General features: G+C 43.8%; 5 protein-coding genes and 2 long non-coding RNA genes across 11 annotated transcripts in view; 4 read left to right on the forward strand and 3 right to left on the reverse strand.

Annotated features, from left to right (window-relative positions):
- Positions 1 to 10,856: 10,856 nt before the first annotated feature.
- On the reverse strand, positions 10,857 to 12,862 carry LOC120644092. The gene is made up of 2 exons (XR_005663394.1): positions 12,111 to 12,862; positions 10,857 to 12,011 (listed from the first exon to the last, which is right to left on the reverse strand). It is a non-coding gene; the product is annotated as an uncharacterized LOC120644092 (long non-coding RNA).
- A 2,676-nt stretch (positions 12,863 to 15,538) lies between these two features.
- Positions 15,539 to 25,534, forward strand: LOC120644093 (mRNA-capping enzyme-like). Of its 2 annotated transcripts, none has more exons than XM_039920645.1 (18): positions 15,539 to 15,753; positions 16,227 to 16,409; positions 16,863 to 16,995; positions 17,153 to 17,304; positions 18,248 to 18,331; positions 19,627 to 19,689; positions 20,213 to 20,350; positions 20,427 to 20,636; positions 20,825 to 20,938; positions 21,568 to 21,617; positions 22,596 to 22,755; positions 22,838 to 22,960; positions 23,335 to 23,463; positions 23,556 to 23,654; positions 24,150 to 24,239; positions 24,346 to 24,430; positions 24,634 to 24,764; positions 25,009 to 25,534. In XM_039920645.1, the coding sequence occupies exons 2-18, from the start codon at positions 16,278 to 16,280 to the stop codon at positions 25,138 to 25,140; spliced, it is 2,025 nt and encodes a 674-aa protein (XP_039776579.1). In that variant the 5' UTR covers positions 15,539 to 15,753; positions 16,227 to 16,277; the 3' UTR covers positions 25,141 to 25,534. The 2 variants fall into 2 exon arrangements, with proteins under 2 accessions (XP_039776579.1, XP_039776580.1); XM_039920646.1 differs by having other exon boundaries at positions 15,541 to 15,753; positions 16,227 to 16,404.
- Positions 25,535 to 27,048: 1,514 nt separating this feature from the next.
- On the reverse strand, positions 27,049 to 31,188 carry LOC120644094 (methylthioribose-1-phosphate isomerase-like). The gene is made up of 9 exons (XM_039920647.1): positions 30,920 to 31,188; positions 30,748 to 30,803; positions 29,128 to 29,283; positions 28,895 to 28,994; positions 28,363 to 28,505; positions 28,167 to 28,272; positions 27,780 to 27,918; positions 27,429 to 27,697; positions 27,049 to 27,296 (listed from the first exon to the last, which is right to left on the reverse strand). Exons 1-9 carry the CDS (start codon positions 30,983 to 30,985, stop codon positions 27,228 to 27,230), a joined length of 1,104 nt encoding a protein of 367 aa, XP_039776581.1. The 5' UTR covers positions 30,986 to 31,188; the 3' UTR covers positions 27,049 to 27,227.
- A 1,478-nt stretch (positions 31,189 to 32,666) lies between these two features.
- On the forward strand, positions 32,667 to 36,755 carry LOC120644095 (multiple organellar RNA editing factor 1, mitochondrial-like). The gene is made up of 5 exons (XM_039920648.1): positions 32,667 to 33,084; positions 34,688 to 34,785; positions 34,876 to 34,941; positions 35,110 to 35,801; positions 36,512 to 36,755. The coding sequence occupies exons 1-5, from the start codon at positions 32,735 to 32,737 to the stop codon at positions 36,521 to 36,523; spliced, it is 1,218 nt and encodes a 405-aa protein (XP_039776582.1). The 5' UTR covers positions 32,667 to 32,734; the 3' UTR covers positions 36,524 to 36,755.
- Positions 36,756 to 46,272: 9,517 nt separating this feature from the next.
- LOC120644096 lies at positions 46,273 to 49,326 on the reverse strand. Of its 4 annotated transcripts, none has more exons than XR_005663396.1 (4): positions 48,828 to 49,326; positions 47,428 to 48,393; positions 46,754 to 46,839; positions 46,273 to 46,549 (listed from the first exon to the last, which is right to left on the reverse strand). XR_005663396.1 is itself a non-coding variant. In XM_039920649.1 (4 exons), exons 1-4 carry the CDS (start codon positions 48,191 to 48,193, stop codon positions 46,438 to 46,440), a joined length of 357 nt encoding a protein of 118 aa, XP_039776583.1. In that variant the 5' UTR covers positions 48,194 to 49,326; the 3' UTR covers positions 46,273 to 46,437. The 4 variants fall into 4 exon arrangements, 1 of the variants encoding a protein (XP_039776583.1); XR_005663395.1 differs by having other exon boundaries at positions 47,428 to 48,461; XR_005663397.1 differs by having other exon boundaries at positions 47,428 to 47,482; positions 48,068 to 49,326.
- A 4,693-nt stretch (positions 49,327 to 54,019) lies between these two features.
- On the forward strand, positions 54,020 to 55,314 carry LOC120646201. Its single transcript, XR_005664310.1, has 2 exons — positions 54,020 to 54,360; positions 54,937 to 55,314. It is a non-coding gene; the product is annotated as an uncharacterized LOC120646201 (long non-coding RNA).
- A 12,023-nt stretch (positions 55,315 to 67,337) lies between these two features.
- LOC120645519 (protein FAR1-RELATED SEQUENCE 5-like) overlaps positions 67,338 to 70,389 on the forward strand; it is a 20,201-nt gene continuing 17,149 nt past the window's right edge. The window contains exon 1 of the mRNA XM_039922301.1: positions 67,338 to 67,391. Within this exon, the coding sequence (XP_039778235.1) occupies positions 67,338 to 67,391 (54 nt within the window). The remainder of the gene's footprint in view (positions 67,392 to 70,389) is intronic.

Consider the following 70,389-nt stretch of genomic DNA (forward strand, 5'->3'; position numbering starts at 1 on the left):
GTGTTTATCCTGTTTTATCTTTCTCACTCTCTCGTTATTTATGTTTGTGTTGTCATAAATCACCAAAAAGGGGGAGATTGTAAGCATCTAGGCCCTCAAGGTATGTTTCGGTGATTAATGACAACCATTATTGTGACTAATGAGTTTGTGCAGCTTAATGAATCATTATCGCTCATTTGGTCATATGTCAAAAGAGACCCCTCAATTTCATTATTGAAAAAGGCGATCTCGGTATTCAACTCAAGATTATGACAAGACTAAGGATCTTTCTAGTACTAAGTGTCACAAGGTTGAGAAGGACACTTAGGTTAGTATAGATTTTATAGTTTTGTAGTGATCGCACTATTAAGAGGGGTTAAGGTCAAGTAACTTGAGCATGGACATGGTCAATCAAAAATGGATGCACACTATGGTCACTCAGGTTCCTAGAAGTTCAAATAAGTGGTTTTCAACCTATATCTCAAGAATATTTGGATTTCATTCAAGACTCAAATCAGAAAAGGCAAAATCAGAAAAAGTCTTTAACACCGGTTTAACCGATGCTTTCATTTTTCTATACGTCGGTTAAACAAAGTCAGCAGAGTCTGGACAAGTCAATACACCGGTTAAACCGACGTGTTTGAATTTAACGTCGGTGCATTAGTCCAGAGTTGGTTTTTCCAGGGTGTTTTAAGTTCTATACACCGGTTAAACCGACGCTGTTTGAATTGAGACGTCGGTGCAATTGACCAGTGAGATGGTTTTTCCAGGGATTTCTGAAGTTGTACTCACCGGTTAAACCGACGATGGTTTTGAGTTTACGTCGGTGCAGTTGTCCAGAGACTTAGTTTTTCAGTTGATCAGTGGACAACTACACTCACCGGTTAAACCGATAATACGTCGGTTAATCTGCCCAAGTAGTAACGGCTAGTTTTCAGAATGGGCAGTTTACATTCATCGGTTAAACCGACGCTGACTATTGGAGGTACGTCGGATTAACCGGTGTTACGCAGTTTTCTGATAGCTTTTCTACAACGGCTCTATTCGTGTGAGCTGCCTATATATACCCCTCCAATGGGTCATTTTGCACACTCTTGACAATAGGAAACATCCATACACTCATACTATAGTCAAGAGCCACCTTGAGCTTCATCTTCCGTTAAATTGATCATTCAATCATTCAAGAAGCAAGGCTAAGGACTTGAGTAGAGAGAAGCTTGTGTGCATCCGTTCTTGGTGATCGGTTCTTGCTCAAGTGAAGGCCCTAGCTTGTTACTCTTGGTGATTGGCATCACCTAGGCGATCTTGGTGATCGAGGTATTTCTCGCGGAGCATGCCAAGGATTGTGGGAGCCCGGAGAAGAAGATTGTACGTGGCTTGATCTCCACCACGCCGGGATGGTGAACGGAGACTCTTAGTGAGCGCCCTCGTCTCGGTGACTTGGGAGGTGACAAGACTCTTAGTGAGTGTCACAACGTGGATTAGGGGTGTGTGCCAACAAATCGACACCACGGAAAAAAATCCGGTCGTCTCTTGTCCACTCTCTTTATTCAAGTATTTTCTTTCATGCAATTTATTCATGTGCTTGACTTAGAGATCATAACTTAGCTCTACCTTGCTAGGCTTTACTTCTTGTTATATCTCTCATAGCTTGTGTAGGTAGCTTAGTTATCCGGTTGGTGAATTGGTGCCTTACTAGCATTGCATAGGTTAAGGTTGCTTTATTGTGTTTTAGAAATTGAAAAAGGCCCAATTCACCCCCCTCTTGGTCCATCGATCCTTACACTAACGATTCTTCGTGGTCCACTTTTGTAGGTTGTCAAGGAGTGGCTTGCCGTGCTCTGATGATTGGCTCACCAAGATGCTGCCGTGGGTGGACCAATGGGAACAGGCAGACGAGCACTTGGTCCATCCAACAGGACCACACACAGACAGCTCCTTTAGGGCTTACCTCACCTGGTACTTACCCCGGACACAGGCTCGTCTGGTTTATGTTGACACTCACCCGCAGCCACACCAGGCGAGGCCTCAGGATGGCTATGCCCGGCACCACGTGGAGGCACTAGTTGGCGCGGTGAGTCTCTTGATCATATTTGCATATATATATATATATATATATATATATATATATATATATATATATATATATATATATATATATATATATATATATATATATATATATATATATATTAGTATTCATAAGATAATTTATGTGTTTCTAACTGTTCCTTTACTGAATGGATGCAGTTTCGCCTTTGCAACATGATGGAGACGGACTGCTCGACTTACCTAACGAGGGTACGTGCCGGATCCCCAATGACCCAGTTTGAGCAGATAGAGTCATGGTCGAGGCAGTGTGACCAGTTGCGTCAGGTAGTGCACAACTTGGGAAGCCGTGTGCAGTACGAAGACAGCCATGGGTCGTCCCAGGCCTCATCCTCGTTCCCGTGTCCGTCGACCGTGCACGGGCCGACGTCGCAGTTCTTCCCAAGTGCAGGTAATGTACATATCTCTTTAAAATTAGATCAAGTGTTCTTATATATTTACTAATATCACAAACAGGATACGATCCAGCTACTGTGTTCGGCCATACTGGAATGTTTAGAGAGATAGCACCAGTTGGCGGACCGTATCCAGGGATGGTACCGGGGCCACAGATACGAAACTACACAGGTTAGTTTATGTTTCGTATTTCGGTTTCTACATGTCATGATGAAAGATACGAGCGTACGCTAACATCCGCATTTTATGCGTAGGATTCTACCCCGATGCGGGCGCCGGACCTTCTTCTTCCTCCTTTCGACCAGATAACGAGGGTTTCACCTTAGACGACCTCGACAGCTTGACTCCAGAAGAGCCTGCCGCACAAGGTGACCCTGATGTCTTGGGGTATTCACAGCTTGGAGGAGCACCACTTGGGATCTCTCAACAGCAGACACCGCAGCCCCTTGCGCGTCCTGAGCGACAGGTGAGGTCTCCGGATGTTCTCACCTACTCCGAGGGCCATGTCCATGCCCAGCAGAGGGCTAAGAGGGTCCGACACCCTAGGGGTGGTTAGATATATGTGATGTTTGTATCTCTGATGTTTATTTGTAATGAGATAGCTGTGTACCGCTTATTTGTATCCGATTTTTATGATTGTACTAATTTACTTGTCATTTGTTTCTATAGATACTATTGATGTGAACTTGTTATGTTTGTGGGTTCCATAATGCTCGTGAAATAAGGGAAGTTCTTGCGAATTTTTTCCGTGATTTAATGAAGGACAAGTTAGGTGCGGTAGGAGTTAGCGGCCGAGATCCTGCCGAAGATGATGATGACTACACGCTCGAATAGCTCAAAATAGGAACCATAGTGTATCTAGCTGCGAGTACGAGATCACAGGTTGCCACTGCTCAGCACGGCGATCACGGGTTTCCCAAATGTCGCATTCTTTGCCCAGACATACGTGATAAAAGACGACATCCCAATAGCAGTGCCCTTTCACCATTTCAAAAAGATGTGACAACACAGCAACCACATCAGCTCACCTTCAAAGCAGTCTCTCTGTCGAGAACGACGGACCTGTCATTCTACAACGAAGGTCTGTGGCGTGTAGTGGGGAAGGCGGAATCTAGGCGCGATCGACCGAGCGGCAATAATGCAGTGCTGTGAGTCAGCATGCACAGAGATGCATCGAGTAGTCATTTCGAGAATCGAATCTAGCCTTTTCAGTGTTAGGTCAGCTAGCCTCTTCACTGTGTTGTCATGTAGGCTTTTTACGTGCATTTACACTCCACACTCCGGGTATCAGACCATTGTGCGCTTATAAATACTCCGAAGTTTGTGAACTCCCAGCAGTACTCAAACACCAAAGCTCATTGTATACCCAATGTCTAGAAGTGGGTCTAGCGGGAAGAATTACTACGGTTTTGGGAAAGGAAAAGGGGGAAGAAAGGGAGACCCCATAATATGGGAGGGGCCTCTTGGACCTGATTCCTTTCCGGAACCAGTGTTTGAGTTTCCGCCACAGCAAAAGAGTGAATTTACCAATGAAACTCCTCTTCGACAATACGATAACCGTAGAGAACCGTGGCCAAAATGCAGACATGGTGAGGACTGCTTAGTGCAGATGTGCACCGACGGGATGGATGGCGGTCGGCGTTTCTTTAAATGTCCACACGCATGGGTAATACTCGGTTGTTTCATTTCTTTATCTTCAATGAGACATCTTACATGAAATTTGTTTTGCAGTCTTCCGATGCTCCAGAAAACTGTGGTTTTACTAGGTGGGTCGATCCTGCACCAATTGATTCTGTTCAGGAGTTCATCGAGTTCCTCCAGATAAAGATCTTTGATCTGGAATGCAAGGTGAACCATTATGAGGAAGTGAGCGAGGGTAACAAAGACGACGAAGTTGATGATACCAGCAATGCTGCCGGTTCACAGGATGAACCATGCACTATTCCTTACTGCAACTGCCCTTGTCACAAGAAGAAGGGCCCTGCGCCTCCGCCGCCACCGCCTGCACCACCTGCAATGGGTGGATACTGCGGAGAAGACTCAACGCAGTTTGCTACGTGGGGGTACGGCTACTAGGACTACCCTTGTGCTTGTGACATGCTGCATCGTTGTGTTTGTTCTGTTTTTTTTTTTAAATTACCTAAGGCATGTTAGGTTAGTCCGGAATCTGTTTACCGTAGTTTGCAACGGGTTCTGTCATGTCACTGCATGTGTGGTGTGTTTCATTATCGTTGTATTATGATATAAAATTTGATGGTTCACATTATGTAATGCATTTTTTAGTTCTTATTTCTTATCGTTATATTAATTAAATGTGTGCTTTTTAGTATTCTAGTGACATGAAAAGTTCCGAGGGCCATATCCGTGCCCAGCAGAGGGCTAAGAGGGTCCAACGCCCTAGGGGTGGTTAGTTATATCTGATGTTTGTATCTCTGATATTTATTTGTAATGAGATAGATGTGGACCGCTTATTTATACACTTCAACGTTCACCTCTGATCACTCTCGTATTTTCCATTACATACAATAGATGGTATGTTTATACTTCGATGCTCCATTACGACTAAGTACGATTCAAACTCGACATTATGTACATGTCTAGTGAATGCAAAGTTAGGTACGAGACATACGTACAAGCATAATACAATATTAACAATACTAAATGCGAATACATCTTAAACCGTTGAACATTATATGTTATAGATCATGACATGAAATCATCTAGGTCGTCATCCCGGTTGACAGATGGTGGTGCTGCAGGTGGTGTAGTATGGCTCGACGAACCTCTTGGCTTTTCTTTTCTCTCTTTTCTGGATCTACGTTCATGTACAGGGGGAGGAACATCATGTGTTGGAGGCCATGGTTTGGGGGGCATGAAGTCATCCATATCGTCATCCCAGTTAACATAAGTTTGTGCTGCAGGTGGTGCAACATGACTTGACGAACCTCTTGCCTTTCTCTTTGTCTCTTTTCTGATTCTAGGTTCATGTAAAGGGGGAGGAACATCATGTGTTGGAGGCCATGGTTTGGGGGGCATGAAGTCATCCATGTCGTCATCCCAGTTAACACAAGTTGGTGATTGAGGTGCTGAAGCATGACTCGACGAACCTCCTGACATCTGTTCTTGCGCAGGCCAAGTACTATCACCCGAAGATCTTATCCACCTCCTTCGTCTAGTTTGCGGCATAAGTCCACCGAAGATACATACCAATTTACGGAAATTTGGTATCGTTTTGTTAATCAACTCCGTGTCCTCGGGGTAATCCTAGCATATAATTAAAAAACAATGTTACTGTTTCATAAATATGGATTCGAAATGACAGACGGGATTACAACTGAATGAGAGTTACCTTAATGTGCATCTCATACACCTCTGGCCGCATCCATATCTTACAAGAACTTTGTAAGAATCCAATGATATTAGGATGATTCGCTAGTTCACATACTCTTATGTATATCTTCCGACGTTCTAGCAGTTGTCCCTTTACATCTTGCGTCGTAATACCTCGAAATAATGTGAAATCTTTAAACTCTACTACTTTGGACAACACCATCTCTATCGTACCATCCGCTAACGGATCCAACTTCTTACTGATAACAAGAGTACTTATGCTGCAATATCAATTAGAGGCAGCCATTGCCTTATGCTGCAATATCAATAAGGTACTTTCATAATTCTATTCTAATTCATAATTAATTTAAAAACAATTCTGTAATAGTACTGAAATTGTAATACTAAACGAGTGTTCTAAAGCACCAAATCTAATTCAGCTAATCCGCTAATTAAATTAAATTGTTATACAATATCAATGGATTCATACGGAAGTTACCGGTAGATCACAAGTACGCAATTCGGCAGAGTTTCGCCGCTTTTCTTCTTCTCACCCCTCTCTTTTTTCCTGAATTTTTAGGCTCAAATGACAAAGGGAATGGCGGCGAATGGCGGCCATGGCTTATATAGGGGGGAGGGACCCTGTCGCCCCCCCTCCCCCAACGGGCGACAGGCCCCTGTCGCCCGTTGGGGGGGCGACAGGCCCCCTTGCATTTTTTTTGCCCATGGACCTCGTTGCGAATTTCAAAAAAAATTACACTTAGGACCTGTCGCCCTATGGGGGGCAACTGGGGGTATTTTTGAAATATTTCAAAACGGACATATATTTTTGAAATTTTGATTTTTTAAAAATATAAAAAAGAAAAAAGCGCATAGACAAACGAAAGGAAAGCCTTTTTGCCTTAGGGAGTTGGGCTGCTTCCTTTGCAGCGCACGTCTTTCTCTTGGGCTACTGTTGGGTCCAAAATTTTAGTTTTTTCATCGCCTGCTAGGGACATGGCCGTGTTCGGCTGGTATAGAGCAGCTGGGCTGGGGCTAGTGCTGAAGGGCCTGCTGGGTTGGTTGCCAAATCTTTGGCAGGCCAAAATTTTGGTAAATTTGGCCATGTTTGAATTTAGGTAAAAAAATTAGTTAAACAATAAAATTTTAATGCTCATGGGTTTTTTAGGCCCTAAATAACTCATCCGAATGAGAAATTTGTTCTTTACATGATTTTTAGTTTAGATTCAAACATGGTCAAATTTGCCAAAATTTTGGCCTACCAAAAGTTTGGCAACCAACCAAGTAGACCCGAAATCAGCCAGCCCGTTGTTTTTTTAGGAGAGGAGGCCCATGGCTGGACTAGGCCTGGGCATTCGGTTCAAATCGAACTAATCAGTTCGGTTCTTAGTTTCTACACAAGTTCAGTTCTTAAAAAACATGAACCGATCGGTTCTTTCCAGAAATAGGAAACGAGCAAATTTGGTTTCGATTCTTTCGGTTCAGTTCGGTTATAACCGAAGTAACCGAACAAAGTTCCAAAAATAAAAAAAACAGGCGAAGGGACCGCCGGCCCGCCGCGGCAGCGCCAGCGTTGGCTGCGCTCCTGCCGAGGTGGCCGCCGCCGCCGCCGCGCACACGCTGGCCGCGCGAGGTGGCCAACGCCGCCGCCGCCCCCGCCCGCCCCTCACCAAGTCACCATCTAGATCTCGAGCGTCGGGGAGTGGAGGCGCTGCGCCGCCGGGGAGAGAAGGGAGTTGGGAGTAGGGTCGTGCGCTGCCGCCGTCATGCTGCCTCCGCGGCCATGCTCTGCTGCCACCGCCTTGCTAGTGCCTCCGCGGCCGCGCGCGCCAAGAGCAGGACAACAGCTCGACGGTGCGCTGGCCGGCGGTGGGGGCTGCGGGAGCTGGAGAGCAGCCGAGAGCCCGAGGGGCGGAGGGGCAGGGGGCCAAGGGCGGCGGGGTGGAGAGGGGTAGGGCGCAGGCTGTGCGATAGGGACTGGGGTGAGTAGGTGGGCTAGGGTTAGAATAATGGGCCGCTGGCTTGGGTCATTTGGGCTTTGTGTGTTAATTTGCATATGGGCTCGGTTCCTCAGAGGAACCGACCAAACCAAAAATTTCAGTTCCTGAGAATTGGGAACCGAACATGGAACCGAAATTTTTGGTTCCGATTCTTTCGATTCCGGTTCTCAGTTAGTTCGATTTGGTTCTCAATTAAATTTGCTCAACCCGATGGACTAGATCCGCCAGCTGTTCAGCTGGTGTCAGACCCGGGGCCACAGAACTGCTCACAGGCGTGGAATATTTTAGAGTAGGGAGTACTGCATGGGTACGTCCTACCTCTACTGTAACTACTCGTACAGTAGTAGAACTAGTCTAAGTACAAGGAAACTATCCGACCCACTCGGAGTAGGACTCTAAACGTACTCGGCTAGGACTTTCCATGTAAGAGCGAACAGGGACCCCTCCAAAACATCGAACAAGACCTGAGGGAATACAAATCAACACACAGGACGTAGGGTATTACGCTCCGGCGGCCCGAACCTATCTAAATCCTTGTGTTCCTTGCACCATCGCATTCTAATCTCGGCGAATCTCTACTCATAACCACTCTCTTCGGGATATCTCTCGGAGAACCCGACGGTAAAACACCGACAGCTGGCGCCCACCGTGGAGCCCTTCGCCAACGATCGACGGAAGAACTCGGATGGGAAAATTTTGATCTCGTCAACAAGCTCATGAAGATTTGGGCGAAATCCAATATTTTTTCAATCAGAAATCAGGTGTCCGACTAGGACACCAATCCAGCCTTTGCAACCATCAAGGATTTTTCATGGCCGCAGCAACTCTCGCCGAATCAAACTACAGTTTGCTTCTCCGTCTCGCTCACAGACCCTGATTCATGGAAGAACGTGGAGCATCAAAAAGCAAAGAAGATTTCATCTTTATTGCTCCACGAATTCCCAGATGGGGAACAGAGCATCAGCCTTCTCGCTGCTTCATTGCGCCAATACATAAAATTGGGAGCAAAAGTGCTGTTCGCACACAAGAAAGCTACCAGCAATGATCAATCTACTGTGTCTTCGACTCTTGGATCTGCATGCATCTGATCTAAAGCCACCCGACGATCTTGGAGACAGTCGAAGATATCTGCTCTAGGCTCTAGCAATTATCGACAAACTTAGGCAAGATCCAACTTCAGTCTGGAGGACAGTACCGAGCGAGCGGGAATCCGGATGCTGCCCGATTCCTACTCCAAAGCGGAATTAACACAAATCCTTTTCCATCTTAAAAGCTGTTATGCTGCTTTTATTCGGAGTTTGGATACAAGTCAAATTCAAGGCGTGCCTTTTTCGGCCATCAAAAAAGCTGCAGCCTCAAAAGGAGACGTCAGGCAACTCCACGTACGCCACGACAGTCAGCTCACCTCGCATACAAAAATTACCAAACAATTGCAAGCTAGCAATGGGCCATGCAAAGAACATTGCAAGCGAACAGACTATCATAGTTTTACCAAGGCAGCAGCGGCGCCATACCGCCAAGGACTTCATCTATACTCAGCTTACTCCAGCATGCGATGCGACTACTTCAACTTCGCAAGAACCCTCGCCGACCCACAGGCGACTACCTCGACTTCGCGAGGATGCGTTCGACATTCCGCCGGCAATTATTCGGAGCCATGCAAGCTAATTATTGAAGACATACAAGACACGAAGCCACGGCTCTATCAATGGTCAAGCCTGCGCCACGACTACGGCTCGCGTCCTCGACGACCTCGGCAGCCCGGCGCCCGGCACGACTACGGCTCGCGTCCTCGACGACCTCGGCAGCCCGGCGCCCGGCACGACTACGGCTCGTATCCCCAACGACCTCAGCAACACCGGCCTTCAAACGGACAAGTTCCCTATCCATGAGGTGACAACCGGATGACTACTACGGTACTCGATCCTATCAAGATACAAGACTTCTAAAGAAAATTCTCGTCCACGAGACTCCACGAGACGGCAACTTATCAACCATTACAACACTCAACCGCTGAAGAGATAAATTCTCCATTTTCCAAGAGGAATCATCATTCATTCAGAAAGATCAAAGGTCACAAAGAACACTTTGGTTTGGGAACCTTAACCCTAAATCGAGGGATTTTAAGTCAACGCTCAGGGGCTACGAGACATGTGTCATAAATGGCAAACTTTTTTCAAAAACAGACCTGAAGATAGAAATGACCCTTAGCCTGATCCATCGGTTCAACCTAAGGCTCGGCGGCTACTCCATATGGAGCGCGAGTACATCACACACCATATCAGAAAAAGAAATTCAGGGCTAGAGCACCTCATAGCCTCGATGCAGTCAGGGAAGTACTCGGAAGACTACTCGAGGCGCTCAAAGGACTCCAAGCCTGAGCAATGGATTACAGAAGCACTCGAAAGCACTCGATGGACATCTTCAGAAGTACTCAACGCCTGCAGGACTCGACTACGAAGAGCTTGGGGGTTTGTCAGACCCGGGGTCACGAGACTGCTCACGGGCGTGGAATATTCTAGAGTAGGGAGTACATCATGGGTACGCCCTAACTCTACTGTAACTACTCGTACAGTAGTAGAACTAACTAAGTACAAGGAAATTAGCCGACCCACTCGGAGTAGGGCTCTAAACGTACTCGGTTATGACTTTTAATGTAACCATGTTTCCCACTACAAGAAACCATTTATTCCATGACAGAACAATTTCATCATAGATCGTTGAAAATTCGTCATAAAATTTTGTTCATGACGTTTTCGGGCAGCGTCATGTATTGAGCGTCACAGATTAAATCGGATGACGTTTTTTTCAAAATCGTCACAGACCAGTGCAATCTATGACGTTTTTTTACCGTCATAAAACACTCTTAGGCCCATGCATCCAAGCCCAGACCCATCATCCGTGATGAAATTAAACGTCATAAAATTCGTCACAAACATCACAATGACAGCCCATTGGTTAGCAGGCCAATTTTTGAACTAGGCCAGTCAGTTGGGCTATTTTTTTACCCACTATCAAATCAGAGCCCACAAAACAGGCCCATTAAAAATTGAGCTCATCAATTCAATCCAATTTCTCATACCATACACCAGAATTCAATCCAATTTCTCATACCATACACTAGAATGATCATTACAGCCTAAAATACATATAAAATTTTAGCAGCCCAAAATAAGAGATACAATCTCATGTTTACATTGAAAAGAGATACAACAACCTAAAATACACACCAGCAGGACCTACAGCACCAAAAATCCAAGCACCTGATACAAGTAGCAATTTGATTCCAGAAGCAAAGGAGCAAATGTTCGAGAGCACTAACAAGACCTGCAACACCAACAATAGATCACATAGGTTTTCACGCTCAGCTTGCTCGGTAGTAATGCAACCTGACAAGGGAAAAGAAATACTTAAGATTAGTTTAGTCATCTCATCAGATTTAAGTCCAAACAAAGTGACATAGCTGCTAAGGTGAATTTTGAACATAAACTCTCCACTAGTCATATTCACAAATAAAACTCATTTATTCATTTATAAGAGAAAAAGGAAATAAAGCTCTAGTTATATCCCTCAGCCAACAAATAAACCTATAGTTTCAGAAAAAACTTGCTGTAATCATGTTACAAGTATAGATCCAAAATATATCAATGTTCAAGAACACTATCTGACAGTAATCTCACTGACCGAAGATAAAGCATGTGCATTTGATAGTGGCAATAAAAACACAAGGTCTAAAACAATCTATAATTATCTGTAAATAACTGCTATCAGGTAAATGGAATCATTTAACCAGAGAACATATACTAGTTCGTGGAGCAATGTTTTGCGATAGACCAGATGCAGTAGATAGAAATTCAGGTTCTATTATTCAAAACAAATGCTCAGATTGTTCAAAATGCATCTATAGAAGTGGAGAAATTATTTACTTCAAAAGCCATCTATAAAAATGCTACAAAAGTGAAAACTGAAAAATAACATAGGCTCAGTTTGTTCACACGGCATCAGTGGCATCCAAAATACGTAGTAAAAAGAGAACAAAATCACCAATCAGATATACACACTATGAAATCGAAAGGAACATGCATACAGGGATTTAAGGAAAGGTTTTTCTTCATTTCTTTACCACAGCAGCACAAATGAATCCTACTGGGTGACATATTAGAGAGGGAAAGAGTCAGGGGAAAAAGATCTGCAATTCTGCATAAAGAAGTAAACATTTTACTCTCCGTGTCTAAATGAAAATGAACTAGTATGCAAGAAAACATAGATCTGAGCACTAGGAACTTGACTTTGCACCTCTGACCAAGAAAAGACCATAGATCCCAGTCGTGTACTGCACATTTGAGAAGAAATCGTGAGGGATTTTGCTTCCAGTAGAGGTGCAAGTGAAGTAAAATGGCTTGAATTGAATGGGGAACAAAAAAAATCAGAGGGATCCACTTGCCTGGACGGCACCCGAGCAGGCGAACAGGCCTCAGGCTTGCGTGGAAGGGGCGAGCAGGCCCATGCGCTCACGAACAGGTAGGCGAGCGGCTCAGGCGCGGGCGAGTGGCACGCACGCGCCGGCCTGGCTCGAGCGGCCCGCACCCTGCAGCGCCGCCTTGCAGTACGAAGCCGAGGAGGCTGTCGGACCTAGGCCTGCCATGGATGGATCCTGTTCCGGCCAGGCCCCCATGGTTTGGCGCCGGGCGGGGATGGCGAGGAGGAGGGCGGGTGAGGTGAGGACACGACCTCACCCGAGGCGCGGCCGCCATCGCTGAGCTTGGCGAACACCGCCCGTCTCCCCACCTCCGCGTGCAGTCCGGCCACCAGCAGCATCACCACCAAGAGCATGTAGGCAACCATGGCCCCCAGCCCCAACACGCGCTCGTAGGGAGGGACCGACGAGGATGCGGCCGCACCCACACCCTTGGTCAACGAGGAGCGGCGGTGACGAGCGAATCGGCAAGGGCGTGGGAGTGGAGGGGGACGGCGGGCGCGGCGCATGGATCTGGAGAAGCGGCAGTAGCGGAGGATGCGGAGGGGCGGCGGGATCTGAGGAGGGATGCGAGGGAGGGAGGGAAAGGGGATGGGAGAGAGGCTGGTACTAGGGTTTGCTGTCCTATTTATACATCTATGGATCGATCTGAGTCGTTGGATCGGAGATGGACGGTCGGGAGAAGTTGGGCTCTGATAGAAAACGACCCTAGGTAGTGTTTCGGCCCATTTAATATTTTTCTTTTTCTTTTCCCATTTTATTGCACCATTGTGAAGTAACATATAAAAATAATTATCTTATATACACTAATATATTTTCTAAATATAATAGACTACATATAATTTGTCTTGTAGAAGTTTTGATAATTTTCAAACTCATTTACTATTTTCGACGGTTTAAATGACTCTCTGCATGTTTATTGAAAGTAATTATAATTTGAACTATGTGTACCCCAAAAGAATACAAAAATTGTAGAAAAATTATATTTAGGCTCATATGTTTCATTGTGGCCCCTGTCTCGGAGATGGATGAAAAATTCAATTGTCTTCGAGGGATAATTCAAACTTCTTTCTCCGATTTTTTTTTTCCTTTTATTTATCACAAGCGCGCAAGTGGGAGGCTGCTGTTCTGGTTCTCATTTTTCCTATTTTTTTATCTTTATTTTTTTTGGTGAGCGGCTATTTCGCTTTTTTATCATCAATTTACTCTCCTAATCACAGATTGGTTTTTTATCCTCTCCTAATCCCTGTGCGAGGTCTTTTTTTCTTTTTGTATTTTTGATTTCTCACCTTGTGATGCCTTTTTTCTTTTTCCTTTTGTATTTTTGTGTTCTCACCTTGTGCCATGATAGTAATTCTAAATTTATTAATTGCGACGGATTTGCTAAAACGTCACAGGTTTTGGGCTCATTCATGACGAAATCAATAAACCGTCACTGTGTTATGGGCCTTATAGCCATAGTTGCAGATCCGTGACAATATCTGAAAACGTTACGAAAATTTCGTCAAAAATCGTCACAGATTAAATGGTTTCTTGTAGTGTCCCCAGACTATATAAGGGTGAACAGGGACCCCTCCAAAACATCGAACAAGACCTGAGGGAATATAAATCACCACACAGGACGTAGGGTATTACGCTCTGGCGGTCCGAACCTGTCTAAATCCTTGTGTTCGTTGCACCATCGCGTTCTGATCTCGGCGAGTCCCTACTCATAACCACTCTCTTCGGGATACCCCTCGGAGAACCCGACGGTAAAACACCGACAGCTGGGCTGTGGCTGGGCATCGGCCGAACATGCAAATTTTGGAAAGAGGGCTGCATTAGAAAATTTAAATATTTGGCATATATCCGTGGATCATTGGATCCTGAGCTCAATTCATCTCGTCTCAAAATAGCCTGAATAGTATCTAGTTTGCTAGCATGACATTCCCCGTATCTAGTTTGCTCCTCATTTCATATATAAATATGGATGTCATGAGTCTTGACCATGATATATTACTAGGAGTACTTAAAATCAGAGAGAGTATTTTAGTATTTCCCATTTTGCTATATTTAGCGGTATGCCACATGATCGAAAACCAACACCCAAGATTGATTGCTGGGATCACCTCTCTCTCTGCCACGTTCTCTTGCGGAATACATATTGGAACTAGTCTGTCCTCCTTTAAACACCGGAAGACTCTGTAAAGGATCACCAGGTGCGAAATCAAGATTGTTGCAGGGGGATGTGGAATAGGGATTTAGCTTCCGGTAGTCGATCTCGAGCACACCGACACGCAGCTCCACAGAGACACCATTAGCCCAGGTTGAGATAATGCCATTGGAGTTGTTTCATTATGTGGCACAATTGCAATTAGTGAAAGGTCATGATACGAATGTTGCACGAACTCGAAGGAATTCGATAAACTGTTGCTAATACAAAGTGCATCCAAATTGACGTTATGATGTGAAGGGGGGAAGCTAGGGACACTCATAGTTCGTTAACTCGTTTGGCTCGTGGCTCGGTTTGACCCATTGTATTTTGTCAGCAATAGGAGCTTTGGTTTTCGGCTAGTTTACCAAAGTTGTAGATTCCACCTTTTGTGCTTTTTTCTCATAATATTTTTTGTATGAAAGGACATAATAGATAATATAGAGGGAGAGATGGAAACAAAAAGACTTAGATAAGAGTCACATGATGGAACTAGAAATTTGTGAACCCCATACGTTAAGTCCAATAGAATCCGCTAGAAAACCAGAATCATAGAGAAAAAAAAAGAAGTCTGCTTACTAATAACCCCTTCCGCATCACGTGCCAGTCAAGCGCTCACACGGAAGTGTCATCGATAAATTACTTTTGTTCTACTCAGGGTGCATGAATGTTTCAATTGCCATATCATAGGATTCAATTGATCCAGCTAATCCCACCCCTTGGATAATCTAGCTAGATTCTCAAAGGCATTTTGCAATCAGATCCCTTTAACAAGCTTTGCCATCATCCATTGTTACCTGACAAATTTCATAAATAATAGGGCCTAAATTACTTTGACGCGAAACTCTGCCCATGCGCCGCCTTTCTCCGCTGGAAAACCCTTTTCCCTCTGTTGCTTCCGTCCCCATCCCCTCCGGGTCTGGCCCGCTGGCGCCGCCGGATCCGCGCCACGTGGCGGGCGCACGCGCTCACGTGGTGCGCCGAGTCCACCCCGGGGCGCCTCATAAATCCCCGCCACCCCCGACCGCCTGCCCCCAACTGCTGTTCCCCTCCCGGCCCGATTCGGCTCGGACCCCTCCCCGCTTCTCCCCCCGTCCGGCGCATGGCGGCTCCCCCCAAACCCTAACCCATAGATCCCTCCCCGCGACCCAACCCCCAGCCTCTGCTCCGGTCGCCGCCCGCGTCCCGCCGGCGCGGCGCCACCGGCCCGCCCCGCCGCCCCACCTCCGGGAGAAAGGCCCCGCCTCGGCGACCTCCGCCCGCCGCGCGAGGTAGGGGGTCCGTTCCAGCCCGCTCTGTTTCTTTTCTCCCCCCCCGCTCCGGGGAGGGGATTGCGCTCGCGCGGCGCGCGCTGGTTCCCTCCGCGGCGCTCGCGCGGCTCCGGGAGAGCACGGGGGCGCGGGGGGAATTTGGGCGCGCGCTCGCGAACCCTAGGTGGTTGGTTCCCCGTCGTGCTGGTAGGGTGCTTGCCGCGGAGGCTCGCGCGGGTTCCGCGCTCCATGGCTTAGGGTTTGCTCGGCGGCTGCCCTTGGGCGAATTCTAGGAATGCCTCTTGTTCTATTTGCTTGCAATGGGCTGTGACGCCTCCAACATTCGTTATTCGCCGGATATCCAGTTAGGAGTCGCTCAGCATTAGCAGTCTTTTGAATGCCTGCTGCTGTATTTCTTTCCCAACAACTAAATGCGTATAAAACGCTTTCTCTGTGCACGTACGAGTTGTCTGAGTACATCTTCTTGCTGTCAGGTGCAAGTCCAAGAGAACTGATCGCGGAATATATGAAGTAGCAGCCGTTGGATGACCTTCTCTATGGATTTGAACGCATCCCCATTGCCCGAAGATGACGAGCAGCAGCCGTACGAAGAGGCGGTTGAGGTTGACTATGCTCAGGAGGGGCACGTCGAGTCCGCTGTGGCGACAATGCGTAGGGTACCGAACTGTCTTTAGTGGTGTTGGTGTTTGTTCCACATGCCGTGCACCTGGCACCAATGATTACTGATTATTTACGATGCGTGTTGTTTCGTATGCACACGTACAGTTGCTTGGTTGGCATTATTAGCTGGATAAAATGGCCTCTACAAGGAGAGGAAGCTGTTAATTATACCTTAGTATGAAGACACAGTAGTCTTTGTAGTGAAGTATGCACTGGATTTGTTGCTAGATCCAATGATTATATATGAAGGGCGATTTACTTTGACCGCTTGCATATATACTGGTTTGCAATGTGCTCTTTATGCATATGCTGTTATTGAAAGTAGCGAGTCTACCCAGTATGGGGTAAACTGCCTAAACAATTTATTTTAGTTTTCTTTTCATATTTAGCATGCAACATTGTTATTTGATCTACCCATACCCTTTATTTGATTCTGCTATTCTTGACAGGAGCGTGAAGAAAGACGTAGGAAACTAAAGAGAGAGAAGCAGGATGATGGATCGAGGCTACATTCCCAGCAGATTAGGAATGATTATGTTCCTCAACCAAAAAGACCTAGTCGCATAAAAGAGGCACCTCAGGGTATGAAGTATTGAGCAATTTCTGAATAGTTTGGGTTGCTGATACAGTTGATTGTCTGTTCTGCCTTCTGTTCCCCCCTGTTTATTTGTTATTCTTTTGTTACTCCGTCATTTTTTCATGTGTTTATTTGGTACGTATTATCTTGATGCAATTTCAGGCTGGTTGGACTGTCCTGCATTTGGAGAGCCAATAGAGAAAATCATACCATCCAAGGTTCCTCTCGATGAAACGTTCAATGAGTCGGTGCCTCCTGGGAAACGATACTCCTCAAAGCAACTAGTTAACAAACAAAGAAAAGCTGGTCGTGATGTAAGTGTTGCTTGCTTGTTTGTTCTTGCGGATCATACTCTGGTCTCTCCTACTGGCTACTGTACTGATTATTATGGAGGGACCATGGAGGGAAACCTACTGGCATTGCCAGCACATCCTTCCCATTGTTCAACTGTAAGGGTTGGTAGTAGAAGCTCCATCTGGATAGGATTATGGGGAGGAGTATGCTGGAGTGTCGGAGCTGTGGAGGTGCTTCGGGTGGTGTGCTTTGTCACACTTGCGGTGTTGTTGGGAACCAAGGAGGTATCATGAAATGGATGGCATCGGGAGCTAGGGCATATTAAGGTTCAGAGTCTTTTGGGTTAGATTCATGGGTTGTGTGTTAACTTGACTAGTGGGCTAATTACTTGGGGTTCTGACTCGATGCTCCTACTTCTACTTTTATTGAGTCTAATATATTTTTGTAATATTTGTGTGTGGTGTCCGCCTTGGCCTGCCTTCACACTTCACCTTAAGCACCCAGGTGATAAGCAGGGGTTAGGTCACTACATCATCTTACTGTGTTAAGTACCATTGTTTTGATCTATGGAACTAATGGCTTGATTTCGAAGTTGGATATGCCATTTGACCACTTCTCTTAGAAACACTCCATCCTACCTGATATTCTTACATCTAACTCAAATTAATGGAACTGCTGAGATTTGAAGTTGGTTCTGACATTCTACCATCATCCTCTTTGTCCAAACACCCCTTTATAATCTTATATAAATATAATGACATGTGTTCCATATACACACCGGCTAATAGATAACAACCTATGGCAGGTGACCTAGGCAGTGTTTGTTGGACTTCTCTATACAGTTATAGTAGCAGTTTAGTCTTTTTTTTGTTACGGTAATTCTTATGTGTCCACATTCCCAGTTAGTGATGTCAAGGTGATAGAACATGCATTCTGTATTAACTTTTAGTTTTCCATTTTCAGATAGGCCTTGTGATTGATTTGACAAATACCACTCGGTATTATTCACCAGCAGAATGGACAAAGCAAGGTACCAAGCATGTCAAGGTGAGAGTACTTAGCTTAAGAGGCCGTTTGGATCCTCTGGACTAAAGTTTTAGTCCCGTCATATCGGATGTTTGGATACCAATTTGAGTATTAATTATATATACAACAACAACAACAACAACATAGCCTTTTTTCCCAAGCAAGTTGGGGTAGGCTAGAGATGAAACCCGAAAGAAATAAGTTCAAGGTTCAGGCACATTGATAGCTAGTCTCTAAGCGCTCCTATCCAAAGCTATCTCTTTAGAGATATTCCAATCCTTAAGGTCTCTCTTAACCGACTCATCCCACGTCAGCTTAGGTCTACCTCTACCCCTCTTTACATTATCGACCCGCTCAAGAACCCCATTACGCACCGGCGCCTCAGGAGGCCTTCGTTGGACATGTCCAAACCATCTCAGCCGATGCTGGGTAAGTTTCTCCTCAATTGGTGCCACCCCGACCCTATCCCGAATAACTTCGTTCCGGACTCTATCCCTCCTTGTGTGCCCGCAAAACCACCGCAACAGCCGCATCTCTGCTACACTCAGTTGCTGGACATGTCGCCTTTTTGTAGGCCAACATTCAGCACCGTATAACATCGCCGGACGAATTGCTGTCCTATAGAATTTGCCTTTTAGCTTTTGTGGCACCCTCTTGTCACAAAGGATGCCAGAAGTTTGCCGCCATTTCAACCAGCCAGCTGAAATTCTATGCCTAACATCTTCATCAATGTCGCCATCCTTTTGTAGCACCGATCCTAAATACCGAAAAGTACCCTTCTGGACCACCACTTGCCCATCTAGACTAACGTCTCCCCCCTCATGCCTATTCGCGCTGAAATCGCACATCATGTACTCGGTCTTGGTCCTACTAAGTCTGAACCCTTTCGACTCTAACGTGCGTCTCCACAGCTCTAACTTCCTATTAACCCCTGCCCTACTCTCGTCAACTAGCACCACATCATCAGCAAAGAGTATACTCTGAGCATTAATTATATATGCTAATTATAAAACCAATTGCATAAATGGAGACAAATTCGCGAGACAAATCCATTAAGCCTAATTAGTCCATAATTTTTGCATGTTGTGCTGCAGTAAATGTGCTAATGATGACTTAATTAGGTTTAATAGATTTGTCTCGCGAATCAGCCCCGGCCTATGCAATTAGTTTTATAATTACCTCATGTTAGTCCTAATTGGAACCTAAAGACAGGGACTAAAGTTTAGTCAGGGGATCCAAACACCCCCTAAATGTTATATTGTTTCTCGAGTACCTTTTTTCTTATCTTAACTAACACTAACATGTTTCGATTTTAGATTCCATGCAAGGGAAGAGATGCTGTACCTGATAATGAATCTGTTAATGTGTTTGTCTATGAGGTAACACCAATCTGTGGATACATGTATGCCCCCCCTTCCTCCTGGGTGGGTGGTAGGGGGGGCTTAATTGTTGTGATTATTTGTATTCCACATTCTTGGGCACCATTATTTATGCTCCAAGCTGGTTTAGTTATTGTACCTTCCTTATTTAGTAGTCTTTTGTTTATGGAGCATTGTGGACAAATAATGAGGCTGTGTGTGTCATGAACGCATCCCACTTTTTCATGTTCTGCTCCATGCTCATCATGTTACTAACATGAAGGGGTTGTGCACCCTTTTTTGCATTTTCATATTGTTGGATCCTCTGTGCCATTTTGATTTGGACACTGCATATCAGTTACCACATTTATTTTTCCCTAAAACATACTTGGGGTGTAATTGGACATAGTTTCCCAATTGTCGCCAATATGGTTAGCCCCCCTTTTTTCTGCTTAGAACATATTGATACATAGTTATGGTGTTTGAAAGAGCTTCCTGTAAGGCTGTAAGCCATCTCTGTTAACAAATTTTCCTGTCCTTTCAGGCGATGATGTTCCTTGATCGACAGAAGCAATCAAAGAATCCTAAATATATCTTGGTTCACTGTACCCACGGTCATAATCGTACAGGTTTCATGATTATTCATTACCTTATGCGCACACATGTCTCTTGTGTTGCTGAGGTAGGCAAACTAGACCCTGAATGTTATTTCGCTTGATTTAATTCTTCATCATTTCATGACCACTTTGGTTTACTAGGCAATAAGTATATTTGCTCAAAGGCGACCACCTGGCATATACAAGAGGGACTACATTGAAGCTCTGTATAAGTTTTACCATGAGGTCCCTGAGAATATGATGATAGCATGCCCTCCAACACCAGAATGGAAGAGACCTGATGATCTTGATTTAAATGGTGAAGCTAAGCAGGACAACGATGATGATAATGGTGATCTTGAACCACCAAATGTATGTGTTCTCTTCTCCAAAGTTTCTAAAGAACTTTCGGTTGTATTTTCAGGTTTATGGAATTCTCTATAGAGTTAAATATTTCTTGTGTTTTTGATATACTTGTTGTAATGTTTCATTGCTAAAACCTTTTGCATTATTTCGAACTTATGTTTCTTACTATTATCTTGGCACCTGGTATGTTGCAGAATGAATCCAAGGTTAAAGTCATAACTAATGACGATGTGTTAGGGGATGCTGTGCCATATGACCAACAAGAAGCTTTGCGTGTCCTGTGTTATCGGTTGCTTGAAATGCCCCTTGTATGTATTCCTTTGTACTTCTACCTAATGTGTATTAATTCCTAGCTATTCATAATGACAATGTTATATGAGAATAATAATGATAACATGAAGGACTACCATAACCTCTTTCCAGTACCACCAATTCCATTTATTGTGTTAGATTCCATCTTCCGTAGCTAATTTTATCTCTGGATACATATAAGTTGGCATTGAGCAAATACATGAATGTGTACACTTTGTTCATTGTCATGCAATGCAAGCCTTCAACGTAACAATAGCTCATTTTACATGCAGAATATGGCAGTGTGACATGCTGGCAAGATACACATTAGCTTCGTACTAAAATAAAAGCCATGATATTAATAATGTTTCAACCTGATCTGTCTGGAATAATGACAAGCGAAGCTCATTTATGTAGTTACAGTATTTTTGGAAACTCTGGGAACTTAGTATTTGGTGGCTTTTTATTTAAAACTTGTTTCAGTGTGTAGATATATCATGCACGCTATCAATTTCTATGCACAATTTGAGTTAGTGCATATTTTGTAACTTAAATTTCTGGAAGTTTATGCATGTCCGAACAAGTACTGTTTTTTCTTCTTTTTTTCTTGTTAACTTAGGGTGCTCTGATCTTTATTTGATTATAGGTAAGAGGGCACACACAATTCCCCGGATCACATCCAGTCTCTCTTAACAGGTGAGTAACATTAATCAGTAACTCAAATTTCTCTTAGGGGCCGTTCGGATCCCCTCATTTTGGAGGAATTGAAATCTACTTAATAAATTAGGCTATTTGGCTTAGAATTTGGCATCCCACCACTTTCCAAAGTTTAGATATAAGCCTATCCTAAATTCATAGGTTGAGATGGAAATTGATTCTATACACCAACCAAGCTATGTTTCTATTCCGTAACTCATGCTCTTTGCCTCACTGCTCTAAAGTAGAGATATAGCACATAAGTATCTCCCTCATATGGCGAATTGTATACAAATATATTCCGTATATAATCATATTAGCTTAATAGATTTGTGTTTAAATTATGATTATTAGAATGGAATTCAATTGCAAGGTTCCAAATGGGGCTTACATATTTTTTTTGCATTCTGGTATTCTTTATTCCTGTTGTAAATACAAACCAATAGAGTATGCAAATTAACAAAAAGTCCTAAGTCGATAGGCAGATACATTGAATGAGCTTAAAGTATTGCATGGTGCAGGTGTTTTTGGGATTCTCTCTCACATATTTGTTCTAAGTTCCTGTAATCAATTGCTGTTTGATGTCATGATTCAAGCTGTGGCTATTGAGCTTTCGAAACAAGATCCATTTGAAATAGATGTTTTATTTGTTTAGTACCACTTTCTTATAGTTTCGAGACTTTTTGAGTTTTGCTAGTTTGATTAGCAGACTAACAGTGTCAAAATTGAGTCTTCATTTCAAATCAAATCATTTTGATTTTGGACCAGACAAGCGGTAATCAGTTAAATCCTGTACTGAGCTCATGAGCCCAATAAAGTTCCTTTCTACCAGCCTGATGTCCTTTTATCATGCACAGTATTTAGAATTCTCTACTCTGAGCATTAAAAGTGTTGGTATGTCCTTATAGGGGTGTTAACTTTAGTACATATACCCAATATGTTTCCTTTTTGATCTAATGCTCCTTTTGCTATGATCAGTGAGAATCTACAACTACTTAGGCAGCGATACTACTATGCTACATGGAAAGCTGACGGAACACGCTATATGATGCTTATAATGAGAGATGGCTGTTTCTTGATTGATCGGAATTTCTGCTTTAGAAGGGTCCAGATGCGCTTTCCCCATAAGAGCCTCGAAGTAAGGCGCCCATTGTGCTGGGAAAACATATTTGAACATGACGTTTTCTTCAAACTCCTAACCTTATTTCTTTGTTATAAAGGGTCTGCATGATATGACCTTGATTGATGGAGAAATGATTATAGACACGGTACCAAAGTCAGGATTGAAGAGAAGGTACTTGGCATATGATCTGATGGCCCTTGACGCTGTGTCCAAAACCAAGGTAAATAATGTTTGAATATCATATATAAAGTTTTGTTATTTTTGACTGTCCTTTATTTATCAAACTATGGTGTCCTTCAAAGTAAAGAAAAGAGATGACTATCCTGCTTGAATTATTTCTTGGAAGCTGCCTGCAGTCCACCGTCCATGTTTTGCACTGATCTTCACCATAATCATCTGTGCTTAGTCACTTTTTTCCTCTATGCCGGCAGATGGGACCACAATGTTCATGTTACCACATGATTCATGAACTGTTCAACTGTGTAAATTATATTTTTGCACTGTAACCCCATGTACGAGCTTGTATTGTACAGTAATAAACACAATCATTATTTCCTTATTGGGAACTTCAACTTTGGAAATTTGTGTATGCAGCTGCCGTTTTCTGAAAGGTGGAGAATGCTGGAAGATGAAATAATACGGCCACGTTATCATGAGAAAAAGCAGTTTGAGAGTGGTGCTAAGAGCAATCCTTTGTACAAATATGACATGGAACTATTTTCGGTATCAGATTCTAAGACTCTTGAGTTATATTATTCCATTTTCATGAGTCCTATGAAGCAAATTTTCATTTTTTTATTATGTGATGCTACCAGGTTAGGAGGAAGGATTTTTGGCTGCTCTCCACAGTTATTAGGTTGCTTAAGGAATTTATTCCAAAACTTTGTCATGATGCTGATGGCCTAATATTTCAGGTAAGGTCTGTCCTGTTTGTTTACTAAGAAGATGCTAAGTTTGGCAGCTCTGTGGCCTTGTACTCATGTATCAAGTTTTTTCTCATAAAGGCTGATGCAATCTTTGTTCTTTTAAACTTTCTGCAGTCATGATACCTCTGTTCGACTTTCTTTTTGTCTATTTTAGTTGTTCACACCTAGAGAATTGAGGAGATTCATCTGTGGTCTTTTAAACAAGAAACATCTGTTCAACTTTCTGTTACTTATTTATTCCTTAAAAGTGGTTTCAATTGGAGTTCTTTCATGTTTTGTGTCACTCATGGAGTAGATTCATATTTGCAAGTCCTATATATAGCTAGAAGACTTTGTTTTGGATGTGTAGAACCGTGGACCAAATTTATGGAACAGCTCTCCCTACTTACCTATTTATTTTTTGTTTTGTTAAGATTCATTTTCAGAATTTTTTGGAGTACATTTTGCCTTTAATTGGCTGATATGCTTCAATTGTTTTTGCAGGGCTGGGATGATCCATATGTAACTCGTACTCATGAAGGTCTTCTAAAGTGGAAATACCCTTCGATGAATTCAGTTGATTTTTTGTTTGAGGTTCTTATGACCATTTTTTGAACTGTTTTGTTTAAAATGATCTTAGTCACAATGAAGATAGTATTTTTTATATTGGGCTATGTTTTGTCATATCTAACTGTTGCAGCTTACGAATGATAATCGTCAGCTGGTTTTCCTTTATGAGAGAGGAAAAAAGAAACTTATGGATGGTGCTCGGATCGCGTTTCCTGGTAAGATGCACTTAAATTTTCATGATACTTTGTGTTGTCAGCTTAAGTTGCAAGCATTGTTTTTAACAAAACTAAAAAAGTAGGAATGTGATCCTCAAACCATTTCTTGTCCTTTTCTTGCTCATGGATTTCATTTTTTGTATTTTATTCAAAATATTATATTTTATTTGTTGTATACTGCTAATGATGTGAAACTTGTGCAGATGAAATAGATCCACCCTCTGTTGCTGGGAGGATTGTTGAGTGTTCTTGGAATAAGGAAGAGCAGTGTTGGGCCTGCATGCGTATTCGATCAGATAAATCGACTCCAAACGATATCAACACATACCGAAAGGCATGTTCTCATATACTTTCTTACATCCTTAGCTGATTTATTTCTTTAAGATATTGCTGCAAGTGAATTTGAGCTGATCCTTACTGAAAATCTGTGTTTCGTTTGAAATGATTTTGCTGAATATGCAAAAGGTCGAACTCATCCTATCAGAGTTAAAACTGGTTCATATTTTGCCTTGGATGCATTTGGATGAGAAAGCAGAACTGTTGCACTATTCTCATAATCTATTTGTGATAACCCACAGGTGATGAGGAGCATCACAGATAACATCACTGAGGAGAAGCTTCTTGAAGAGATTGATGAGATCAGGCGCCTCCCGATGTATCACGATAGGATAGCGCAGGCTCATGCGAAGATGGCACATCGGAGAAGATGAAGAACGCCAGATTAGAGTGATAGTCTCTTTGCGATAGTGCTGGAGTGCTCTCCTATCATCTCTGGCCAGCGGCTGGTTCCTGTAGCTGTGTAATTAGTAGAGGTTTCAGTAGGGCCCCTATGATGATGGCTGGCTGGGTCTGGCCAGCCAACTAATTCTTTGCACCTCCGCATTTGTGCTTCCTCCCAACCCACCTGTATAGGCATCGCCGCAGAGTAGCTGCATGTAAATCGTGTATTCTATGTTCTCCTATATTCTCTCCTATGGTTTTTATTTTTCATGGGTGTAGAATAGCGATTAACAAGAGGGAGTGTTCTGGGTATATTGGTGTATGCTTTGCCATCTCTCGGTGTTGCTTTGCTAGAACAAATGTGCGGTGTACTCGGTTGCTGTCTCTTGCTGCGTTGATGTCATGTGGTTCATGCGCATTATAGGGCTCCGGAATGGTGCGCCCTGATGTCTTCCTTGCGCTTTGCGCACCCTATCCTATCCTATATTCTTTATGGATGGTGCTTTTCCACAATTCAGATCGCATGGTTGGCAGTATGTCTCGTGTGCTACCATGTTTATGTTTAAACTCCAAAGTTCCTTTGATCTGATTGAAGCCGCCTGCCACTAGCGCTGTCGATTCACGGATTTTCCTTGCCAAGGAGAAAAAGTTGGGGCACTTCTTTGGCACATTATTTACATCTGCGTTTGTGTGTTGTTCTGAACAAGGCTAGTTGCATACTCTTTCTGTTTCAAATCATAGGTTATTTGACTTTTTTCCGTTCCAAATTTTATGTTATTTGACTTTTCTAATCTCAAATTTGACCATTCGTCTTATTTAAAAAATTTACACAAACACAATTAAATTAAGTCATTTTTGAAGAACTTTTATTGATAAAGCAAGCAACAAAAAAAAGTGATATTTTGCATAAATTTTTGAATAAGATGAGTGGTCAAAATTGGGTCAAAAAAAATCAAACTATAATTTTGAACGGAGGGAGTAACTTTGATGGGTTTCAGTGACATTCTTGTCATCTAGGTACGTCTGAATTACAGACTCTGGCTTGTTAGCCAACCAGTCAACAACCAGCGATACTTCTCTCACAACAAATCATCACCAGTCAACAACCAGCAGTACTTCTCTCACAACAAATCATCACCAGCTACAACTAGCCGAGTGATAAATACAAATCATTCCATGTTCCCGTAAATGACAAAATTGTTGTTGTTGCATCACAAATTTATCTTTAAAGGTAATTTGAACTTTAAAATAAAATTTGGATGAACGTAGAAACACCACTTGCAACAGCTCTCAAATAGGGTTGTTGCACCGAAAAGAGGGATAGAAAACAATGACATGTTGCATGTAGCAGGGGGCTTCCTTTGGTTGGACTATGAAGTTAAGCTTTTTATGAAGTTTACTATTCCCTGATGTAATGTATCCTCTTCATGACTGAGTAACTAGGTGTTGCTGCATCCTTGAGGTATTTTACTTTTTAAATATCTTATAATCCAGTCATTAAAAAAATCTTAGTATTGACAAACTTCAAAAAACAACATACAATTGCCAAATCAAATGGCAAAAATATGTATGATGAAAATAGCAGAAGTGTCTAGTTTTTGCCTTGCTGTTTAGCAAATCAGAAATAGTCAACTACAAAGTAAGAATTACATATTTTGTCAAAAATTATGATGGAAATTTGATACTTTTGCCATTTCCAACATATGATTTGGTGAAAATATATCTTCACCATTTATTTTCTCGATTATATATTATCCCTGATATTTCGGGAATCCTAGACTTAGTTTTGTAAATACTAGATTAAATGATATAAAAACAAGCATGCGTTTGACTGAAGAATACGGTATGCTGGCAGTTCTTCCCTCATCTGGGACCTCTGATGTATTATCTACCCTATCTTTGATGGACGAGCAGAACTCCTGTGTTTTGTTTAAGCAACAAGAAAAGTCTTTATTACTTCCAATGCTCATGGACACATCCTTGTTACAACATGAGCCTCACTGGAGCAGTTTTATTGTATGAGTAAATGAGGTGCTCCACACATTTGTCATACAAAAATGAGGCTTGCTAAATAGCATTATTTCGCAGACTGAATGAAAGCTTTGATGTCGAAAGCTCCATCAGCATCAGTTTTTGTGATCACACCCTACAAATAAATCGAAAAACCATCATCAGCCCACAGCATATCAATTATCAACCAATGTTCTCCGCAAGATGTGGAGCCAATAGCAACATTGCTGGACACAAAGAAACAGTGTAGAAGTGGGGAGAAGCATACCTTCTCTGTTATGATTGCAGTAATCAGGTTTGCTGGAGTAACATCGAAAGCTGGGTTCCAGACTGATATACCGGATGCAGCAACTTGCTTTCCAAGACCACCTTCAGAGTTCAGCAACTCCTTGGGCGACCTTTCCTCTATGACAATTTCTTCCCCAGATGGGAGCGCGGGATCAATGGAAGTTACAGGCGCTGCCACATAGAACTGGACACCATGATGCTTTGCAGAAATGGCAAGGTTGTATGTGCCAATCTTGTTGGCCGTGTCACCTTGAAATTTTATAAAGGAAACACAGTCAACAATAGGAATATTTAATTTTACATTGATGTGATAAAAGAAGTGGATATTTACCATTTGCTGCTATACGATCAGCACCAACAATGACTGCCTGAACACGCCCTTGTTTCATCAGTGCAGAAGCAGCAGAATCTGCTATTAGTGTTGAAGGTATTTTCTCATGAACCAACTCGAAGGCTGTAAGCCTGGATCCCTGGAAATTGACAGAAAATCAGCTTATAGAGACAACATTGAAAATATTTATCTTAATATAGTTGCTGAAAAGGTTGTGAAAAGTTATCACTATTGGCATATATGTAATCTAACTAGAATAATTAGTGGTCTAATCATTTGAGTTATTGCCAGAGATGTAAACAGCTCTAGACATATTGCATATCACAGGTCAAACATTGATATGCTAAATTAGAAATTTAATGGTAATGTAAATAAAGGAATAGCTACCTGGTTAAATGGACGAGTTTCAGTGCAAAACGCTTTCTCTAAAACTCCAGCAGAATGAAGAGCACGAATAACCCCAAGGGCAGTTCCATAACCAGCAGTTGCAAGGCTGCATTAGAGAGAGCAAAATAAAGTGCATAAGGAATTTGAGCATCACACGCAGAAAGAAGAAAACTAATCATCTTGAGTTATCATTTACCTGCCCGTATTACAATGGGTCAGAACAGAGATATTTTTTGAATTTCCAAGCTGCCTTTGAAGAAACAATGAGCCATGTGAGCCAATAGCTTTATTATCTGCCACATCATCAATAAGCATGGTCTCTGCAACCTCAATGTAGACCTAATTGGGTCATGCGAACCAGTGCATATTCTAAGTAATTGTATTCTATAAATAAGCATGTGGCTACTAGCTAGATAATTATAAGCTTTTGCTTTTTACGCTATGGTTCCATGTGAAACGTTGAGGGAAACATTGAAGTGCTACACCTTCAAGAAATGTTGGTCCATGCTAGTAATTTCTCACTTTACATTTTTGCCATCTCTTAACATCATTTCATCAGGTTGGTTACTTCTCTTTATATTAAAAAGATACAAGTTGCAAGAAAGATTAGCTATACAGTATTATCGTTCACCACATAAACATAGTATATTCATAATGATTTTTTTGTGCATGTTTTTAACTATTCACAAGCAGAAGGATGTACACTAACTTGCTATCTATGTTGGTACCTGAAAGATAGCCTTGGCATCTTTCGCATTTTCAGCTGTCTTTGACACCAAAGTCTGAAGTTTTGTTGCAGCATCAGATAGGTTCACTGCAGTTGGGCGGCTGATACAGAAATAAATAATAAAATGAGATTAGTAATGCATGACTAGAAGTATACATATGTTTAAAAAGGGTGAACATAAGGACAAAACTTTTTGTACGCAAGTAGGAAAGGAATTAGTTGAACTATGCTTACCTGGATACAAGGTATTCCAGTTTTTTGGAAACAAAAGAAGCTGCTTCTGCAGGAGTACCAGTGAAATCTAAATCAGAAACTTCCACGGCTAATGCTAGCGCTGCTGTTATTGCTATTGCCGGAGCACCACGGACAACCATGTCTCTGATTGCATTCCTGCATAATATTTTGTAGTTTAAGGCTATAGTATAATAAAGAATCATTTTAACTAAAAAAAGGAAAAATATTGACAGGAGCTGGCATCTATATTCTTATCCAGTGGTATGCATGTTTCAATGAGGCTGTAGACTAATCAGGAGATTACATGCATGCATCGCATATTGTACCCACTGATAACTGATATTTCGTAAATGCACAGATTCTTGTCTAACGAGTAACGACGAATGGCAATCATACCCAGATAGGTCTCATTACTGTGAATGAATATGGGTTCATCATCATTTCCTATGGACTCATAATCTCATATAATCCCTCCTGTACTCCACACCGAATCAGTTTCTGTATTATGAGGCTGGTTCCAACGGGGTCGGTACCGACCCCCGCCGGTCGGTACCGACCCGGCTACCGACCCGCGCCGGTCGGTAAGCGCGGAAACCGAGAGCGCGGGGCGGTAGCGCTACCGACCGGCGTTGGAGCCGCGCGCGGTCGGTACCGACCCGGCCGGTCGGTACCGACCCCGCGTCCGGTCGGCTGCCACGCGGCGCTCTGTGATTGGCCAACGGCTGCCACGTCAGCTAGCCGTTGCAATTAGCCGTTTTTGACCGTTTGGACTCCAAAAAATTCAGAAAAAATTCCAAAAAATCACAAATTTCGTGTAATTTTTATATTTTTATGTAATTTTCTTTATTTTAAATTTTCGTGTAATTTTTATTTCGAATTTTTATGTAATTTCTGAATTTTTAAATTTAATAAAGTGGTTTTACTGTGTCAATTTAAATCATAGAGCAATGCGTTCTGAAATGGTTAAGTCTGGAATGGAGAAGCTGACGTGGCGCTGATGTGGCTGTGGGCTGAGGCTGCAGGCTGACTGATGGAGCGCTGGGGTCGAGTGGGTTGGCGAGAGCTGACGTGGCGCTGACGTGGCTGTGGCTGTGGGCTGGGGCTGCAGACCCGCTGTTGGAACCAGCCTGAGACCACACCAAGTGTGCCTCGACAAAAATTTCCCCTGTACTTTGTCAGGTCACCTAAAGTTCATTCCTCAACAAGTCATAATAGCTGAAAAACTTCAATTTCAAACGGAAGGCTAAGAACCCAAAAGCTCGGAGCTTTAGCAGCATCCTCTATTTTTTAAAAGGAAACTTTTGCCGTTGACCACTGAAACTCGCTCATGCTTCTGCAGACTGCAGGACGCCACTCCTGCGCATTCCAGGTTCGGTAAAATAACAGCACAAAGTGCGTGCGCGGAGCTTCTTTTTTTTTTCAAGGAAAGAAGAAACCCCGAACCCGAAACCACCGTCCTCCCCTCGTCACCGTCAGATACGAGGCGGGGGAGGACAGAGCCAGGGATGAACCAAAGGACGTGGCTCCGGATACTAGCAACCGGCAAAAACTCTCCGCTAGAGCAACCAAGAACGAGGAGACTGAGCGACCAAAAAGAGAGAGAATTTCCATCTCACGCACCAGCCATCGGCGGAGTCCTTGACGTCGACGTAGTCCACCTCGAGCGGCAGCTTCCTCTGCGTCGGATCAAAGCCAGCCCAGAATGAATCAAACCGAGGCGAGAGCCCATGCCCCCGGTTCCCACGAAGCAGGGGAGGAGGAAGGAGAGGAATCCAAGGAGCAGCCGGCGGACCTGATCGAGGAGGCGGAGCGACCCGCGGGCGTAGACGATGGCCTGCAGCGCGTCGGACCCCACCATTCCGTTGAAGGGGGCGAGGAGGAATCCCCCGGCGTCCCTGAACCGAGGAAGACGAGAAGATTCAGAGCACCTTTTTCTCCGGTGAAAGGGGGGAGCATAGGAGGCGAGGCGGCGCGCTGAGTGAGCTGAGCCCGTGAACTCTGCCTTGTTCGTTTGCGCGCATCGGGATGGGAGCCCGGCGGCGCCCCGGGCTAAAAGAGGGAAAGGAATGAGAATGACTGTTCACGCCGCTCTTTCGCAGCGAGGTCCCTTCGCAGCTAGAGATAAAAATGTAATTGAATATCGTATTTATTTTTATATTTATATTTGAATATAGAGCCAGATACAGATAATGTTAGTTTTTATCAGATAAAATTGTAATAAATATCAACATTATAAAAATGTAATTTTTGAACATTCAGATACGAATCGATTACGAATATTGCATACTCGCAATCGGATATGGACAGATAAAAAATTTTCCAGATCGGATCGAATTCGAATACGATCAGAAAATATTCATACCATTTACCTCCCTATTCGCAGCCTGTCCAATTTACGCGGCCATGGTCAACCGGAGTCACGGCGGCACGAAGCATGGTGGATTGGATTTGGATTCTTGCTAACGTTAATCTTGGATTTGGAAAAGAAAATCCAGCGGGAGTCGGCGGCGGGCGCGAGTCATGCCGTGCGTTGTGCTAGATGGAGATGCCAATTCGGCTGGCAACTCTTGCAATATGTTGAGGGTCCGGAGGGCTAATATGCGAAACGGGCAAAAGATCCAAGGATAGATGCGGCGGGATTGGGTAAGGGGAATATCGATCGACCTTATCCGGCTGATTGTTGGAGACATTTTTTTTTTGAAATTGATTGTTTGAGACTTTGAGACGAAGAGATGGGCTGACCTTTGCCTCTTTGATCAATTGTACTTGTTGTTGTGAAACTTAATCAATTGTGTAATGACGTGGCCACGCGGGAGAAGAGAATAGCACAACTGCATGGCATAGCACGTATAAATGTGGGGTATTGACGCCACCGATTTATATGTAAACGGAAATGAGCATAGCAGTGCATGTGAAATGACATTTGGAATAATCTATTTTTATGGTGGCGACCCGGCTTAAGCATTTGGGTTGTCCTCTGGCAACTCTTTTAAATAGGAGTTCCTCAGAGGCCAGCTCAAAAACAGTTTACTTTAGGAGGCTTTTTCCTACTCTGGACTCCAATTCAATAAATCAACTCGCAACATACATATTGGTTTGCCCAAAAGCCATCATCAAATTCTTAACGAGAGCAAATAGAGTGCAAAGCTTGTAAAATTTTGCAAAGAGAGAAACCAAAGCAAATAACTTGGTTTCCAACTGTTTATTGGTCTATTGTACTCTTGTAATATAAGTTATTAAAAAGTTTGCCTTACACCAGACTAGCAACGTTATCCTCATCATCTGTGGGCCCACCTGCCAGGGATCGACATCCCGTATGCAACTCGCGGCCCACCTCGCAGCCTCACACAGTCACACTGACACTAACAATCAAGCCGCCACAAAATAATAACAATTTCCTTTCAAAAAAATTAATAATAACAATAAACCAACCATGCCATTCGCCGGGCCCACCATGAGAAGGCATCCGGGCCCACCTGTCAGTGGCGTGGCTTTGCAACTAACTCGCCTGCTAATCCTCCATTCCCCCGTCCTCAGCATAAACCCCTAGACCCCCAGAACCTTCTCCTCACCCCGCCGCCGACAAAACCCTAGCCCCACCCCCGCCATGGCCCTCGCGCTGCGCCTCCGGCGGGCCCTCGCCGCCGCCTCCACCGCGGCGCCCCTCCTCCGCCCGTCCGCCTCCCTCGCCCTCGGGCCTCCCTCCGCCTCTCCGGCGGCGCCGCTCCCGCGGGCGCCGTGGCGGCTCCTCCCCGGCGGCGCCGCCGGGTTCCGGTCGACAGCCGCGGCGGCGGCGCGGGGCGGGGCGGACGACAGCAAGATCTCCCCCGATGAGATCCTCTTCGAGGGCTGCGACTACAACCACTGGCTCATCACCATGGAGTTCCCGGACCCCAAGCCCTCCCGCGAGGAGATGATCGAGACCTACCTCCAGACCCTCGCCAAGGTCGTCGGGAGGTATGACGCCTAGCATATTCTCGTCTCGTTTCGAGTTCGCTACGACATGCGTGATTTTGTTACGGATTGGGCTTGGCGTCGCTGTGAAATGGTCGGCCGTTAATTCCTTGTAGGTGTGAAATGCGATTCTGAATTATGCAATTGCTTCATGTTGTTGTGCTATCGCCTGTGGGTGTGGTGGGGGTTGAGTTGGGTGTTTCATCTAAAGTGCTGCTTGCCTTGGCATCCTTGAAGTGCTGAAGGGAACTGGTAGTCTTTATTCTGTTTATGGATTTATACCAGTATGTAGTAGCTCCAGTTGAGAAATAAGCGACGTGTCAGGATGTGCCAAATGAATATTTGTTTTTGAGAGGACCTATAGTTATGATTGTCAACTTCATTGGTGATATCATATAAAAGTGATATGATACGTTCATCTTAAAAATTTGGTTTACAGATACAATATGGCCATGACCATGACAATTCCAAAGATGACACTTTTCCTGGCAGGAGCATTTTTCCTTTTAATCACAACAGTTCATTCTATCTGGCCAAATTTTTTTTAATATAAAGCTTCAACTGCTAGGGGGGATTGTGGATCTTGGATATTTGTCTCACTGCATTCGCTTGAGTGTGTGAGGTTGTGAGCAATTTCCATACTAGCAGTGTATGGATGTAAATTATCTCACCTAGTTGTTGAAATGTGTTCAATTTTCAGATGATGGTGCTATAAGGAAAGCAGCATCATTTACTTCTCGCAGGATAGGTGTATTTAAGGAGGTCTTGCCTGCACTGGAGTTAAACTGAGAAGCGTGTAATGAGCATGGGTAATTTGAGGGATAATATGCAAGAAAGTTTGCAATGAACATATGGATTAGAAGTGGTCACATGAGCATATTAGTTTGTGTTAATCTGGGGTTAAAATGTTGCCCCATAGTTTCAAAACCATCTAACTCCTTTCCTGTTTCTGACTTTACTTCAAACATTTCCAGGGGTAGTTTGGGCCTTGGGGCATCAATTAGTGTAGGTCCACATGAGAGTTTATGTCGAACTTGAAAATAGTATATCAAGGTCCTCCTGAAACTAATGTCTATGTCTGAACTGTTGTATTGCTGTCTCTCTTCTTAAGGAATTGTGTCTATCTGTTAATATGGAAAAAGGATGGATATTCACTTTGTAGGATTATTAGTAATCATGACCTCGTTTTTTTTGTAATATAAATTTCAGCTGATAGAAGATGTACTGTCATCCACTCTCAAACAATAACATAAGATGTCCAGTCTTTGTTCTCTAGTTTCTATAGCTTTGTGCTGTTCATATTACTGTGCATTTTACTAGCTGGACTCTTTGTGCCAGTGATCAATGTTTGGTAACTGTGACCTCCATGCAATACTTATAGTCTTGTATAATATTTGTACTTGATGATTTAAATCTTAAATTGTGAAGTTATTGTTCTTTTGCTTTCATTATTGTACAAATTTGGTGGCATACCTCTTAACTACTCGAGTCTTTGACTGGTTGCTGTTATAGTTAACAATCTTTGTTATGAGATAAACAATTAATTCAATCAATAGCAATAGATAATATAATTTGCCTCATTTGCTGGGCTCTGAATTTCTTTTAGTTATGAGGAGGCTAAGAAGAGGATGTATGCTTTTAGCACAACAACCTATATTGGTTTTCAGGCTGTAATGACTGAGGACATGTCAGAAAAATTCCGCGGTGAGTGAAAGTATCCAATTCAATTTTTTTTCTTGCAACTGATACGCTTATGACATCTATAGTATTTACCTCTTTTGGAATTTTGGTCAGGTTTGCCTGGAGTTGTTTTCATTTTGCCTGATTCATACCTATATCCAGAGACGAAGGAGTATGGAGGTCTGATCAATTTTCATTTTTTTCTTTAATTTACTAGTTATTAACTTTGAAACACCTGATTTTTTCTTGTACCTTGAGTTTGTAATTGTGCCATGATTTAATCCTTTTACTGTATCTAGCACATGATACTTGGTAGAAACTCATTCTGAAATGCATTGATTTCACCAGGAGACAAATATGACAATGGTGTGATCACTCCAAGACCACCGCCTGTTCACTATAGCAAACCCTCAAGGACTGATAGGAACCGTAACTACCGAGGAAACCCCCAGGATGGCCCTCCACAGCAAGGAAATTACCAGAACAGCCGCCCTACGCAAGGAGGTTATCAGAATAGCCCGCCACAGCAAGGAAACTTCCAGACATACCGCCCTCAGCAAGATGGAAGAAGCTATTCCCCACAGCAGAATAATTATGCACAAGGTGTACAGGATGCTAGAGGTTTTGGGGGGAATGATTATGCAGACCGTTCAGGTTACAGTGGACCACCTGGTGCTTTCCAAGGTCAAGCACCTCGTTACCCAGTGAATCCAGCTGGTCAAGGTCAAGGTTACAGCAACCCCCAAGATAGCAGGAACTTCTCGCAAGATCAGGGAGGAGGTTTCAGGCCTGGTGGCCCTTCACCACCTGGATCTTATGGCCAACCATCAGCACCTGGATCTTATGGCGAACCATCACCACCTGGAAACTATGGCCAGGCACCTCCATCACCATATCCTGGAGGTAGAAGAGTTCCTGGTGTGAATCCTAGTTATGATGGGGACAGCAGACAGGGGACAGGACCGGCATATGGTGGAGATAACTGGCAAAGAGGTTCTGGCCAATATCCTAGCCCAGGAGAAGGACAAGGAAACTGGCAGGTATGAGAGTATTTGACATACAAATTTCACTTATTAGTGGTATTCCTATTTGCATTAAAGCAAGGCTGTTTAGACTGACATCTTGTACGTAGTGTTTAGCCAGTTTTAGATTGAATTCATACAGTGGCTTTGCGTAGGTTCAGATTTCTTACTACAGCTTTTCTGCATGTTAAGTGATTGTTTAGATTTATGAACTAATTTCCATCAATACCCATGCCCTTCTATTTGTTGAAATTCTTTTTCTTTGGGCGCTGTGATAGAATTGTGGGAATACATCAAACCCAATTTTAACAAAATGTAGCTAGAACTGATTCTGCAGCAGCCTTTCTGCAGAGGAATATGCCTTTGAACTTAAATTTATTGTTTTTTCTAGAAAATAGTTCCACACACTTTTATAAAATGCAGAAAAAAAAACCATTTGTGATTTATCTGACAGCCATGTGTTACTAGCTTACCAGATTGCGCAACACTTACTCAAGCTAAGTTAGTACACACACTTAAGTTGTCTATATTGTGTGACATAAGAAGCAACCACACACAAATTAGTTCTCTAAGGCATTTTATGGTTGCTGAACCATATCTTCTAGTAACCTGTAACCGATAGCCTGTCTATCAGGCGCATGGAGTAGCATTCAGTCACCAATAATATATGAACTTATGCCATGTATGCTGGTTGCTGACATTTAATTCTCTTTTGCTCTGTTGTGCAGGGTAGGCAGTAAGAGCTTAAGCGTTCCAGTGAAGACAGACGTGAGACCTGAATGTAGAAATCGCTACCTGTAAAATAAATGACTGGTGCATTAGTGTCTCATTTCGCTTGCATTCAAACTCTAAACTTACTGGCATGTGTTACCAAAGTTATGGATGCAAACTTATTTTTGTTTGTTGGTCCGGAAGATGGTATTCTTAAACAACGAAGAATGTGGAACGGTCTTTTGTCTCTATATCCTCCAACTCTGCCTTGTTCGATTCTTTCCATATGGAAGTCCTATGGTGAATATTGCTTGTGGTGAACTGGTGATGCCTGTAACTAATGAACTCACATCATACACTACATGTTAGTTCGGAGTTGAATTGCTCATTGTGTGGCTCTCGGTTGCACAACAAATTGAACAGCAAGAAGCCTAACATTTTTCGATGATATGGGATTTTCGTTTCTGAGATGCATTCATGCCTTTACTGATGCGCTCGTCTTTTCGCCTATATTTGCAGAAGGTCCTGCGTTCCTTGTCCTATTAGGCGCTGCTTGCCCCTCCCCTGTTTTCGAAGGGAATGTTGCCAGAATTTTTTCCTTGACTAGTTCGATTCTCGTTGACATTTGCTGAAGATTTGCACCTACCTTTGAAGCTGTGGTACCTTGCAGATGCTTTGATCGATCTTGGTATTGGGCATCTTGGCCCGTTCAGATGCAAGTTGTGCATGAGCATGAGATTTCAAAAGATTTCGGGTGAGTCAACTACGGGACGGAAATCCACTTGTTTCTTCAGGAAAGTCGAAATCCAGCTTTTACGCTATGGCGACCTCCAGCATAATTCGAAATGCCCGAATCTAGAATTTGCCCCTTTGAACGGAATAAAGTTTGTCACAAAGGGTAGCAAATACATGGGCGAATCATGTTGCAGCTACTGGTTTTGCTCACAAAGTTATTATGTACTTGGTACATCTATAAGGTAAATTTATGAGGCTATTGTGAAAATCATGTCATCTATAGTTTAGCCGAAGGAAGAACTATTAACAATAAAATTTCGGCCTCCGCACTAAGTTGATGCATTGAACCATTACAAGAAAAGAAGAAAGAATGAAAATCAGGGCAGAGCACTATAAGCAACACCTGATTCTTAGGCTTATAGCTTAAAACCACTTGTTAATACTCTCTCCAAGGGTCTAAACTTTTCCCGCACCTCCATCCCGCCATTGGTTTCCAACTCACAGCGAATGGCACAGTTTGAATGGAACAAGAAGAGATCACAGATGCCATCCAAAGAAATGTGGCAAGCATCATTAGCATACATGTACATTTTCAAGGTCAAACACCACAACTGTGATTCTTTTGAAGAACTAATAAAAACATAGAGCATGTTCTTTTAGGAGTCTCATGATTTTCACAAAAAATGGCTAATTTAGCAAACTATACCATGGTATTGCCTTAAATCAAAGAATGATTAGGCAATACATGTCATATACCTTTAGTTCTCTCAAACCACATCATGCATTCCTTTCAGGGCCTATATGGATAGCACAGATGGTATCTATTTTTTTTTCTGAGAACACATAGAAGTGATATGTATCTTTGTATTAAGGAGAAAGGTTTACAACGCGAACTGCCCATAGGCCGAACCAACACAACGTAAGGCTTACAACAAAATGATCTCTAAATCCACAACAGACATGCATACTACAATGATTAAAGGCCTTGCACTCAATTCTTAATTAACATTGAATTTTTACATGCGGCAGATGATACCAGGTGGCACCATATCATTGTTGGCAATGGAAGCCACATTACTCTTTCCTTGGATCTAATCGTAGCAAGATATGGTGACCCAAGCGTGATGTGTCCCTTCCGCTCTGTTCTAAGACCACATATGACATATTGTCGTTATGAGGAATGCCTATATAGATAGCCCAGACTTGGACCTCTATCCAATATACATAAAAATTCCAAGACACTCTTCTCAGACGTCTGAAATTCCACCATCGATTTTCTAACCCTTATGAATAACACCATACATTTTGTTGCCATCTGAATAATGGAACCAACAACAAGATATGGCAGATGCCATTCACCGAAATGTGGCAAGCATCGCCTGACCCCTTTCCTTGTCCACTCTATAAATACCTCTCGTATGCAACAAGTGCTGCCACAGACACCAAACTCAATAGAACCAGCCATGGCTGAAGGCCTGCAACAGAGCAGGTGGAGAAGAAGAGGGCGGCCTCACATGGGGATGGAGAGCCCCTTTTGGTAGCCAAGAATGACTTGCCTATGCGTGCCTTCTGGTAGGCATATCCATCAGCCATGGGGATGGCAAGTGTTTCTTGAGAAATTCCCGTGTGATGGGTAATGCGATGTGGCTGCATCGGCCGGTCTTCTTGGCTAGCCAGAGGGCTCTCATCCACCATGCCAGGCCTCCCTCTTCAAAATTCCCCAGACTTGTGCTCTCTGCATGTGGAATTTGGTGATGTATCCTGAACCCGCTCTTTGTATTCTTACATGTTTTTCATTTCTGGATCAGAAATGATTTTCAAATCTTTGTAGGCATGGATTTTTTCTTGTTTCATATATGAAGTTTGGCTTTAGGCCATTCTGTGGTGCGGATTGGAGAGCTTGCATGGTTTTAAAGTTCATCACACAAGACAGAGAAGGGAAGCATATGCATGCCATATTACCATTCGAAATATTTGATTTGATTTCACTTTTTTGAGCAAATAATATGAAGCTCAGCATCCAGCCTAACATTGTATTACCACTAATCTACTATGCTGAGTTGCAAAACCAAGCATATATGACCACTTTTGAATTCATAGAAAATAGAGAGTGGCTTTTGCAGGTGTTACTGATGTTACTGCTTCTCTGTAGGTGATCATCATGTTTGTCAGTTGTGCCGTGCCAGTCACCAGATCCAAGAAACTCCTGGCAACATTCACGGCCACGGGAGCACGAGAGTTGGTGTCTACTTGTGTGCAGCGTATGAGACCCTGATCGACACACGTGCAGTTCACTGCAAGCGCGGCTAGTTCCAACGTGTGCTTTCTCGTTTGCATGTTGGCATTCAGGATTTCGTCGTCGCATGTACAACGGCATGCTTTTTCTTTACCCCTCTAGAAATCTTGTCATGACAAAGGAGCCATTGCTAGGATGGCTCGAGGATGCCTTGCTCCTATTCCCAGTTCTAGTATAACGACCTTTTGCTATGAACATTGTTCTACTGTAAATATTGGCGTAATACGATATGCACAAGTACAGTATGCATCAGATATTGTATCTCATCACAAAACATTTTGAGTATCATTGCTTCATTAGGCCAGGGAGTGTGGGCCGTGATGGAATTTGTTTATCTTTAATGAGTACATTTTGTTTTCCATAAAAGAAGTAAATTTTGTGTCCAATTAAGGAAATTATCAAATTTTAGGGAGCTCCTAAATCTCCCAGGTGTAATTATATTTGTGAGAAAAACGTAAGTGTAATAGGAAAAGCTTTCATATTGCTCGTAATAAATTGTGGCAAAATGTTCGTCCATTATTATTTATTAACAACAATGATATTACTCAACAAAGAATCATATATAAAGATATTCAGCATGACTATTTCCAAATGTATAATACCTTTTTGTTCATTTGTTCATACAGCTGTTTCCCTATGCAGATAATGTGTATCCCTATTTGAGATCGTTGACTTTTAGTCACGTCATTAGACCAGTCCTATTATTTAGAAACTTATTGCAAATATTTAAAAGTAGAGCTCATTCTTAAACACCTTTATAATAAAAAAAGTTACAAAAGGAAAAAAGAAATCTCTATAGTTCTTTATTAAGATGAATGGTCAAGCGCCAACTATGTAAGGAACAGAGGAAGTATTTCGTTCGTCACAGGGGAGGGGGGGGGGGTTTATTTCTTTTCTAAGGGAATAGGATTTAAATCATTTTAAACATCTTAATAACAGTAAATGAAAAACTCAAAATAACAAAGTTTTAGATCTCATCAAGTGGTACAATTTTTACATAAAAATCATTTTCATCCGAGTTCGTATAAAAAGATATGATTTTTCTATGGTAAGATCTCGTCATGCCTGGCATGATAAGACATGTCACGCCGATGGGAGTTGCACGACAAGTCGACATGTAGAATATGTGCTGACATACCTCTCTATATACTCCAACGTGTCCCACCTTGTCATGCCAAATCTTGCGACGAGATAGTGTGTTTTTGTGGTGTGATAAAAAGATTATATTTGCACATATTTGTTCGGTGGATTATTTCTAAAATATAAACTGAAAAAGGTTATAAATAAATAAAATTCTACGTGAGGTGGAAGTAAATAATGCAGCCAAACACACAGTTTATACGTACCCTCTTGTTAATCTTGGATGTTTGCTCAAAACAATTAGAAAAGGAGTACTCCGGCTATATATGGATATAGAAGGTCAAATGGGCTGGGTTAATTAATGGGCGGCCCAGTATATAAAAAAATATGATTGTAGGATTTAGGGACTAGAGAGAGGTGAATAGTCGGTTTTAACTAAAATCACAAACACTTCAAAATTTAATTAGTAACACAAGTGAGCTCCTATATCTAACAAAGCCTATCGTTAGTAAGGGTTTGCAACCTAGGTTGATAAGAAATAATTCAATCTCTAGGAATGCAAAATGCACAAGTAAATTGCAGGAATTAAATTGTGCAAAGAAATAACCGGGCACGAGACAAGAATTTTTCTTGGGGTGTCCATGACTTGCAGGTCACTTCTAATCCACATTGAGGTGGATTCAAAGCTTCAACCGCTCCTCTATCAAGACTTCTCTTGATCTTGAGCCGGCTTAAATCAATGAACTGCTCCACACCTCGATTCCACTAGAGTTGCTCTTCACCACTCCGGCGAGGTGAGCACAAAGACATCTCACAACCAAACCGGGGCACCTCCACAATCTCCTTGAGAGGGCTCACTTGTTTAACCTTCTCCAAGCCGTCTAGGGAGCGGCAACTCCCAAGAGTAATAAGTCGATGACGCTTGCTTGAAGACCCCCTAGTGCCACAAAGCTCAAACTCTTGATGCAATGCACTAGAATGCTCTCACACTCACAAAGATGCAATATCTAAGCACATAGTGTGTGTGTGTGTGAGAGAGAGAGAGGGGAGGCTGGCTCAAATACGTGAAGGAAGCTTTCAAATGTACCAAGAGACCTCACCCGCGGCCAAGCATTAGGTATATAGCTACCCTCTCAAAAACTAACCGTTACACTCAAATCCTATAAAAATAGAGTTTGCATGGACTGTCCGTCTCAAAAAAACTGGATTGTCTGCCATTCAAAACCAATGGCTAGGAGTGCAATAAATGCATGTCAGAATCAACCGTTAGAGCCCAGGCGGACTGTCTGCACCCATTGGGTAGGCCGTCCGCAGTTCAAAACCCTGAGCACTTAGAGATGAAAACATCTCTGACTAAATTTGAAAAAGACCTGCGGACTGTCCACTCCCCAGGGGCGGACCATCCGCAATACAACGTTTTCGCTCCAGAACCACTTTGGTTCAGTCCAAAAACAAAAGTTAGCCGGCGGACCGTCCGCCTCCTGGGACAGTCGTTCATCTTTTCGATGCTCACCACAAACTTCAAGTTTCTGTTCAGATTTTTAAAGAGGTGGTTGACTGTCTACCTCTATGGGCTGGACCGTTCGTGCCAGCAGAGTCAACTCTCAATTTGAATACAAGTTAGCCATTTTTTCAAATGAAGTTATCCCTCATGCATGCAATGTAAATGTTTGAGCAAAATGACACTATAGAACTGTCAAGCAAAGGCACAAAGACCCCTCTTGATAGTACATCTATCTATCCTATTAATCTGGTTATTTTTCATCCACTAATGACCCTATGACCAATAAAAATAGAAAAACCCTATCATATACCTTTGCCTTGAGCTTATCCTCCTAATATCATCTCCAAGTATTCTTCATGACATCAACATGCGTTTATTTTCTCTTGGACCAACCTACACTCATTTCTTCTCAAAAAATTGTTAGTCCACATATGTTGTCGTTAATTACCAAAATTCAAATTATGGGCCTCGATGCTTTCGACGACCCTAAGGCTAACCTGATATGGCCCAATAGGCCGGAAAAGTATCGTGTCAGCCCAACCTGATTCCTCAGACCATGTCTGGGCCACAACCTTGGCATGCAGTGCCGGTCCGAACTTGGTACGATCCAGTTTGTTTAACAACTCAACTCCTCTACTCCTGTTGACACAAAAATCCGCCGATGGGATTCCCACGATCAACAAGGGCCGGGGAGATCTGCTTCGCTCCGTCGTACCGAACCCAAATCAAGGCGCGTGGTGCGCGCGGTCGTGCCAGTCAGTTTGACCATTCAACTGACAAGGTGAAGATAATCCTTTTGAAGATCGACCGATCTAGCCAATGTAATCCTAGCACCCGCAGCGATAATGATATGGCAAGTAAAGTATGATAAATAAATCATCAGCTATGAAGCCAATTCCAATCTCCTGATGAACATAAACAGCTCATCGGCTATCCAAGCCAAATCCACACGATCAATGGCCGATGCAGTAGTTAAACATGTATGCACCCATCGTCCGTCGAATAGAATTAATAAATTGGGCAATCGCCGAACAAATAAATCATCACAAATAGAACCAGCAAACTGATGACGATTAATCTAGCGTCACCACTAGTCGGATTGGACCTAACCGAGATAGCGCTAGCAGCAAGGCGATAGACTTAAATGTCACTAGCTGATGAATCTAGATGTAACGAGATAAGAGTTCGGTAAAAGCTCAGTAAAAGCCAAGAACAAGAAACTATCGGCAAATAAAGCACAATCTGTTGAATTCTTTATGATATGGCAATTGAAGCAACGTAACAGATGTATAGGATAAACCAGCCGATAGATCTTATTCAAGGCGAGATAATTTGATTTTATCACATCTAGTAAGAGATCAGATTGATGCAGCCTTACGAGATATGATAAGAATTGATAACTTGTAGATGAATCTAGATGAAACCACAACGATGCACCCAATGGTTAAAGCCTAGAACATCTGGTTGACGAAGACCATGGCGAACTGGAGATTGAGGCGATGCAGCCCAGCTTGTTGAAGAACTCATCAGGAATCTACATTACTCCTACTCATAGGGCAAAAAAGGTAAAAGTACGTGGAAAGGTAAATGTTTGATTGGTCGATTGGTGACAAATCTGATTACAAGCCTACGATTACAAGCCCGTAGGCTGATATTTATAGGCTAGAAACCCTAGTCGATGACGACATGACTTGACCAAAAAGAAATAAACTTTCTAAAACAAACTAAACCTAGATCTGACACAATAACTTGCTGACGAAGTCTGCCAGCCTAATTCTCGCTCCATCAGCTATGACGCCCTTTCGGCCCACGGGCCCAATGTGTTGTTATCCTTTTCCTGCCCTGGCTTGCTTCTATCTGCTTCCTACCATGCAACATTCGATTGACACGTTCGAAAAAACGGTGTCAACACAAGCCCCCTAGTTTCGGAGTATGAAGATTTCATGCTTTGAAACTTTGTACATTCAATGCCTTAATCTGCATGATGGACTCGACACCTCATCTTTTCTGATACTACTCTTTCATAGCCGATGCGTTTTTCCAAGTTTCTTACCATAATTCAGCTGATGCCTCCAGTATAACAACCTTGCGATTTCAATAACTGATAGATGAATCCACTGTTCGCCTGAACAGTCGTTTAGCCCATTTACAAACTGTTTAAACACTACACACTAGTACACCATTTCCGTTTAATCGGTTGTTTTGACCGTTTAAATGGCCGTTTTGCCCGTTTAAACACCTGTTTTGCCCGTTTAAACACCTGTTTTTCCCAAATAATGGGCTAAACGGCAGTTGACCGACTATTTACCGTTTAGCGTTTAGGATAACACTAGATGAATCTATACAAAACGACAGCGATGCGCCCGGAAGTTAAAGCCTAGAACATTTGATAGATCAAAACCGCAGCGAGCTAGAGACTGTGATGAACTCTTCTGGTAGTGCCCCTCTTTATAGCCGATGACCACAATTCTTTAAGCCAATGTTAAACATTAAGTCAACTCTATTCCTCCTGCTAAATAACTTGGGTCTTTTGAAAGATTTTATAATCTTGCTCCTCAAATGATTCTCTTGGATCACTCAATATGTATGATTCTTCACCAAGGCATTGGATCGCCTCTTTGCTTCCTACTTCTAATAAGGCTTTTTGGTGGAGCTTAGGGTAGGGGAGGAAAAGGAAGCATACTTGTATTGCATATTTTGCAAAGTCAAAAACCGGATCCAACGGAGAAAATAAGTCATACAATCAGATCAAGATGTGCATGTGTGTGGAATTTTTCTAGATGAAACTCGCACCTCCGTTGCATGACTCTATCCTTTATTTCTTCTTTGGGATATGTGCTATATTTTTTTCTTTCTTTTTTCTCATGCTTTTGGGTACGAATATATTTTTCTTTTTTTTTGCATAGCCCATATCCTTTTGCATGATGAATATGAAGAGTCACGTCAAAGGGGCGAAGTATTTTTTGTGTGAATGGAAGGCATATTTTTGCGTGACTTCCAGTGTAGAAGTCAGCATATGAGTAGCTGAGTAGGCGAACCTAGACAAAACCACAGCGATGCGCCCGGTAGTTAATACCCAGCGGCGGAAAACATGTGGAGTGTACGTGATCTTGATCTTAAAAGTATGACATGCATCTCATAAGGGTCACAAACAATTTGACAACGCTCAATACAAAAATAAGTTGCATATGTAAAAGGTTTTTCAAGGATGTCAACATATAGCTCTGGTAGAAATTTAATATCATTGAGGAGCTAAGCTATGTTTATTTTTGCAAGATAAAATTTCCAAGTATTTTTGCAATAAGAAATAAAGTTTTTCTCATCATACCAGTATCAGCAGCATTAGCAGCGTTGGTAGCAACATAGTCTCGTGATCATCAATCCTTGCTGCTCAACAATAACCATCGGCTGTTTGTTTGTGTCTCTTCATCATAACCATCAGTCTTGATCCATCGGAGTACACTCTTAGAGCCGACTACTTGTATCAGCTTTAGTCTCCAGCCAGAGACTTGTAGAAATTCGCATTCAGCTTCCCATAGGTGCATCGGCTGCAACGATGTTGACTGAAGTATCAGCCGATACAACCTCTATGTTGTCCCCTTGCCATGCCGATGGTGAGCTCCACATTCAGTACCCCTCTTGCCAGCAAGGGATTTCCACCGAAACCCCCGAGAGTCATATCGGTCTTGATTAGATCTTCAGGAGTCTTCCGATGCCTCCAATCACTACAACACATATAGGTTTATGTGACGTTCTATTTATGTCACTGAAAATGGTATTTTCGTCATGTTTCATAATCTGTGACGTTTGCGTGACGAAAATTGGTTCGTCGCCTATACCATGTCATAAAAGATCTTCTGCGATGAAAATATATTTTTTTGTCGTAAATCTTATGACGATTATTCTATCGTCACAAATTATTGGCGCTCATTTTTTGTCATAATTAATACTAACAAACGTCACAAAATGTATGATGGATGATTGTACATGTGCCACGTAGGACATAAAATGTCATAAAATGTTTAACTCATATGATGTGGCGATGACTAAGATATGATGTGGCACCTCCATTATGATGATTTGATTCGTCATAAAATTTTTCGTGGCCTAATAAGGCCCAGCCATTTCAGCCATAACAATAGATCCAATAGTATTTTAGCCCATAACAGCAAATCCATCATCATTTCATCCCATAATATTTAGCAATACTGATATTATAACAACAGGTTCATTCAAACCAGCAGGTAACTTGACTGAATATATATTACAACACAATATTACTTGTCCAAAAATCACCAGATTCATATCACAGCCCAACGACAAGTCACTCAACCCAAACACAAACAGCCAAGCCACTTGATGACAGATAATGAGTTACGCAAATAAAAAGCTCGAATCATCTTGAAAGATATAACTTCAGTGCCTCCCCACGAACAGAACCTGCAACACCCATAATGCAGACAACAAAAATAGTTAATTAAGAAAAATTATGCTGGTTGAGCCAGCAGACAACGTATCGTGTAGAGAAAATATGGTTTTGCATTCGTGCAGTGCAGAGAAAAGAACTAGGTAGGCCAAACTAAACCAATATTTTTTCCTCTATCCTAGAAACAGAACGCATTAATTTTTGGAGAGAATGTATACCTGACCAAGCTTGTTGAAAAGAAACCGCAAGTGTTCCAAGTATTGTGCATCCATTCATGATCGACCATTGCTTTTTCTGTAATTAACTGGTAAGAAAGGCAACAATTATAAGTACCATAACACCCATTAACTAAATATCAGGCATACATATGTTTGTAACTTCTAGTCACACAAGTGCACATGCTAAGTTACAGTATTTTCTTTGGTTATAAGTACCATTCCTGCAAAGCAATCAAGCATAACAAATTCAAAGACTGTAGTTTGTTATGCTAATCCATTTGCTTCTTTTGAGGTAGCAGAGATAGATATAACCTTAAGAGCTCCCAAATTTTAGAAAGTTATAAATAACTCAACCAATTTGATCAAGAAAGGAGAATAAATTACTTGCTATTTCACATATGTCACATCTGGCTCCTGCAAGTAAGCGCAATCTATCGGCAGAGGTAATAATCAGCCAACCAAAACAGTGAGCTAAACATCACAATCGATTTAGACATCCTAACTCCTAAGTAATTTATCTGGCGAAGCAATAATCAGCCAACTGAAGTATAGATCCGAAATCACCAGCATTAAGAGTAAAGGAAGATTCATATGACTGACTGAATAAAAGTCATCTTGTGTCTGCTAAATAGCATATCTTAACCATACTGTAGATGGAACAAATTAGTCCAGACCTGGCACTTGCTGTGCTTGCGGTGACCTGCTCGATGTCCCTCCATCATTCTAGCACTGTTCACAACAACAACAAAAAGGTCATGGCACTCTGAAATTGTACAGGAAAATGTAGATGTGCTATGACACTCTTGAATTATTGTGCTTCTACCAATCCTATAGCCAAGATTCATGGAAGTGATCTAAAAATTAGAGAATCACCAAACAAAGAACAAAAAAGCAAGGAGTAACATAGCACATTGTCATCTTATCGAACACCTAGCAGGCATGCAAAAGGCAACCTCCTAATAAACATGATGGATGCCAAAATAACACATTTAGAATTACAATAGTTATCTATTACGAGAAATCCTTTGCTTTTCTGTATTGCTAGCATGTCAAAATGATAAAACATGGCATGGTATCACACATAAATCTGTTTCATGGTCCATAAGACAAGTACTCTTCAGTCTGCAACCATGGTCTCAATGGCGCTGCATTATTTCTGTACTATTTGAATACAAAATCATGCTTATTATTGAGGATTGAAGTAAGGCTCAGAAAGATATAGCTCCCGATCAAATTAGCAGCGTAGAATAGACTCAATAACACTTTCAATTAGAATATACCAATCAAATTTAGCAACAAAACAACAACGCAGACCTCCAGCCCTAGCCAATGTAACCTGTCGAATATCAACAACCAATAGTAGCCAGCATCAGCCCGTCCGACATCCCCGTGCTCGTGGCCAGGGGCAAGTGCCAGTCCCAAAGCCGCCCCTCTGGCCATCGGATCCGCAAGACGGCAAGTGAGGAGGCCGCGACGCCTTGGCTGAGATGCAGCTCCCGATTTGCTCGCCTCGCCTCGTCACTGCCAGGTTCCAGCGCGCAGAGGCTAGATCCTCTAGCATGGAGGCCGGATCTAGATGGGGAGAGTTGGACGAGCTCAAAAGCCATCACGCACGGGTGCTTGGAGCTGGAGTTCAGAAGCTGCGCAAATAATTAATGGGGGAGTAAAAAGGGCAGTGGCGGACCCAAAATTTGAACCTTGGGTAGTCCTAACAAAAAAAATTCAAATGCAATAAGGTATAAGAAAACAAAAACCATCAATTCGGTAGTTTGGAATATCTCTAAACAATTCGGAAATAACCAAAAATGCATTAATACATTAAAAATGTCTCCAAATAACAACTAAAATTTGACATAAAACATCTCTTGATTTAACTCTCTCCCACTTTTCTGACAAATGACAACACATAATAACAAAAAGAACATATCAACATCTAATTTCATGGCTAAATTATTGCAATCTGTAAATCCAAATGCTCTACTGACTAAATTGCTCTACTACTAATTCACTATTACTAGCATATCCTAGTCGTAATTTCTACACAGATATGAATTCTCCTTGGAGAGACCGTAACCTGTAGAGCAGTGAGCACAAGGGCCAGCCGGACGGTCGGACTTGTTGGCGTCTCAGGCGGCCGAGCTCTTAAGGCCCCGACGCCTCGTCGTCGCGCGCTCGCCCTGGACGGCAGGCGCCACGGGGGGCCGGCCTGGCCGCAGCCCACAGGCCGGGGCACTGCGAGACGTGAGTCGCTAGGTTGGGGCCTAGGGCGTGGAGCTAGATTTGTGGCGGTCGCCTGTGATTCGCTGCGGCCGTGCTGCTGTAGCACCGCGGGATGACTGCGGGAGCCGTGCTGTCAAGCCAGGAAAGAGGAGAGGTGAGGAGACCGCAAGAGGAGATACGGGCGGCGGCGGCTTGGCCGGAGATGCTCAGACGCCGAGTGAAGATTATGATCTGCAGGAGACGGAAAACAAGGCCGGGATTGTGCGGACTGTGCTGGGCCTTCGATATGCTAAATATTTTTGGGCCAAATCAGCAGGTAGTCCCAGGCCTACTTGGACTACCTGCTGGGTCCGCCACTGAAAAAGGGGTAAGAGGAGGGGACAAGAGAGGGTCTGCGGCAGAGACTGGCTTCAGCGCCGCCGCCGCAGCTAGTGTCGGCGCCGACCGGACCGCTGAACGGTGAGGGTTTCTGCGCCGCCGCCCGGCGTGCCTCGCCCTCCCGTCCTCGGGGTCTGGGTCCAGCAGCGGCAGCTCCACCTGCATGGTCGCCCCATCCCCTTTCCGCGCCGCCGCCGCGCCGAACCCTAGGTCGCTGCCCACGCTAGATGGCGACGGCGGGAGGGAGACGGAGAGGAGAGGAGGGGAGGGAGAGTGAGAGGAGAGGAGGCGGAGGGAGAAGGGTATAGGGTTCGGCACGGGTTTTTCAAGGCATAGGTTGGGCCGGTAAAATTGTTGGGCTTTGGGCCTATCGGACCAGTAACAGGTTTTTGCGATTTCTTTTATTTTCAACTAACATAGACATCATTATTGTTTCTAAAAAAAACAAAGACATCATTATTAGGTAAATTACTAAAAATGTATATTATATACTTTAAAATATTTTTTACAAGTAACATATTATATATGTTGTTACATTGAGGTTTTAATAATTTTTTAATTCACCTGCTATTTTCTATAGCTTAAATGAATTTCTAACATCTGGTCCTACATGTCCGAATTTCCTCCAAAAAATAAAACTGAAAAACTTGGTAGGCCCCACATGTCTGAATTTCTTCCAAAAGATAAAAACGAAAAAATGTGGGTCCCACCCTGATATTTGGCCTAGCTCTGCAATATTTCTTATTTTTTTTATAAAAAATGGACTTGAACTTATGACAAATTTGATTTGTCACAAATTAGTAACGACAACTCGTGCAATGCTATGACAATAAAGAGAACGTCACGGTGCAGCAGTCGAATAGTTTATGATGATTTTCATTCTGTGTTAGTGACGAACACACTCTGATCGTCATTAAAATGTGCCTGGACCTAAAAAACGTCATAAACTGAAGTGAGCTAATAACAAAAATCTCTTTCGTCATGAGGAAAACGTCGCAGAAGCCTATATGTGTTGTAGTGAATATGTGGTGTACGGCATGAAGTAGATAGCAGCACCACTTCCCACTAGCACATTGGTCATTGGTTTGCCGTCGATGAAGCCTTTCACGTACAACGGCTTGAGATGCCGATGTTCTTCCTCCTTAGGCTTTTGGAATACAGTGGGCTGCGGATGAAGCACTAGACACTACAAGAAATCCTTTAACCCATGACGATTTTTTTGTGACGTTTACAAAAACCATCATAAACAGACAAGATCTATGACAATTTGTGAATTTTCGTCACAAATTTGCAAATAGCCCATATGGGCTCTAATTTGGGCCTGGTATCTGTGACAAACCTCTAAAAACGTCACAGAACGAAAATAGAAATCATCATGGATTATATATCATGCTCAAACCACAATGGTGATACACAAAAATGCATTATGCTCCGTTTGGATGTAGATATTGGAGCCTGGAATTCGGAATTGGTATTGAGGACCTCCAACGCAGCTGTTTGGATGAGTCTAAGAATTGGCATTGAAATCACAGTCCAATACCAAGCAGTATTGGAGTAACAACCGCACCCTCTCCCACAATTCGAACCCTTCCCCCTTGGTATTCACAGCATTCGCTTCCTCTTCTTGACTGGGCCTCCTCCACAGTGCCGCTCATCCATCCCTCCACCGCGCAACCCCTCCGCCGCGGAGTCCAGCACCGCTCCGCCACCGCCGGTCCCCTCCGCCCCCCTCCGCCGCCGCAGGTCCTCTCCGCCCCCAGATCTGGCGCTGCCGCGCCGCCCCCCTCCGCCCCGAGTCCGGCGCCGCCGCACCGCACCCTTCCACCCCCGAGTCCAGCTCCACTGCACCGGTCCCCTCCGCCCTCGAGTTCGGCGCCGCTGCGCCGCTCCCCTCCGCACAAGAGTCCGGCGCTGCTCCCCTCCACCCCAAGTCCCCGCGCGCGCCCTATGCCGGCGAGCTGCTCCTCCCTCCTACGCTAGTGAGCCACCGCAGTTCCATCCCTCCCTCCGCCGGTCGCTCAGCTCCATGTGCGGCGGATCTGGACTGCGACGAGGTAGGAGAGGGATGGACAGTAGAGAGAGAGGAGCAAATTCCAATTTCTTACCCTCTCACATCCAAACGTGAATTGATTTTGACTGCATCTCGTGATTCCAAAACAGAATGCAATAGCCATCTAAACAATAGAATTGGAATTCTGGCCATTTCAATACCATGACTGCATTGGTATTAGATCCAATTCAATTCCAAGCTCTTCAATATCTACATACAAACGGAGCCTTATAGTTAACATGAGCCCATGCATTAGCGTAAGATACCGAGTTCACATCTGCATCCAAGTTCACATACCAAGCTCTGATTATCTTTGTGGGCTTAGTTGGCTCCCTAGAAAAAAAAAGCAAACCTAATCCTTTTTCCATTAAAATCATAGGTTTGATTCCCTTCAAAAATATCCAAATATTTTTTTATTTTTCTAAATTCTTTGGACCGAATTCTTTTCTCTATTCTTTTAGCCCACTCAAATCATCATTTTTCTATCCTCCTTATTATTTTGCTAAAGGCCTATTTATTCCCTTCATTCTTGTGCCACTGCAGCCCAGGCCCAACTCTGGCCTTTCTTGACTCGGTCCACACCAGAAAAAATAAATAGGACAAAAATAAAAAAAAACATGGCGCCCAAAGGAATCGAACTCACTACCACTGTCTAAGACTAAAGCAGTCCAACCACTGCACTAGGCACTTGTTTGTGTTTAGGGGGCACCAAAATGTCTTTTAAACAAAACGTTTCTATATTGGAAAAAATATGGTGTGCCCAGATGTCGAACCAAAGACCTCAGCAATAGGCTCAGCTCGGGTTACCACCGGTGCATTGGCCCGGTTGTGGTACGTACTGGCATTAAGTTCTATCTGTACAATATTAGTCTACGTGGATAGGAATGAAGAACAGATGCATAGTTCGTCTTTTCTTTTTAATTCAGAGTTAAAATCTGTAATCGGTATTTCTACCTCATTAAAACTCCAAATTTGATATTTCTTTTTCCTAAATTTTTCTAAAATCACGTTCTTTCATTTTATGGTATTTATTTGTATGTTAATTACTATTATTATAATTTTTACATGTGATTTGTTTTCTTCCACCCTAGTAGAGAATAGAAAAATATGTTTTTGCAGAAAAATTTGTAATGTAACTTCATATTTTATAATATTATGGCGAAAATAAGGTTGTATCCAAATTCGAGGTGCATAAAAATATAATGAGTTACTCAAATCTCAAAGTTTCACTTGAGTTTTAAGAAACTATATGAGAGATTATCCTTTTATGAACAATGTATGATCCAACTTTACTAAAACTATTTAAAACTTTTATGTAAAGATTATGGACCAAAAATATGTTATCATGTCAACTTTTAGAATTTGTTGACCAAATTTAGATATTATTGCAATTATTATGTGGTAATTTGGAGAAAAAAGTTTGAATTGTCCATAGAAGATAATTGAATTTGTTATCTATCTCTAAAGATATGGACTAGAATAGAACATATGAGCCTAAATATAATTTTGTACAATTTTTGTAATTTTTTTGGTGGTGCACATAGCTCAACTTGAAATTACTTTTGAAAAGCACACATAAATTCATTTAATTGACAATATATACCACTGTTCAAAAATTCTTGAAACTCCTGTACAACAATTTATATGTTTTCTATTACATGTAAAAAATCTATTTGGGTATATAAGAATATATTACATGTAACAAAACTCACAAGGCAACCTTAATTAGTTGAAAATTGAAAAGAATATTAAAATGTAATGGGCCACGACAACCTCAAATCAGTCCAAATCATTAAATCAAAGGCCCAACTCGATACTGCCTTAATCTAAACCGTCGGATCAGAGTGGACAGCTGAGATGCATCTGATATCAGATAAATATCGGGTCATTCCCGGCTCTCCGACGCAAACCCTAACCCTTAACCCCTCCCTCAGATCCGCCGCGCCTCCTCTCACAGTCGTCCCGCCTCCCTTCCTCTTCGTGGCCGGCCCCCGCCACCAGCGGCGCCCCCCTCCACTGCTCCTCGCGTCCCCGCCTCCTAGCCCGGCACCACGCGTCCCCAACTCCTACCTCAGCTGGCCCATGGTGAAGGGGCGCACGACACCGGCCTCGCGAAGCCCCGAGCCCGGCATGGAGGTGGCACGCTGGTGCCGCTCGGAGCAGCACCGCACCGCGGCGAGCTGCTGCTGTGGTCGACGGATTCGGGGGCACGGTCGATGGATCCGAGCTGCTACCGGGCAAGGCCTCGTCGTGCGGGCCGCCGCTGCACATGGCCGCATCACCACCCGCGCCTGCCGCTGCTCCTTCTCCAATCCAGCGGCAGGAATGGATCCAGGGGCTCCAAGACTGCTACTAGCTGTGGCGGGAGGTCAACGGCGGGCGCCGAGCGGACTTGAGGTAGGTGGTCGCGGCCGCGAAATCACGGCGGCGCTCGGCCTTGTCCGCTAGCGCGAGGAGACCCTCCGCGAAATCACGATGCTGGTGTGCATCCTCCCTCAGATCTAGTCAGAGGATGGCAGCTTGTGCAGGTTCTTCCATCCTCATCCTCTCCTTCCGTTTCTCATTGCAAATCCGTGCGGCGCTTGTCCCACGGTGAGTTGAGAAAATTGATCCGTGCATCCAGCCCTAAAGCCTATAGCCCTGTCCCATTATCTGTACTTGTAACTAATCTTACGACCTGGTGATGGTTCTTGCCGAGGCCAAGGTATCTACAAATGTGATGGTTCTTGCTGACGCCAGGAGCTGGAGCACCAGGCGCTCATATACAAGTACCTCGTCTGTCCTGCCAGACCTCCTCCCTATCTGTCATTGCTTCGTCCAGCAGATCTCACTATTTTTCGCAGTTGATTTTGTGTGCTGCAGTCATGGAGCTTAAACAGAGGCTTGCGAGCAACCAAAGCCCATGGCCAAACCACTCCTGCACTGCTGGTATAGTGTTCGATGAAATGTCCCTTGCATGGTAAGCGCCACAAATTCTGTCACAAATTTAATTTACTTTCACACATGTTCTTTACCTGCAACTATATCATTGCCAAAGTATATCATTGTCATTTTATCTGCAGTCCCTTGTTCCTTAATAAAAGGTGAAGTTATAGGTTGTATATTTCCTTGTACAAAGTGGTATTCTTTCTTGCTCGTCCACACAAGTTTAAATTGTTGCCATTAGTGGCCAGCACGGCTTTCCTGTTTGTTAAAACAATTTGCATGCCGGATATTCATTCAAATGTCTAACTGAATCTATGGAACAAGAATTGAAATCTTGCCTTTTCATTTTATCATCTGATTTCCAGTTTTCAAAGTTATAGTGTATCATTTTTTCTTTAGAGGAGTTCATTTCCAAGTTAAAGAAAAAAATTATAGTAGATCCTTTTTTGTTTGAAGGATACAAGTGTTCATTTCCAAGTTAAAGAAATGTTGCATGAGCATCCAGTATATGGTACACCACTGCATAGTGTTGCAAATATTTTGACCTATCTCCTGTGTTTGTTGAAAATGAAATATGAACTTTTACATGGATTTAATATTTGCATGCCAGGGGCTCTCGGTCAGCAAAAAGCAGCAATCTAACAGGCCATGAGGGGCTCAAGAAATATTTTGCTCTAGGTCAGCTTCAAAATCAACAAAGTTAAGCGATATGGTGGTCTGTTAGCTTTAGGGGAACTTCATCTTTTGCAGGAACCAAACTTTGCCGCTGCAGCTTCATATTTTGTTGGTTTGTTAGCTTTTGGTCGAACTTCAACCAAATTTTGGTGCTGCTGGTTCAGATTCTTGCTGAAACCTATTTTTTGTTGTTTCTTGTCAATTATGTGGTCTTGGAATGTTACTGCTAGTTCTGATAGATGGAAAAACTCTATGTAATGCAAATCTTATTCTGTTATTCATGTGAGTTTGGGCTGGAATTGCTTATTGTGAATTATGGGTTGGAACTTCCATTTTAATAAATGGGCTGATAATTAATCTTGGGCTGAAATCAGGCCCAACTTGGTGGCCCACTCTGAATTGGGCCCATCCACTCATGGGCTATGTTGCTGACGTCTCTAGCCACGTCACCTACCATGTCAGCAGCCATATCATTTTCACGTCAATTTACACGTCATCATTAGTATCCACGTCATCGCCAAGTCAACAGCCATCGCCAAGTCAACAGCCACGTCATTCTCTATGTCATCAATGTGTGACATGGCAATTGAATTTGTGATAAAAATTATACTGTTTGTGACATTTATTTTCGTCATAAAAAATGGGCTTGGGTTGGGCTTTGGGGGCCCGGGGACATTCTATGACGGTTTTGAAATGTCATGGATCAATCAATCCATGATGAAAATTTAAGGAACGTTACGAGGTGTGATCTATGACGCTCAATACATGACACTATTTGAGATCGTCATAAATACTGCTTTATGACAGTTTTTTAGTGATCTGTGACGAAATTTAATCGTCACGGATCAATAGATTTTTTGTAGTGAGACGAGCAGCCACCTCTTCATCGTCCTCACCTTCCTGACAAGCATATTCTGCAGGCAAAATGAAAACCATGCTTATATCAGCCAATGCTCTCGGCTAATCGGCCTTCCTCTTAGGGCACCAAAGCTTCTCTTGACGCCTTAGACGTTGAAATTTTCTTTCCCATGATCTGGTCAAGCTGCCAGGATGCCACTGGGCATCGCCTTCGAGAATATACTCGTGACAGCACGAGGGCTCATTGGATTCTTCAAATCGGCTGCGACCTGCCGATCCTATTCTGGAAAGGTTAGCCTCTCGTGCACCATGACTCTTTTTTGGTGGCCGATCACGATTGTTGTGCTTATCGGATCTTCTGTCGCGTATCAGCCTTTTCTTCATCTCAAAATCGGTAATCAATCCGATCATGGTTAGAGCTGTCCTTCCTGAAGTGACCACGGGAACCTCCGCGGCACTGATTGCACGGGGGGCAATCTTGGACCGAAGGCAGCCTTAAGCCTTCGTTCCACCAATGCGAAGAAAGGGTAACACCAATGATCTTCATGTTTTCGATCTTGCTGGCGTCTCTGATTTCCCTCCTGTTGCTTCTGATACCCCTTGAGTAAAATCTGTGACGTTATTTTCCTATGAGTACCTTCATCGGCTGTTGTTTCGAGCCTGATGCTGGGATTCTCTGACTTCAGCTTCTGAACACCAACCCAATTTGCCTCGCTGCTGATGGCGTCAACACCTTCGGGCCGTCTTTCCCAATGTCCATCGTGCTAACTGATGCACTTGGGAACGGACGTCCGTCGATCTTCATAGGCTTCTATCAATCTGGATCCTCTCTTGCTTGATAGCCGATTGGATCTGCTGATAAGATCCTATTCGTGTTGCACAATGCGGCGTTGTGCCTCTTACAATATTTCTTATTCTTCAATTCCTCAGCGGATGAGATACTGTAGTTAGAAGAAAGCTGAATTTGCTTCTTCATCAGGAAACCAAATATTTGATTGACTTTATTAACATCGAAGCTGTATCTCTCTGTGTTAGCTTTCACCCATGACTCAGGCTTCTTCTTTAGAGTCTGATCTTGGAAGGTCAACATGCGAAACACGCCCCTTGTATCTTGCCCCCTGAGGATCTTGGTACCGGCTTTAAAGAGCCAAGATCTTCTGGATGATGTGGCCAAGACTCTCGAACTTCTGTGTGGAATATTTTTCCTTGAGCGCAGGCAGAAGTTTCTGGAAAGCCAACTCAGCAAGCTGGCTATTTGACAAGTTGAGGCCTAAACATCGGCTCCTGGCATTATGGAACCTCTGAATGTACTCTAGAACCGATTCATCATTCCTTTGTCCGATCACAATCAAATCTGAAAGGCATATCTCATGAATCCTGACAAAAAAGTACTTGTGGAACTGTTTCTCTAAATCGGCCCAACAGTTGATGAAATTGGGTGGTAGCAAAGCGAACCACGTGAAGGCCGATCCGGATAGGGACAATGGGAATAATTTGATTCTGAGTGTGTCTTCCGCCGCTGCCTCACCACATTGAGCTAGGAATCTGCTAATGTGTTTGATGGTTGAAGCGTTGTCCTACCCGGGGAATTTGGAGAAATCAGGTGTTCTGCATCTGATGGGCAAAGGGACACGGTCAAAGGACTTGGGGTAGGGCTGCCGTTACATGAATGGCTGCTCTTTAGGCTTCAAACCGAACTGCCATTGAACTGTGTGCCACCTGTTGCTGTGTCATCCGCTGTTGCAGGTTGATTGGCGATGACACTTGTTGCTGATTACTTGCTGGTCGAAGCCGATGCGCCAACTGAGAAGTAGGCAGGCCCGTGTTGCTGCTCCGGGTTGCCGCCTGCAACCTATTGCTTCTCGGAAGTCCCGTGCACCAGCCACTTTGGCCGATGGATCTACTGGACTCGTTGAGATGGATGGAGTCGGCAAGCTGGCTTTATGTAGCACTTCTGTTTCTCGTCTCGCTGAAGGACTCCAGACACAGATTCTGCTTTTTGTTGAGATCTTGCATGGTAACCTCAATCACGTCCTCCAAGTTGAGCAACATGCTACATCGGCTGCTGATTAGCCGATGGGTACGCCAGTTGAAGACCACCAACTCCCCATTAGTCCAATACTGCACGATAACACTGAGGAAGTTGTCGTCGTGTCCCACCATGGAGCCGATAGATGTATCGACTGTCATATCTTCGTGTCCCACTGAGCGTGCCAAAAATGTGTTGACGCAAAAAATCCGCCGATGGGATCCCATGTTGATCAACACAAGGGCCGGGGAGATCTGCTTCGCTCCGTCGTACCAAACCCAAATCGGCGCGCGTGGTGTGCGTTGGCATGCCAGTCAGGTTGACCATTCAACTGACAAGGTGAAGATAATCCTTTTGAAGTCCAAGGCGACCGGCCGATCAGGCCGATGTAATCCTGGCACCAACAGCGATAATGATATAGCAAGTAAAGTATGATAAATAAATCATCGGCTATGAAGCCAATTCCAATCTCCTAATGAACATAAACAGCACGATCAATGGCCAATGCAGTAGTTAAACATGTATGCCCCCATCGGCCCTCGAATAGAATTAATAAACCGAGCAAGCGTCACCACTAGTCGGATCGGACCTAACCGAGACAGCGCTAGCAGTAGGGCGATAGACTTAAAAGTCACTAGCTGATGAATCTAGATGTAACGAGATAAGAGTTCGGTAAAAGTACAGTAAAGGCCAAGAACAAGAAACTATTGGCCAATAAAGCACACTCTATTGAATTCTTTATGATATGGCATTTGAAGCAATGTAATAGATGTACAAGATAAACCAGCCGATAGATCTTATTCAAGGTGAGATAATTTGATTCTGTCACATCTAGTAAGAGATCAGATTGATGCAGACTTACGAGATATGATGAGAATCGATAAATTGTAGATGAATCTAGACGAAACCACATCGATGCGCTCGGTGGTTAAAGCCTAGAACATCTGGATGACGAAGACCACGGCGAACTGGAGATCGAGGCGATGCAGCCTAGCTTGCCAAAGAATTCACCAGGAATCTACATTACTCTTACTCCTGGGGCAAAAAAGGTAAAGGTACGTGGAAAGGTAAATGTTTGATTGGTCGAGAGGTGACAAATCTGATTACAAGCCCGTAAACTGATATTTATAGGCTACAAACCCTAGTTGATGACGACATGACTTGACCAAAAAGACATAAACTTTCTAAAACAAACTAAACCTAGATCTGACACAATAACTTGCTAACAAAGTCTACCAGCCTAATTCTCGCTCCATCTGCTGCGACGTCTTTTCGACCCATGGGCCTAATGTGCTGTTATACTTTTCCTGCCCTGACGTCGGCTTGCTTCTATTGGCTTCCTACCATAATGCATTCGATTGACATGTTCCATAAAATGGTATCAACAACTCCCCTCCCCTCACTCTCTCTCTCTCCCCCCTTTTCTCCCTCTTCCCCTTGCCCCACCTAGTCGCCCCTCTCCCCTCACCGCCCCTTCTCTTCCCCCACTGATGGATGGGAAGCCGGCGCATGCGGCGGAGGCTGGCGGCCTGTGCGCGATCAGCAGAGGATGCCTGCGTGGGGGGAATGGTGCCGGCGAGCGCATTGTGTTGGCGCCGGCTGTCGGAATGAGCAGCTCGACGGCGATCGGCAACTTGCCGCACACTCACACACTTGACGCGAACACGATGGAACAGATGAACACGAGATGTGGCGCTGCCAAATGTTGCAGCCTTTTCGGTTTCTGTTTTGCTTCTTATTATTGAGTGGATACAGAGTGCGCACGCCCGCGAGATCCCCGCCACGACCCGTTCACGCTGTGATGTGCCTGCCTAGCGCAGGAGCTTTTTGTGCGTGCCGTGGCAAGAGAACGACTCGGTCTCACTGTGAACGCAGCACGACTCAGACCGGACCACTCCTAACATGCAGCTAGCTAAATTCTGAATGTAAATGTGAACCTGACATGCATCTAAGTATTTACATCATGATCAAAGTGTGCACGAGATTGAGTTCAACATTTCACCCCCTAATCTCGCTGCACCTCGATTACACCTAGCTGCTGACGAAGCTCCACAAACCTGACATGCCCAAGTGCCTTTGTCAGGATGTCTGCAAGTTGCTCGGTGGTGCTCACATGATCAATGTCGACTTCTCCTCTGTCCACGCAGTCTCGAACAAAATGATAACGTGTGTCAATATGCTTACTTCTGTCATGGTGTACTGGATTCTTGCTTAGGGCAATGGCCGATTTGTTATTCACCAGAAGCTTCACTTTTGGTGCCTGAATTCCCAGCAGTTCACCCAGAAGCCGGTTGAGCCAAATACCCTGACAAGCTACTTGCAATATACTCAGCCTCACATGATGATAATGCTACCACTCTTTGCTTCTGGGACGCCCAAGTCACTAAATTTGATCCCAGTAAGAACACTGATCCGCTTGTGCTCTTTCTGTCATCTACATCCCCAACCAAGTCACTATCACTGAACCCAACAAATCCAGATTCAGATGTGCCCAGCTTCCTGTAAATGCAGCCATAGTTCACTGTACCTGCCAGATATCTGAGTATCTGTTTGACTGCTGCCCAGTGACTTGCTCTTGGTGTTTCCATGTGTCTGCTGACAATACCCACTGCAAAAGCAGTATCTGGTCTAGTATTAACTAGGTACCTCAAGCTTCCAATAATACTTCTGTACTTTGTTTTGTCAACAAGTGGTGAGTTGTCATTCTTGCTCAGTTTCAGTTTGTTCTCCATTGGCACATGACAGGAATTGCATCCCTTCATACCTGCCTGTTCCAGAATCTTCAGTGTATATGAGCTCTGACACAATGTTGTCACCCCTTCTTTCTGATCCACTTGAATACCCAGATAGTAGGTAAGCAGTCCCAAATCACTCATATTGAAGCTTTTCAGCATCTCCCTCTTGAAAGCATAAATGGTCAGCATGCTTGGTCCAGTGATTATTAAATCATCTACATAAACACCCACTAGAAGATAGCCATCTTTATCTGATCTTCTATAAACAGCATGTTCCAGTGGATTTCTTACAAAACCCAGCTTCAGTAACTCTTTGTCTAATCTTGCATTCCAAGCTCTTGGGGCCTGAAGCAGCCCGTATAATGCTTTTCTCAGTTTGAGTACTTTTTCACTGCCACCATTGACAACAAATCCAGGAGGTTGTTGCACATACACCTCCTCCATCAGATCACCATTCAGAAATGCCGACTTAACATCCATGTGATGCACTTGCCAACTCCTTTGCGCAGCTAAAGCAATTAACAGCCTCATTGTTTCTATTCTTGCAACTGGGGCAAAAACTTCATCAAAGTCCACCCCCTCACGCTGAGCATACCCCTTTGCCACCAACCGAGCCTTGTGCTTAATGATGTTGCCATCTGGATCTTTCTTCACTTTGAAAACCCACTTAAGCCCAATTGCTCGATGACCTACAGGCAATGCTGACAGCTCCCAAGTTTTATTGGCCTGAAACGAATTCATTTCAGCCACCATAGCTTCTCTCCAACACTGCTTACTCAGTGCTTCATCCACACTCCTTGGTTCTTCTGCTGCAAGATAACACAAGCCACTATACTCAAAGTCATGAACTACATCAGTTGTGTCATTGATATTATCGAGTGTTCTGAATCTCATTGGGACCCCTTCTGAATTCATTGATTCTCCAGTTGGTGGTGTTGCAAATTCAATTGCCCCTGCAGAAGGACTCCCTGGAGGTGTTGATTGATTTGATCCAGCACTCGAGTCAGCATTGACTGACCACTGACCTTGGGAAGGTGATCCTTGATATGGAATCACAGGTTCTGCTGTTTCTTCTGTTGCTGCTGCACTTTCAGTCTCACTTTCAGTTACTGTTCCCTGTCCTGCAATAGTGTAGTGCTCAACTTCAAATGTCGATTTCACTGGATCAGCCCGGGCTTCCTGCTTCCAATCCCAAGCCCGACTTTCTTCAAAGATGACATCATGAGATATATGAAGTTTCTTGGCTACAGGATAATAGACCCGATAGCCCTTTGTCCCTGCCTCATAGCCGATGAACACCATTGTTGTGGATCTGTCTGACAACTTTGAGATGCCAGGCCCTATCTTCTTGACATGAACAATGCAACCGAATATACGCAGGTGATGTACCTTAGGTTTCTTGTTGTGCCATGCTTCATAAGGGGTGATCCCTTCCAAACTCTTGGTTGGTGATCTGTTAAGCACATAAACAGCCGTTGACACTGCCTCTCCCCAAAACTGTGCAGGCACACCTTTGCTTTTCAGCATGCACCTGGCTATCTCAACTACAGTTTGGTTTCTTCTCTCCACTACTCCATTTTGTTGAGGGTTATTGTGACGGAACCGCCAAATTAAAACTCTAATTAAGTGTAATGACCGTCATTTGAACACATCGGGCTCATTAGCTTAACGGCTTAATTTGGCGATCCTTTCTCAACCCACGTCCCGATCGAAACATCACCGATAGACCCACGCGAAGGTGGGCGCAGATGGTACAAGCACGACACATATTTGAAAATACAACAAATATATACAATACTTTTTACTTTAAGTTTTACAAACCAAGAGTGAATAAATATATAATTTACAAACTATGCATTACTGAAATCCGGGTTCATCTAAAGAAAAGGGCCTACAACTACCAAAAGCGTGCCCTAGGGAGATCCCTAACTAATCATCTGGCTCCACAACCTTCCAACCCTCAGCGTCCCGGCGGATAAACTTGGCGCAGCAAGGGCAGAAGTCTATGTCTGTGTGTCCTGAAATAATGTTGGCAACAAACCTTGAGTATTCTAATACTCAGCAAGGCTTACCCGACCAGTGGGTATACTTAGCCCACATATCTAGACATGCGAGACTTTTGGCTGGTGGTTATTTTGCAGAAAAAAAGCAACTAAAGTAACTCCTTACTTTCATTATTTTAGCTTCAGGTTCTATATAAATTAACTCTTATCCAATATTTGCAAAGACCTACTATAGCAATCATGGTGATGCAAGCGAAATAATTCAATGAGCTCAATATTTCATATAAACATACCTAACTCACATTCTACATTTTTGCTACGGTGTGACAAAGAGACCAAGGCCCTCATAACCGCGAGACATGGCGAATCGATCCGATTTAACCTTGCAAGGTGGACCTAACCAACACGGCACGTATTTGTCTCGTCGGACTATACATGCCAACCATTCCCCTCCCCGCCTCGAACTACAGGAACCAGCCCAACGACATATGGTCAGCCAAGCTCAATGTGAGACCACCAAAAATAAACATATGCATCCCAATTCTCCGCGACTACTCGACTCGCCCCAGGAGTTGGGTGCGGGTTCCTGTACTTTCGAAGCAAGGCAGTACTCGGCTTACCGGTTTCGACTACCTCCTACTCCCGGCATGCGGTTAGTACAATTCAATCCCCGATCAGCACTGCCACATCCATCGGTCCTTAATCGACACAGACGGGGCTAAGACACCCAGGAACCCTGTCCTGCTGCTATACCTATCCATCATCCCCGCCCGGTCTCACATTTCCATATCCATTTCGAAACAATTCTCACATACTGAATTATATAAAGATAATAATGTATCTCGCGAGTAACCGGAAATTACTCGGCTCCTAACATCCTACATCTCGCGAGTGCAGGAAACCACTTGTCTTCTACCGGTAACATTAAGCTTAGCACATCTATCGTCCTATACATGCTAGTATAACTCAGGGAATCCTATGGATCATGCAACTAGGGTTCCAAACAATTCCTGAACTTAATGCACAAGTAGTAGAAACATACATAGGTGTCATAATTTAAATACTAGGATGTGCACCGGGGCTTGCCTTGTGTTTGCTGCTCAACACTGGGGTCAGACGGGCCTTGGGCCGGGTGCTCACACCTCTCCTCTTGGGCTTGCGTCGTCTGCTCTTGTGGTGCCGCGATCACCTCAAAGACGGCGCCCTCAGAAGCGGATGCTACACGTATGCATATGAAACAAATGAGTGCAGCCCAAAAATGTAACTATTTTACTTTAACTGAAATACCCTGCGGACTGTCCGCGCCCAAGTGGCGGACTGTCCGCGCCCAAGTGGCGGACTGTCCGCTGTACTATCCTACCAACCCATCAGAGGCAACAACGTTTCTGGAACTCTTTCCCATTTTACCTGCGGACTGTCCGGCCACCCCTGGCGGACCGTTCGCAGTTCAAGTACTCACTCCACCAGAGACGGAAACGCCTCTGGACAATTTCCTAGACTCTACTGCGGGCTGTCCGCGCCCAAGTGGCGGACCGTCCGCAGTTCAATCCTGCGAATCCCCACCGGAGACATCGTCTCTGGAACAAATTCAGGCTTCAACGGCGGACCGTCCGCTCCCCTATAGCGGACTGTCCGCAGTCCATCTTGCAAAAACAACCAGAGGCAACATCGTCTCTGGACAAAAACTAACCTGACCGGCGGACCGTCCGCGCCTCCCAGGCAGACCGTCCGCGCGGCGACGGCGGAGGCCGTGCTCTGGCGCCGGCGACGCGCCATGGAAGGGGAAAAAGGCTGTGAAGCATAAGGAACTCACCACGAATCCATTCCCGCGGTCGGTTCGAGTGGAGGACGACCGGAGAGGCGGATCGACGGTGGAGCAAGCTTCAAGCACCTCCAATGGTGTCCAGCGGTGGCGGGAGCGATTCCGGCCGTAAGAAGCCGGTTTAGGGGTTTGGGAAGGTAAAGGAGGTGCCGAGGAAGGTTCCCACGCAAGGAATCAAGGTTTGGTGGGCGGAGGAGGGAGATCGAAGTAAGGGGCGACGATGGCGCGGGAGCTCGAGCTCCGCTCGGCTCTGGAAGAAAAGAGGAAGAAGAGAGGAATGACGAGTGGGTCCCACGACCTTCCAGATAAATATCTGGGCATCACCTCGAGCGGACCGTCCGCCGGCCCAGTGCGGACCGTCCGCGAGGCGGTTGTTACAGTTATATGGAGTAGTAGTGTAGTGTAGTGCTTGATCCCAGATTCAGTACAGAATACAGTGAACTGAGTTGAATTGAATTCACCACCTCGGTCTGTCCTGATTGCCTTCAGCTTGCCCTCCAACTCAGTTTCAGCTCTGGATTTAACCTTCTTCAGACAAGACAGAGCTTCATCTTTAGACCTGAGCAATTCAATCCACATGTATCTACTGTGATCATCAACAACTAGCAGGAAATAATTCTGGCCACCTGGAGTTGGTGGTGTGATCTGTCCACATAAGTCAGTGTGGAACAATTCCAAACCTTTCTTAGCCCGAAAACTAGAAGCTTTTGGAAATGGAGATCTATGATGTTTGCCTAAAGCACACCCTTCACAGACTTGTTCAACATGATCTATCACTGGCACTCCAATAACCATACCTTTCCTGCCTAAATCACGAAGAGCTCTGAAATTTAGGTGTCCATACCTTGCATGCCAGAGCCAAGCTTCATCATTCAGTTTTGTCAGCAAGCACACAGGAGGAACCAAACTTAACTTCACAGTATATAGCCGATTGCTAGTGCGTGGAGCACTAATCAACAGCTTCTTCTCTCTGTCACGCACTTCCAGGCGCCCACCAAACAGTCTGATGTCACACCCTCCTTCTTCTAGCTGGCCCAAACTGATAATGTTGCTTTTCAATTTAGGGATGTAATACACACCGGTCAGTACCTTGTGTTCTTGGTGACGCCCTTCCATCACCACGGAGCCGATGCCGTGGATCTCGACGCAGGAGCCGTCGCCAAACCGCACCGAGCCACGAACGTTGTCGTTGACGTGCGCCAACGCCGAGCGGGTGCCAGTCATATGATTACTGGCGCCCGTGTCCAGCACCCATGTACCGTCGGGGCACTCCACCGGCACGACTTTTTCCTCTGCGAGGTGAATCACTTGTGTTGGCGCCTGCACGACGCCGTTCACCTCAGCCAGCAACAGCACCGGCTGATCCACACCTGCCACAGCCACGTTCGCCTCCGGCGGCTTCGCCTTCTTCTTCTCCTTCTTTGGATGCTTACAATCCTGCGCCCAGTGGCCATAGATGCCACAGTTGCGGCATCGCCCTTTGCACCGAGGGGGTGCCCTCCGACGTCAATTTTATGGCGCCTGTGCCGCTGGAGCTGCCACCCTCGCCACGCTACGGGGCCTTGCCTTTTCCAGCGGCAGCGCTGCTGTTGCCGCCCTCTTTGGTTGGATTTGACTGGAAGCGGTGCTTGTGCTTCTCCGGCCAATCCTGCTCCGCAAGGAGCAGCCTGCCTGCCTTGTCCGGGATCTGCACCACCTGATCTTCTAGGCGATCTTCGGCCGCGCGCAGCCGGTCCACCAATTCTTCGATCGTCAGTTTCTTTAGATCGCAGAACATCTCGATCGACACCACAACCTGATTGAATCGAGCAGGGACGACGTGCAGGAACTTTTTCACCACACAGGTGTCTTCCACCGTCTCTCCGAGGGATTTGAGATTGGCCACCAGATTGTTGATCCTCATGCCGAAATCGTCGATTGTCTCCCCATCCTCGAAGCTGATGTTCTCGAACTCCTTGAGCAGCTTCTGGGCATTGGCATCCTTCACACGATCAGCACCGAGTCGCATCGTCTTGACCAACTCCCACGCCTCCTTCTCGGTCTTCTTGCTCCCCAATGTCGTCCACATCTCCTTTGGCACCGAACGCAGCAGCGCACCCATCGCCTGGCGATCTTGTGAGCGCTTCACGTTCGTGCCCGGCTCAATCACCTCCCGTATCTCCATGGCTTCGTAATTAACCTGCATCAACATCGCCCACTCGGAGTAGTTGGTGCGGGTTAGCATCGGCCACATGAGGGAACTCTCCCGGACACTGCCAGGGAGAGTGCTCGGTGACGGGCCGTCGCCCATCTTCGTCGCCTTGAACTTCTTCGACGCCGGAGATCGTGGTGGACTAATGGAGCCGCTGTAGAACACGCACCAGGCTCTGATGCCAGTTGTTGGCGCCGGCTGCCGGAATGAGCAGCTCGATGGCGATCGGCAACTTGCCGCACACTCACACACTCGACGTGAACACGATGGAACAGTGAATACGAGATGTGGTGCTGCCAAACGTTGCAGTCTTTTCGGTTTCTGTTTTGCTTCTTATTATCGAGTGGATACAGAGCACGCACGCCCGCGAGATCCCCGCCGGGACCCATTAACGCTGCGACGTGCCTGCCTAGCGCAGGAGCTTTTTGTGCGCGCCGTGGCGAGAGAACGACTCGGTCTCACCGTGAACGCAGCACGACTCAGACCGGATCACTCCTAACATGCAGCTAGCTAAATTCTGAATGTAAACGTGAACCTGACATGCATCTAAGTATTTACATCATGGTCAAAGTGTGCACGAGATTGAGTCAACACATTGTGGCGGCCAGCTGGCGTGCGAACGGGCGAGGGTCGCGGTAGAGGACAGCAGCCGGCGAGCATGCGGCGGAGGTGGGCAACCGGCGTGCGAGCGGCAGGTGATGGCCGTGACGCGCGGGGAGCAGGCGGGGAAGGCTAACGTAGGCATGGCGAAGGTGTGCCACCGCACATTTGTTTTTGTTTCCAGCAAAGCGTGAATGTTTAATTAAATGACCAGAGCGTGACTGTACAAATGATCTTGAAAATAGACCAGGCGATTCAAAGTTAAGACCATCTTCAACAAATTACTTATAGTGTATACTCCCTCCATTTCAAACTGTGGTTTGTTTTGACAAATCTAGATACATAATTTTTGCTATGTATCTAGATATAGTGTATATTTAGGTTCATAGCAAATTAAAATCTATCAATCTAGATTTGACAAAACGACCTACAATTTGAAACGGAGGGAGTACCAAAAACTCTCTTTATTACAAATAACTATTTTTATATTTTTAGCAATGATTACTGGAGCATACTAACAAAATCTAATTACCAAATGATAGAATATGGAGATTTTTTTTTGAAATGGATAGAATATGGAGATTGATCCTCTTCATTTAGGTGAGAGTTACGAGTAATCCGCTGGGATGCTCGAACCTAGAAGATTCCTTTAAGCTACGGTATCTCAGGATATAACCAAATTGATTGGAAAATAAATCCTTTCCTCCTAAATCATAGGTTTTGTCGATCATTTTTCATGAAGCTGAGTCTTGCAAAAGATAATATAGCTAAAAAGAATTCGAGACAATATAGCTAAAAAGAATTGGAGACAATATAGCTAAAAACATTGGCACGGAAGCAAAAAGTGTTGTCTTTTCTAGTAACAATAAAACTATGCAATAATTGCTTTTGCATTGTAATTTGGCTAAGTTTGTTTCGAGGATCGTAGAAACTACATTTGGCTTACAAGTTACGACCTCGTGGCTGTGTAAAAGAACATGTTTGCAGGAGGTAAATTCATAAAATCTAGCTGAGCGAAAATGCTCTGCAATTCGGTAAAAATTATGGGACACTGTTATTACAACATGAGGTAAATAGATGAATAAAATTGAAGTGGGATCCAGATCTAATAGTTAAAAAATAGTAGCAACCTGTTACGAAGAACCTAAAGGCTTCAATAATGCATTCATTTTGTTTGGTTACCTGTATAGCCCTTTAGTCAGGCGTAGCTAGTGCAAAAAAGACCCTCTAACCTGGCTCTGGCTGTACGCGAAAAAAACTCCCGTATTAGCTAAACCAGGTCTAGCCTGCTCAAGGGTCGGTCTCTATGATTTCGAGGGCCCTCCAGCGAACCCAAAATTATGGACCCTTTACACTAAATATTTGTTATTCATAACATGGCAAAAGAGATTGTAGTGCCAGTGCATATATTTAATTTTGGAGAAAAATATTGATAATACAAAAAAAAGAGCAGCAAAATAAAATTAGTTTAACGTTTAAAATTAAAGATCTAACATGCTAAATAAACAATTAATGAAATAACTTATTGAATTCAAGATGAAGGTGCTAGCGATACGGTGGGAATCTGCTCCAAGTACCGCAGGCAAATCAGGTTGAGCGTAAGGGCATTAGAGCAAGTATTATGAGGACTATTCACCGGCTGGAAGGAATCCATGTCAGCAGAAAAGTCCTCGCTGGCGGAGAGAGAAGAAAAAAGAAGACAGCCGGTGCTCCGTTCCCAGCCGGCTTCAAACCAGCGAAGAGAACTGTGTCGCGGTTGCTCTCTCTGCATGCAGACTGCTGCACCCACAGATAGTATTAATTGGTAACGGGTCCACTGCCACCGCTGCATGCCACCGCTGCCACCGATGCATGCCGTGGCCTGTTCCCAGCCCGGGGTTATAAGCCTTGCTCTTAGGGTACCTGGACGCACGCTGCATGCAACCTGCAATGTCCGGCGGCCGGTGACCTGTCTCTCTCTCTAATTTGCCAATTTAGTTTCAACCGTTCGTGTTCAATCGATGACGGCGCCTATAAATTTAGTGTGCCACGGTCTCCGAAGGGCATGACTATAGATCGCTTTCGGTGATGGTTGTGGGAACCATCGCTGACATCAGCCACGTACAAAGTAGTTTCAAATTAAAAAATTCATATATCTTAAAATATGTATTCAAATTAAATTCTGATTACACCATTAGCTTTGTTACAGTGAGATCTTCAAAATAAAACCACACTTGCATATATTTGCACGGTATTTAAAAAATATATTTTAAATATTTAATAATTAGTTTCAGCTACCAGGAACAAATATTTTAACAACACGAACAAATAATTATTTTTACGAAAAAAATTAACACATAATGAACAGATAATAAGGTAGAATGAACAAAACATTATAATGACGAACAATGAGTTAACATGGCAGAACAATTTAGGCCGTGTTTAGTTCCAAAAATCAAAATTCCAATTTTTTTTCCCGACACCTGCATGGAGACTTAAATCTTGACGAAATAAAAAACACATTGCACAGTTTGCCTGTAAATCGCGAGACGAATTTAATAAACCTAATTAGGCCGTAATTAGACGCTAAATTGCTACAATAATGCTACAGTAAACAATCTCTAATGACGGATTAATTAGGCTCATTAGATTCGTCTCGCGATTTACAGACGAGTTCTGTAATTTATTTTGTGATTAGTCTACGTTTAGTACTTCAAATGTAGAAAGATGCCATTTCAAAAACTTTACAGACGGCAACTAAACACGGCCTTAACCTACAGAGCGAACAAATAACATACACCTCGAACTTTTATATTACGACAGGAGTAATAGAAAAAATATCAAAAAATATAAGAAGGATATGTATATAAAAGAATAGGTAAAAAGAGTTGAACAAAAAAAGAAAGAAAATAGAGAATAGAATAAGAATAAATGAGAAGAAAAGGAAGAGAGATTAGCTGGCAGCTGCAAAAGAAAAAGGTAAAACAGTTTAAACAGATCACAAGAGGGGCCTCCTATCTATCTTGTGGAAGATAGATAAGTGAAGCGCCCCTCATAAGAGAAGATTTAAAAGTGATACAATATCAGTCCAGGAGGCTGATAACACTTTTATTACATCAGACGGTACATCACCGTACAACTCTACGCGGAAGTGTGCAGTGAAGCGCCACT

The sequence above is a fragment of the Panicum virgatum genome, chromosome 8K (assembly GCF_016808335.1).
Source record: "Panicum virgatum strain AP13 chromosome 8K, P.virgatum_v5, whole genome shotgun sequence".
Taxonomy (NCBI): Eukaryota; Viridiplantae; Streptophyta; class Magnoliopsida; order Poales; family Poaceae; genus Panicum; species Panicum virgatum.

What these genes read in the sequence shown, in the direction of transcription:
- LOC120644095 (XM_039920648.1), top strand. Translation starts at nt 32,735, where the DNA reads ATGGCCCTCGCGCTGCGCCTCCGGCGGGCCCTCGCCGCCGCCTCCACC. An exon ending in CTCGCCAAGGTCGTCGGGAG is followed by an intron (nt 33,085 to 34,687) that starts GTATGACGCCTA and finishes AATTTCTTTTAG; the next exon opens with TTATGAGGAGGCTAAGAAGA. An exon ending in CATGTCAGAAAAATTCCGCG is followed by an intron (nt 34,786 to 34,875) that starts GTGAGTGAAAGT and finishes AATTTTGGTCAG; the next exon opens with GTTTGCCTGGAGTTGTTTTC.
- LOC120644093 (XM_039920645.1), top strand. Translation starts at nt 16,278, where the DNA reads ATGACCTTCTCTATGGATTTGAACGCATCCCCATTGCCCGAAGATGAC. An exon ending in AAGGTACCAAGCATGTCAAG is followed by an intron (nt 18,332 to 19,626) that starts GTGAGAGTACTT and finishes TTTCGATTTTAG; the next exon opens with ATTCCATGCAAGGGAAGAGA. An exon ending in ATGTCTCTTGTGTTGCTGAG is followed by an intron (nt 20,351 to 20,426) that starts GTAGGCAAACTA and finishes TTGGTTTACTAG; the next exon opens with GCAATAAGTATATTTGCTCA.
- LOC120644094 (XM_039920647.1), bottom strand. Translation starts at nt 30,985, where the DNA reads ATGGTGGGGTCCGACGCGCTGCAGGCCATCGTCTACGCCCGCGGGTCG. An exon ending in TGATCGTATAGCAGCAAATG is followed by an intron (nt 27,698 to 27,779) that starts GTAAATATCCAC and finishes TAAAATTTCAAG; the next exon opens with GTGACACGGCCAACAAGATT. An exon ending in CTGCAATCATAACAGAGAAG is followed by an intron (nt 27,297 to 27,428) that starts GTATGCTTCTCC and finishes ATTTATTTGTAG; the next exon opens with GGTGTGATCACAAAAACTGA.
- LOC120644096 (XM_039920649.1), bottom strand. Translation starts at nt 48,193, where the DNA reads ATGGCCAGAGGGGCGGCTTTGGGACTGGCACTTGCCCCTGGCCACGAG. An exon ending in GCAAGCACAGCAAGTGCCAG is followed by an intron (nt 46,840 to 47,427) that starts GTCTGGACTAAT and finishes CTTTCTTACCAG; the next exon opens with TTAATTACAGAAAAAGCAAT. An exon ending in TTTTCAACAAGCTTGGTCAG is followed by an intron (nt 46,550 to 46,753) that starts GTATACATTCTC and finishes TGGGTGTTGCAG; the next exon opens with GTTCTGTTCGTGGGGAGGCA.